This window comes from Lactuca saligna, chromosome 4 (genome assembly GCF_052625555.1).
Source record: "Lactuca saligna cultivar CGN05327 chromosome 4, ASM5262555v1, whole genome shotgun sequence".
Taxonomy (NCBI): Eukaryota; Viridiplantae; Streptophyta; class Magnoliopsida; order Asterales; family Asteraceae; genus Lactuca; species Lactuca saligna.
The window spans coordinates 85,615,439-85,687,527 of record NC_136420.1 but is presented as its reverse complement, the minus strand read 5'-3'; the positions used below and the strand labels follow the sequence as shown (position 1 = coordinate 85,687,527).

General features: G+C 35.9%; 2 protein-coding genes and 1 pseudogene across 3 annotated transcripts; 2 read left to right on the top strand and 1 right to left on the bottom strand.

Annotated features, from left to right (window-relative positions):
* The first annotated feature begins 14,561 nt into the window (after positions 1–14,561).
* LOC145044758 (5S ribosomal RNA) lies at positions 14,562–14,680 on the top strand (annotated as a pseudogene).
* Positions 14,681–33,002: 18,322 nt separating this feature from the next.
* LOC145042288 (RNA helicase, ATP-dependent, SK12/DOB1 protein) lies at positions 33,003–43,443 on the top strand. Its single transcript, XM_078990692.1, has 23 exons — positions 33,003–33,396; positions 33,903–34,154; positions 34,370–34,627; positions 35,028–35,087; positions 35,608–35,683; positions 35,899–36,098; positions 36,181–36,288; positions 36,729–36,830; positions 37,096–37,296; positions 37,622–37,732; positions 38,119–38,186; positions 38,882–39,275; positions 39,566–39,721; positions 40,131–40,241; positions 40,556–40,609; positions 40,758–41,015; positions 41,087–41,196; positions 41,358–41,511; positions 41,600–42,074; positions 42,226–42,440; positions 42,528–42,766; positions 42,874–43,000; positions 43,083–43,443. Exons 1-23 carry the CDS (start codon positions 33,262–33,264, stop codon positions 43,293–43,295), a joined length of 4,077 nt encoding a protein of 1,358 aa, XP_078846818.1. The 5' UTR covers positions 33,003–33,261; the 3' UTR covers positions 43,296–43,443.
* Positions 43,444–43,512: 69 nt separating this feature from the next.
* LOC145042289 (cytosolic enolase 3-like) lies at positions 43,513–47,504 on the bottom strand. 2 transcript variants are annotated; one of them, XM_078990693.1, is made up of 13 exons: positions 47,171–47,494; positions 46,846–47,000; positions 46,268–46,442; positions 45,789–45,860; positions 45,590–45,706; positions 45,359–45,439; positions 45,132–45,208; positions 44,945–45,048; positions 44,676–44,774; positions 44,495–44,580; positions 44,324–44,410; positions 43,955–44,152; positions 43,513–43,738 (listed from the first exon to the last, which is right to left on the bottom strand). In XM_078990693.1, the coding sequence occupies exons 1-13, from the start codon at positions 47,273–47,275 to the stop codon at positions 43,670–43,672; spliced, it is 1,425 nt and encodes a 474-aa protein (XP_078846819.1). In that variant the 5' UTR covers positions 47,276–47,494; the 3' UTR covers positions 43,513–43,669. The 2 variants fall into 2 exon arrangements, with proteins under 2 accessions (XP_078846819.1, XP_078846820.1); XM_078990694.1 differs by lacking the exon at positions 43,513–43,738 and having other exon boundaries at positions 44,026–44,157; positions 47,171–47,504.
* Between the last annotated feature and the right edge of the window lie 24,585 nt (positions 47,505–72,089).

Here is a 72,089-nt window from a genome sequence, read left to right as displayed (position 1 = left end):
CCCACGACAACCCGTACCTTCCAAATGAAGGCAATGTTGAATGGTTTGGAGAAGAACCCGAGAATGATCATCCAATCCCTTTGAATGATCACCATGTTGAAGACATTTCGGATGATGATAACTCTGAACCTGAGGTGGAGAACCTACCCCAGGCAGCTCCCTTTGCAAATCCTAACCCTTTTCCGACTTTTCATGGCCTGACGCCTCCTTGGGTAGAATGCTTGGAAACATGGAGCCAAGGACAGGATCAGCCCATGCCATTTAATAGAGACCGAAGCTTTTATGACCTGAGCAATGGGGGCTCAGCAGACAAAATCTTTCCAATCCTGGTCCGCAGAGTGGCCCGAAATGAGATTCAAGGCAGGACAGCCCTACATCAGATCACAGAAGTTGTCACCAATGCGAGAATGCATACCCTTCGCACCATTCGTCTGGAAGATGCTCGTGATAGATCTGAGAGAGACCATGAAACCCTGCTTCAAGCACTGGCTGAATCACGAGCCGAAGTCATAGAACTTCGAGTACGCCAGAGGGTGTACAGAAGACACCTGCTTGATGTCGAACGTCAACTAGCTGAACTAAGGGTTCACCAGAGGGATGACCGTCAACAGTAGCAGATGCCTTACTTTCTTTCCCTGTTTAAAGGAATCGTTTTTCCTATCTATGTCCTATGTGGCATTTTTCTATGAAACTGCCTTGTACTGTATGTACTTTTAGTTAGGCCTTTATGCTGCCAAAACCTCTCGGGATTTGAGGATATGCTATCATTGTCATCAGGTTGGACATTTGAAGGTCAACTGTCCACGGCTAGCTGCAGGACCGGTGCAGGCTCCAGCACTGGCTACGTTGAGGATCACAGGTGGAGGTCAGGGTGGAGCGGAGCCCCCAAGGGCTTAAGGTCGTGTTTTTCAGCTTGCTGCTGCGGGTATGTTTCTTTCTGTTGTTTTGATTATTTGTGATTATTGTGGAGTATTGTTATCTGCTAGTTTCTTTGTTTGGTTATGGAATTGCATTTCAGGTTTTCGTGTGGTATCCGTTGTTCCCTGAGGGTTTGGCGAGTTGTGTTCGAGACTTCGTTTTGGTATCCTTTGTTCCCTGAAGGATCGATATGGTTATGGATTAGTACTTCGAGCTATCGTTGATTATCTTTGTGAGGATTGGTGGTGGATGCGGCGTTGGTTTGAAGGCCGGGTAGATTCTGCAGTCTGAGGAATGGATATTTGAAGATTGGGTTCCTTTCGAGCGGGTTGTTCAGTGTGGAAACAGGAATTTTATGGAAGTTGTTAGCGCCGGGGAGAAACATATTGCGTGTAAGTGTGTTTTTCTCTGCAATGTTGCTTTGAGAGATCGGTGATGGCGACCGGTGAATAGCTGTCAGTGTCTTAAGTGGGGGAGAATTGGAAATTCTCCGGATGGTCGTTAGGCTTGGGAGGTTGCTTCACTGCTTGGGGAATTCAGCGGTATTTCTATCAGCCGAGAGCAGGCTCATATGGGTGAGTAACATGCATGCGGGGCGGAATACAGACCTAGGGCATTTGATTGTGGAAGGCCTGGGAGCAGGCCGGGATTGAGCATGTAGGATGGAGATAGAGTTCGGAACCCCTAGAGGGCTAGAACGTCATGCATGGGAAGATTTCCCGAAGAGATAGCTCGGGATGATGAATGCTTGTTGAGCGGTCCGGACAGACTGAAGGCCAGTAAGCGTACCAGTCAGGCCGAAGGCTCGGAGGACGGTCCAGTCAGATTGGCTGAAGGTTCTGAGAGTGGTCTAGATTGGCTGAAGGCCTAGGGAGGCGGTCCAGTCATGCTGAAGACTCTGCGAGTACTGTTGGATCGGTTCGAGGTTATGGGTTGTGTATGTTGCAGTGTGATTACATTGGGAGGTCTGGCCCCGGGTAGCGATCTTGAGAAGTGAAGGTAGTGCATGGGCTTGAGAGTCCCTGCGATGAGAGTCAGAGTAATGGTGATGCATGGATGTCGGGTACGCTTTAAAGAGGTAATGTAGCGTGGGGTGAGCACCATAGTGCCTGTCATGGTGACAGGGCGAACGAGTGGTTTCCTTGGTAAGGAAAGAGGGAGGAATGAAATTCTGAAAGGGAGTGCGAATTCACGGAAGTGAAGGCGCCAGTGTAGAGTTATGATTGGAGTGGTCCGTCGATGGTTTTTGAGTAGCGTGTTGCGGCGGTAGAATAAAAGCTCATTCGACTTGATATGTTTGCTCAGGGCACGGAGGGAATACCGTAGGCGTAGAGCCAGGGAGAGGGGTTCGGAAGGGATGCAGAGAGAGAGTCTTGTACTCTCAGTGAGATTCTGATCAGGGTTTTGGGTATATATTAGCGGTTCATCCTGGAAGGATGTTCGAGGATATCATCAGTGTATCGGGTTTTCCAAACCTGAGGGTGCTAGAGCTAGATCAAAATGTGTGTGTTTTTGCGAGAGGAGAACTCGGGGGAGTTGCTCCGAAATGGAAGAATGGGTCTTTCTGTCATCATGGAGTGGATAGAGTGGGATTCGGATCGGGGATTCGATGGTTCATGGTTTTCTAGCCATATGAGTCAAGTGAAAGATGAGAATTGGAGCAGTAAGGCATCATGGGTAATCCTCGGTTGTTGAGTGCGGCTATCGGAGAGTACAGCTGGTGCCCGGTTTGAGTAGGTGGTTGGGACACCGTATAGAAGGAGAAAGTGAGCTTCTGGTTTCTATGGTTGTGCTTTGAGGGACTTGGTTCGGTCAAGGTCAGGTGGCGCGTCGTGGGAAGTAATTTGAAGATGAGATGTCGTAGGCTTCGAGGATGAAGCCTAATTTAAGTGGGGGAGAATTGTAACATCCCGGAATCGCAAGAGTAGAGTTGAAGGGCTAAAAGTGTAAGTTTCGGAGGGCGACTCGGTGAGTCCATGGATAGACTCGGCGAGTCAGGTCGCGACCTTGGTCGCGTATCAAGTGGCCTACTCGGTGAGTCCAAAGATGGACTCGGCGAGTAGGTGCTGTGTGGAGAAAACCCTAATTCTCGGGGTTGAGCCCTATATAAAGATCATTATGTTCCTCTACAGCCTCATTTATCCCCCCCTTGAGTCCTAGAAACCCTAATTTCGTGGAGAGTCCCATTGTTGAGCAAATTAGAGCTTGGAGAGGTGCTGGTTGAAGAAATCTTGAAGGAGAAGTGGCTTGGATCAAAGGGCTTTGCTTGGATTCGAGTTTCATTGTTGTTGAGACATCCTTTGGAGGTAATACTTTCGTTCTTGGGCTGTGTTTTCCTAGATTCTCATTTTGGGGTTGTGTGGGGAGCCTAGTTGTGTGGCATCTTGATGTTTGAAGGATGGATCTGAGGTTGCTACCTCAGATCTGGAGTGGAGAAGATCTTAAGAGCATTAAAGCCCCTGTTCTTGTGTTGTTAATGGAGCTATTATGTCCCAAACCTTAGTTCTAATGTGTATTATGCTTAGATCTTCATGGATTCACGTAAAGTTTGCCACTTTACGTGATGGATGGGTTGTAGGAGGCTAGATCTATGTTTTGGATCAATTGCATGGCCTGAGGTGCTTCTGTATGGATTCAGACCGGTGGTACTCGACGAGTCACAAGGGTGGACTCGACGAGTTGCTTGAAGATGGCCTGGAACTCAACGAGTTGGAAGAACAACTTGGCGAGTAGGTTGAAGATAGCCTTAGACTCGGCGAGTCTGTTCTTGGACTCGGCGAGTCTTGTCGAAGAGTCCCAATATTTCTAATTGAGTTGATGAATCGGTGAGTCAAGGGATGACTCGGTGAGTTGGGTGCGAGTGGACTCAGAGTGGTTGGACTCGGCGAGTCTCGGGGTGACTCAGCGAGTCAGGTCGCGGATTGAGGGAAGTTCTGAGCTTGGGGACTCGGCGAGTCATCGGGATGACTCGGCGAGTAGAGTCAGTCAGGGGTTGACCAGTTGTCTTCCAGGGGTATTTTGGTAAATAAGGGTATATATATTGAGTTGAATGTTTTGATGATCAGTGAAGGAGTTCGTGTCAGAGTTCGGAGCATCGGGATCTTATCCTTTCAGCCGGCAGTTTCGAGGTGAGTTATCCTCACTATATCAACAGGGTCTAAGGCACCAAGGCCGGCCCTTTATTGGATTGAGATTCGGGTATGGTTATTATGTTATTGTTCGATATGTTTGCATCCTGGTAGCTAGGATGGTACATGCTAGGAGACCTTGTTAAGGTCAGTTTCCCGATATATATAGAGTGATGCTATACTAGTGACCGGTTAGGTCGGTAACCTGGTTAGGGTACTGATATGCTATGTGATCTGCTTGCTCGGTTTGTTGACTATGACTGTTATATGATGGTATGTTATGTGCACATGGTTGTTTGGACTGGATATGGGTTGAGGCGGGTCCTTCTTTGTGCTGTAGGCCAAGATACCCAGGGCGGACCGGTTATTCTGAAGGCCCAGCGAGCGGTCCGGATAGGCTGTAGGCCCCACGAGGGCGGACCAGACGTGCTGAGGCTCGGAGAGTGGACCAGGCCGACTGAAGGCCCGATGCGGGCGGACCAGTCACACTGTAGACTCAGAGAGTGGACCAGGTGGGTTGAAGGCCCGATACGGGCGGACCAACCCCACTGTAGACTCGAAGGACATGACTAGACCTGGAGGATGGATCCGGTAGACTGAAGGCCCGATACGGCGGACCAGTCACACAGTAGACCCGATATGTATGGTTGTTTTATGTTCTGTTGTGTTATGCATGTTTTATATGTTACGGGCCAGAAGGCAGTATGTTTTGGACCGGAAGGTCGTAGCCTGGAAGGGCGTATACGTGGTTGGTATTTTGGGGGTATCTCACTAAGCTTTCGGGCTTACAGTTGTGGTTTAATGTTTTTCAGGTTTTTCAGGAGACTGTGGCAAGGCGAAGGCGCGATCGTACCGCTCCTCATGATTTTGTAGCAATGTGATTCTGGGAATACTCTAAATGATTTGTATTGAAAACCTTTTTGTAAACAATTTAATGAAAATCGGGTTGTTTTGAAAATTTTAAATTGGTTGTATTTTTCGGATGTTACAATACTTCCACTCTTTACTGGGACTGCATCATAGGGATGTAGGTCAAACCTGTTGAGTTATGAGCATTCTAACACTCCTAAGTGTACATGCAACCCTAAATACCTTGGATCTTTGTTTTCTCTATTATACATGCAAATATGAACATCCAAGGTATTATCCTAATCTAGCATACAAAACAATGGATATAACAAGATAGAATACATACCTTTTTCATGTAGAAAGTCTTCATGAAGCTTGAGTGCCTAGTGCCCATAGTGTGACACCTCAAATGGTTCACACAACACCAAATACACTTGGAATAACTTGAGAGAATTCTACACTTCATGAAAATCGGCTAGCCCTCTCTAGAATAATATTAGTGCCGATTTTGTCAAGAATAATATCTTTATATAGTGTTACAATTAGGGCAAACCCTAATTGTCATGACTTTCCATTTCCTTGGATCCATGGGTTCAAATACACCATGGAGCATCCATGGAGCATCATATGGGTTTTGGCCCAACTAGATAATCCATGGAGCATTAGCCCACTATACAAGTATGGATGATTTACACAATCAACCCACATATTTAATTAGTCTTCTTTTGATCACTTAATTAAACCTATATTAATTCTTGATCAATACTAATTAAATAATCTTATTATTCTTATTATTAATATACTAGAACTTATAATATATTAATAACCATAAGTGTCTTATTTCTCTCATTATAGTCTATCCAAGTGCATGATGCCATGCAACCCAAATGGACCATGCCGGGTCGGGTCAAGTCTTACCAATTATAGTTATGGACTTAGACATTAATCCAACAGTCTCCCACTTGGATAAGTCTAAAACTATTATTGCGTATGACTTCAGGAACCAACTGGCAATCGTAGCTCTCAAAAGCTTCTGTCGAACTTTGACCTTGTTGATAAACTCTGACTTTTGTCAATGACTTGTTCATTAGATAAGGGATCATATATTCCTCCATTCTAGATATCATATGAACTGAGACATGGATTATAATCATTCTCTCTGTCCATTTGTTGTTTCCTGATTTCCGATTTATGACGACTAACTAATTGAACAAATCAAATCAGTCCTGGCCCGGCCGAGCACTTCCATTTGTCATCATCAAATCATCGAGGGGCCCACAGATATCGCTTTTATCCCGAAGGTAAAAGGAATGGATAAACTTCGACTCATATGGCTTGTTCTACTACTTGTTGAATCATACACAAAGGCACGTTTTATAGCATCGAGTTACCAAATGCGGTTTCGTGCAATTAATGTACAACCAACTCATAGTAACAACTCATATCTCTAGGTTTGAAGAATTTAAGATATTATCGTCTCATGATCATTCGTGATAAAATCCATGAAGTGATTCCAATGAGCGCGGGTTGAATCCAATACTCAGAACTTATGAGCACTCATGAGTGTTGTAGCCATTTGTCCAATACCTTAGACCTCTACAAGCCAACCCATGACAGTCTTAATTCATATCTACTTCCAACATATGACCGACTGTGGATGGTTTGAATAACTTAGTCATTCCGGAAGAATAACCTAGTTTATTCGGGAAGTCAAAACATGCAAAGTGAAACACAATAATAATTGAATCAAATATGGTATCAAAACTTATGAACATAAATAAAACACCTTTTATTTATCACCATATGATTACACATTATTCATTGTATACTGTTTCAGCTATCAACTTTATTCTTGAATTTAAAACAATAGTTGTCCCATGCTCCAAGCATGTACACTATGTTTTTTTAAACACTAGTCATGCCACACACCAAGTATGCATACTATGTTTGTCTATGATCTTTACTTTGTGAACTAGATCAATTGAACATAACTTCAATGATTCTCTTTTCACACTCCCAAATCCTTACTGCAAATGCAAGAATTCCAAATTCATGCCATTTACTGAAATCTGTTAGATTCTAAACTTATATGCATTGATCCTCTTGTAATGATTATGCACAAAGTCAGAAAGACTTGGCAACAATCATTACAGAGTATTCCAAAGGAGATCAATTCCTTGGAAACATCCTTCTTGCATTAAGTTTCCTTAATCTTACATAGATTGAAAATTCTAACTTTGAAACCTTTCCATATTCCATTTTGACTTATCACTTCTGAACAAGAGTTGCCACCTTACAGATTATGTCAATATGGTCCTTCCAGAATTATCACTATACTTCCAACTGTCCTTGAGCAACCAATCTTTGGTAAACCTTAGATTGTCCTCGACAATTGTTTAATCCTTTTAGTCATATCGAGTTCTAAACCTTTTCCTTTCTTAACGCCCCAGGCATTTGGAAAATTTTAGAAAGGATGAATATAGCACATGTAATCGATCCTATATCTGAAGCATATAGGACACGATTCATGATGTCTCACATAAAGACTAAACCAGTCTTTTGCTATAACATTTCCATTTATATTTGCCAAGTTCTCATAATTCAGATTATGAAAAGGGATGCCGTAATCATAATCGAATTTTAGAACGCAAATAATGGACCCATATACAGAATTTCCTTATGTTGAGCCATTCCAACATGAAATTCATATATATCCTTGACTAAATGATTAAAACCTCACGATCTAAGCTTATAGATTTGAGATGAAGTATAATTTCCTCTCCCTTAATTATAGCAAAACAACTCTTTCCCAGTTGAAACTTTTGTTTTCTATAATTAACATTGCTAACTTGCAATACTTATCATAATTATCATGCTCCCACTAACATGATGATTATTAGCATAACACTTATGCTCCCACTAGCTTTGACATGTACTCAGAAAGCTCGACTTCTAGAAATCAATACTTTATTGACTTTCTTACCAAAGTTCAGATTTCTGATACTAGATTGTTTTGATAAGACTTTATCAAAAACATACACCTTCCCTTAGATAGCACACTTGTGTGTCTAAACAATTATGAAGAGGGATGCCGTAATCATAATGCTTAGACCTTTTTGCCACTTCTCACAAGTCCAGGTTAGTGTGCCGGTAAACCACACACGCTCCACTAACGACTTTGAGAATGCAAACATCACAATTGTTATCTAGCTAAAATCTACTTAGTGAAAGTGTTTCCTCACCATCATTTTCATGAATCGGAGAGAAACCTTATGATACTTAGATTTAATGGTGTATGTGTTCTTATCCATGTGAATGGTCAAAACCATAGTCACAAGACAAGGATAATGACAAATCCAAACTCATATGGATTGAACTCAATCTTAACTTCTTGCCACCTGGCAGCTCAAGGGCCTACCATTGCTTCCAAGTTGTTGTGCAACCAATTGAGAACTCTAAGAACTTAACTTTAACTGGAATGGGCACATACTATGTCAACACGATAGGTTATAAACCTCAAGTCGTGTGCTAGTGAAGAACTTTAGGTTCTATTCTTGATTAGTTCTTGAGACTTTCAAGACCTTTAAGACTCCCACTGTCCTCTTGACCTATAAGACTCCTTTGTCAAACATCCAAGAGATAGTGTGGATTCTAATCAAGATAAACACTTCACACAATTGGCCTTAGTTGGTCTTTGTTTTATCCAAAACATCACAACTTACCAATTTCAAATGTACAAGAGTAGAAAACTTTTACTCTTACATTTGACACGTGTTTTAAACCTTCTTAAAGACATGTCACTCAAATTACAATCTTGGAGTATGACTCTAAGACTTGTATTGGAACGAAGTATGACTCATCTTCTTGATTTAACCATTTCAACAATTCAAGATCCCTTCTTCTTAGTCATAAGAATGCACTAAGACTTCCTTAGAGAACTAATTTTGATATGGTTTCTTAATCATTAAGATGATCACAAAACTGATACTAAAGTACTCTTCCATCTTTTCAAATTTGAGAAACTTTTATCCTTCTGCCTAATTTGATTCTTCTTATTCGCTCTGCCATGCATTGGGACCTTTTCCAATGTCTTAGAGTTACACTTAAGCTTGTAAGTGTAATCATATATACTGAGCTTTAGTAAACTATGACAAATAGCCTTATATCTTTTGTGGTGGACTTAATCAGTGCACATGACTATGTACTCGATCCCTTAGTCCATTACTTGACTCACATATCCATGTGAATAAGTAATTAGTCTTAATTTTCCAATACTTGGAAGTTCTCATTCATCATGCTATACAACTTGCATGATTCCAAGTTCCGGTCCAATTGAGACTTGGGTGATGAGAATCTTTCCTTATTTGGTAAATTTAGACATTACCACAAATGAAAGAATCAATTTCATATTTCCACTCTTGCTATTAATGGAATCATATAAGCAACAATTTTTCCTCAAATGCCATTGTAAGGATATTTTAAAATAACTAAAATCAAAAAATTTCTTTTATTTTAAAACTATGCGGAAAAACTTATCCTTACAATCCATATGAAAACTTGTTGTTATCTATTCCTAAGCAATATCTTATAACTCCTAAGAAGTAGCTAAAGAATCCGATTTTCAAACTACGCGTTAGAAATCCATCTATGCGATCAGATTCAACATATTCTTTCTTTAAGTTTCTTCACTTTTCTTTGATTCTTAAAACATCACCATGTGACCCAGTCACATCATGTATCAGGAATCTCAGAATAGAAACTTAGCAGAGTTAGATAGTGGACTTTACCTGAAGTAGAGTCAAACTTATTGACTTTAACATCCTTAGGTAAATTTGGCAGCTTCACAACTAATGACCCTTCCTTTGGCAATATAAACATATGGACCCTTTGATAATGGTACACGGGACTATTACAGACTTAGCCTTTTCTCTTTACCATTTGGTCAACCTAGTTGACTATGGTCAATCCCTTTCCTTGGGAAGAGAATGCTTTTTCTGTATTTACTGTGTCACTATTGTTAATGTCCATCAAGTTTTGAGGAAGTTGATCTTAACAAATAGATAAGATCATTAAGGGTCTTGTCATAGTCTGTTTCATAGGTGTTCCAAAAGAACTCACTATGTGACTTAGAAAGCGATTGAACCACCAACTTTCTCAAGACTTTGACACCCAACTTTCCCGGCTTGTCAATATGTGACTACATCTCCAAGATGTGATCACACCTAGACCTTGCCTTGCCAATAGGGTTTGAGTGACTTTGAACTTGTGGGTTGGGAGAATAATTTGAGGAGGTGAAAGAAGTATGATTTCCATGGGACATCATCTTCATTTAGGAAAGCTTGTTTCAAGAGATTTGGGAAGATCATAAATGTCTAAACCAGACATGTTTTGGGAGATATTCAAGATAGTTGATTTAAAGTCCTTAATATGACACCCAATATGGAATATTAAGGCTAGGACCCAACAAACTATTTTATAACTTAGAAGAGGGATGCCGTAATCCAAGCTATAAAATATTTGAAGGTAGGTGAATGACGATTCACCAATTTCCACCAAGATAAACGAAATGTATTATTAGGTTTTAATTGGTTTTGAAACTCCTAGATCTTTTGAGATTCATTGAACTGTTCAATGACATGTTTCAATCTCGAGTGTGCCCTTCAGGTTTTGTGACTGGGATGCCGAGGATCACAAAACAAGGTGTGAAGTAACCATGCAAATTACTTGGTACCCTTAAGCGTTTACCCCTCAATTGATGTGCCGGTTAACCACACACGCTCCATCGATACTATGATAAACATTAAGTTACCCTTTGCCTACCTTGTTAAATATGAGTTAGTGTGCCGGTTAACCACACACGCTCCACTAACCGACTTAAACAAAGTGCAAAGTGTAATTTCATGGATTAGCACCTTATTCACATTTTCCTAAGTAACTAAGATTGGGAATTATTAAGAGTTTAGTTACTTAGTATTTATCATTAATACTTTTAATGAAGGGAGAATTATAGTCCTGTCAAACCCGTTCGGCTAACGACCCTCCACCAGTCAAGCAAGCGGTGAGTGAGAGTAGACACCCATTAAGTTGCCATTTTATAGGCAACAACCTTATACCCACCTTATAGATCGGCTTCGTAAATGAGGCGTACTAGCGGTAAGACTAACTTTACTCTTATACATACATATATATATATATATATATATATATATATATATATTATTAACTTATAATATTATAAAGTATAAGGGTTGAATTTTAACTTTTAAAATTCTAAGGGCTAACTTGGAATTAAAGTATTCATAAGAGAAAACTTTACAAATTCCAAAACTTGAAGGCAAGTTTTGAAACTATTCAAAACTAATTAATTCCATAACTTATGTGTTTAAAGTAGTTTTAATCCAAAAACTCTTCAAGTTCCATAACTTGAGGACAAGTTATGGAAGACTTTAAACTAATAAAAGAATTAACTTTTCTTTATTTTATAACTTATGGAATTAATTAAGGTTACACTTTTTTTTATTTTTTTTTTATTTAATGAAGAGACTCTTGGTCCTCCATAACTTGAGGACAAATTATGGAGTCATAACTCCAATTAATTAGAACTAGACTCTTCATTTTTGTAACCTTTGCCAATTTTATGAGTTTTATGAGTCTTTAATGTGACTCTTCATGTAACTTGAGGACAAGTTACACAAACACATTTTATACTCAACTCTTAGATTAAAATGGATTGAAAACAACTATTTCAATTAACTTTTCTATTAATCTAAGCAACTCATAAGAACAAGATAATTCAAATCAAACTTTTTCATGTAATTAGTCTAAACCTTTAAACCAATACAAAACATGAATCTATTGACAATTATCTTTGAAAATGGATTAAGATGAACATTACCACATCAAAAAACAAGTTTATAAGTTCAAAAATAATTAGGGTAATGTTCCTAGTCCATTTCTAGCCAAAAAAAACTCTAAAATATGTTGTCTGGGGTCCAACTCGTCGAGTGCATGAACCAACTCGGCGAGTTGGATCGATTTGATCACTTTTTGGGCATGGACTCACCGAGTCCCTTTATGGACTCGCCGAGTCTGATGATTAGACAGCAACAAATTTGTTTTTTCAGCTTCTATTGCAGGTATAACAAGAAAACAAGCCTAGGCTCTGATACCACTGTTGGGTTATGAGCATTCTAACACTCCTAAGTGTACATGCAACCCTAAATACCTTGGATCTATGTTTTCTCTATTATACATGCAAATATGAACATCCAAGGTATTATCCTAATCTAGCATACAAAACAATGGATATAACAAGATAGAATACATACCTTTTTCATGTAGAAAGTCTTCATGAAGCTTGAGTGCCTAGTGCCCCAAGTGTGACACCTCAAATGGGTCACACAACACCAAATACACTTGGAATAACTTGAGAGAATTCTACACTTCATGAAAATAGGCTAGCCCTCTCTAGAATAATATTAGTGCCGATGTTGTCAAGAATAATATCTTTATATCGTGTTACAATTAGGGCAAACCCTAATTGTCATGACTTTCCATTTCCTTGGATCCATGGGTTCAAATACACCATGGAGCATCCATGGAGCATCATATGGGTTTTGGCCCAACTAGATAATCCATGGAGCATTAGCCCACTATACAAGTATGGATGATTTACACAATCAACCCACATATTTAATTAGTCTTCTTTTGATCACTTAATTAATCCTAGATTAATTCTTGATAAATACTAATTAAATAATCTTATTATTCTTATTATTAATATACTAGAACTTATAATATATTAATAACCATAAGTGTCTTATTTCTCTCATTATAGTCTATCCAAGTGCATGATGCCATGCAACCCAAATGGACCATGTCGGGTCGGGTCAAGTCTTACCAATTATAGTTATGGACTTAGACATTAATCCAACAAAACCTTCATGAACATACTTCCAATCCGTACTGGGACTGCATCATAGGGATGTAGGTCAAACTTTTGAGAACATACTCTTACTCTTTACTTGAGCGATCGAAGTACATCTTGGGTCAACCCAAAATCGCTCACAAAATCCTTGTCTTTTGTGTTACAAAATCATGTCGTCATCCATAAACAATCAGCCAAACAACGAAACCCCTGCCTTTCCTATGGACACGGCTACTTTCCAAGCCGCAGTTATAGCTGACGTGATAGCTGTCCTTGCAAACTGTAACGCTATCAACGCAAGCAATGATGATGAAGGGGTTGAAAATCCCGATCGTAGTATCAATCCAGGAAGCCAACAAACGATAACAGTCGCAGGCTCGCGAAGCCACAACTCAAAGTTCAAGAAACGGAAGCGTCAAGCCCAAAAGGGACGCAAGCAATATAAGGGAACACTCCCGAAGTGTAGCAAGTGTAGCTATCATCATAATGGAGCCTGCCGGGTATTGCAATGTATGAATTGCAACAGACTGGGACACATTGCCCATTTCTGTGGAACCACCACCACTAGAGCCAGCTAGGGTTGCTATTATTGTGGTGAGACTCGACACTATAAAAGAAATTGCCCGAAAAGGGAGAACAACGAAAACACCCACATCCACATAACTCGGACTCGACACCTCGTTTCCACCACCGATGCTAGTACCAGCCCGATATGTCACCAATGCGGTGAGATAGGGCACTTCAAGAAGGATTGTCCAATAACAAAGAACTCCAACGCAGATGGGGAAATACTAAGGATCACTTCCGTAGGAGAGTCTACCCCGGACCCTCGTTAAATTATCTAAGGCGTTCGTTGTAACAGACTCATAAAACATGTTTAAAACTAGTGCAGCTTGAGTCTCATCTTTTGCAAGACCCCGTCAGTAAAGGGACCCTCTTGTTGTGTATACTTGCCTTTTTTAATATACCTTGTTCGCAGCAACATTCCTGTAGTTACTCTAAAGTGCTATAATTCTGTTAAAAATTGCACTGTTATGTTTTGTTTGTAACGCCTTATGTTCAAATCTCGTGTCTTTACTTTCAAGTATGTATGATATTATTATACCACTAGAGTCAATTCGATTCGCACAATACCAGTTTTATGCACACATCTCTTTCTTCGAAATCGTCTTTCTAGCGAATCCGTCATTACAGAACATCGAAGTGCTCATTCATAGAGTACCTCATGTTTCTTATCCTTTCCGAAGAAACCTCAGCAAACCTCCTTGAAGTACCACTCATACAGTACGTCAAGTTCAATCCAAAGACCCATACGGTGGATCTATCGCTGAAGAATGTATACACAGGGGTGGTATATAATCAAGGTTCTACAGGTTTAGAATTGATGATTCCAATTTAACTTCTTTTCCTCGTTGGGATGTGAGGTTAAAGACGAATCATTTATTCGACTACCTTTTCAATCTTAATTATATACGACTCGTATACATGAGACTGCAATTGATGAACAATGTATGAACTTCAGGACGGAGACTGCCCAAGATGACGAGTGCTTGTATCGGCATGCGAACGAACTTAGAATCCAATACGACTCTTGTAACCCGACCGCCCTACAGTCACACACCAACGGAGACACGAGAACCGTCCAGACAGCTTAATGATTACTCAGAAAAAGAATGAGAAGACCAAGCTCCTCAACTTTGAGAACTCGAGTCTTATTCTTCAAGAAGACAGACTTCAGCGGATGCGATCATACCAATGCGAATGCACCGGATCCCATCAGAACTCTGCAGTTAAACGTGCTTAGGCGAGAGGAGTACTAGTATGGGTAACACCTTGGGAAGTCCTCGTAGTGCAGACCTCGATAGGATTTCCATTATAAATCATTACCTTCTGCCTCGCATAGATGAATTGGTTGATCAACCACAAGGAACGAGGTGCATTTCAGAAATCGACCCAAGATCCGAGTATCACCAGTTACGAGTGTTAGTGAAGGATATCCCAAGGACAATCTTCCAAACTCGATGCGGACGCTACGAGTCCGTAGTGATATCCTTTGGATAGGACCAATACGCCCTTAGTATTCATGAACTTAATGAATAGGGTACGCCATTCTTACTTGGATCAGTTCCTCATTGTCCTTGTAAATGACTTACTTATCTACTCTTATAGTAAGAAGGAAATCATAAAGAGTATCTACAACAAACCATGGAAACATTACGATCAGAGAAACTCTTCGTGAAATTCTCTAAATACGAGTTTTGGAAATTGAAGAGTCGAATTCCTGAAACACAGTATTAGTGATGTGGGAATTCTTGAGGACCCTTCCAATAATCAAAATCGTTGAGAATTTTTCAACACCGAAGACACCGACAAGAATTCGCCAAATTCTAGGTCTCGCTGACCTACTGTCGAGAGTTCATCCATAACTCATCGCGGATTACGGAACCTCTTACGACTTTGACTCAGAAGGGAGTGACCCTTGATTGGGAGGAGAAGCAAGAGGAAGAAACCTTTAGGAATCCAAGTGATATACCAAATCGTTTTGGATGCATCACACTGGAAAAGATTGATACGCTTCGGAAAGCGTAGTAAGCTAAATCCAAGATAGTTAGGACCTCCGGGATTCTTGACGAATCGGCCCTGTAACTCACAAACCCAACCTACACCGTGAACTCAGTAATGTACATTTTACCCTTCACGTCTCAAGCTTGAAAATGTACCTTTCCATCAGGAATCTCGTAATCCCACTCGACGAGATCGAGATCAACGAGATCCTCGCCTTCATGGAAGAACCTGTAGAGATCATGGACCGTGAGGTCAAGCAGACAAAGCAAAGCCGCATCCCAATTGTGAAGATTCGCTGGAACGCCAAGCGAGGACCGGAATTCACATATGAGCGCGAGGATCAAATGAAATTGAAATATCCTCATCTATTCGCTTAGTTATCTGTAACTACTTTATTTGCTTAGACTTTAATTTCGGGACGAAATTCCCTTTAACGGGGGGATGATGTGACAACCTGGAATTTTCATTTGTTCAAACTTTAAATTCAAGCACTTAAATTAAAAGTCAATTAGGAATCACACAAGAGTCAGCTCATTCATGAGTCTATGCTAGTACATTATTTGTTACATGAATACGTTTACATAGTTAAGCTTACATGAATGTGTTTACATAGATACACTTACATAAATACGCTTACAATACACGATAACAGAACAGACATAACAAGGTGCTATAGCATTGACCAATTTCAGGATCTAACTATACCAATGAATCACAATACATTGTGATAGTTATATTGGGTATACGTGATCATAGTAATGTGGATGTTCGCGGCTTGCAAACATTGCAGGGGTCGCGTTTGGTTCCCATAATCTCTTGACAGGGAGCATTTAGCATGGCATCTAGCCATCACATTATGCCTCAACCGTAAATTAAGGCAAAATAGTACAAAAGTAGTCACTTATTACAAATACTACAGTACTTACAACAATTACAAAAGGATATAAAACACCAGTTAATATATTATTAATACCTTTACTATGTGGCATATTCACATGATTGATGAGGTAGATTAGAATAATAATAATAGTCGACAAGTCGGGTCTTGTGTCACACCCCCGAACCAGACGGCGGAAACGTCTGAGGCTGTTGTGACTTAATTGAATACCATTACATTGAATATACATGAAACATAACATCATTCATCACCGTGCATTGAGATAGTACAACTGGTAGAGTTTACACTTAGTACATTGTTTTAAACATTGCATCCCCAAAAGTAATTTGTTCGATAATAGTTAAACAAACAACATGACGTCACTGAATACATTTTTCCCTTCGATTTACCTGTTACCTGAGAATACAAGCATTTTGAAAAACGTCAACATATGAAATGTTGGTGAGTTCATAAGTAATGTTTGAAATAAAACGTTTTGTATTGTTTTAAAAACCACCAGAAAATCCGATATTTTCTGAAAAGAGTATCGTATAAAAAGTGTGAAGATCCGTAAGTATGCTTGTTTGTTTCTATAAATGTAAAAAAAAAAAAAAGAATTTGTTGTACTTGTTATGCATCTCGTAGTTGTATGTATTGAAAAACCCTAGGAAAACCCGATGTTTTCCTAATACTTTGAATTACGCCTTTTGTGTGGTGTTGTATCGTTGTGACATGTGAAGTCAATGATTCCAGGTGACATTGAATTTAAATGTGAATTGTGAATTGTTATAAACACGCGTTAATAGAAACGACTAATTTACAACCATACTAACGATCCCTTACGCATCGTCCGTATTATTCACTTAATCCAACCACTCTGACTTCTCGTGGCCCCACAACCGAGGAGAAAAGAGGGCACGAAGACCTCAATAATTCCATAAGTCGTTCAAGGCTATAGTGAATGCGAAGGGCCCTTGGCCCGACCCGCATTTTTGTGAATTCTCGACTTTACTAGCCATACCAAAGGACCCTTGGGGCCCAATAGCCTAAAAGCCATTGAAAGTCCTTTTACACGGAGTTAGGTCATGTAAGACCCAACAACCATGTAAGTAAGTTGTCTTCGGGCCTAAAGATCAGGTCATTTGGCTAGCTAGGCCCAACAAGCAAGATTTGACACTTTTGGGCCCAAAGATGGTGTATCGACATCTGTGTATTCCCACGTATGTATTGAACTCCTGAAATGTCCGCGTGTGTATTGAGTATCGCCGTGTTAGTAGTTTCAGATTCGATATTGATTCGAGACCGAATCAATTTATTTAGTAACGATTTTTGGTGTTGATGGTGTATTAGGTTTTGTCGGTAGTCGCGGTACCACGCATTTTATCTCAACGGATTTAATGTTTAAACTTTGGAGTTTTTCTGTTTGCAGCCCCTTTCTTTTATGAGTTTACACTTTTAACCCTTTGAATAAAAGAATTTCCATTAGACCATTTTTCTTGACATTTTAATATCAAAACTTGTTGAAAATGGTATTTTTCAGTTCATATTTATTTGAAAACAGTTTTAGTCCCTCAAAATGAAGTTTTCTCGGTTGAATCCTCATTTTTCGCAACTTTTACACTTTTGGCCCAAAATAGAAAATTTTTGCATCTTTGGTCCTTTTTAAATATGAAAAGTGTTTTTAACCCTTGAAATGGACTTGGAGCACTAGTAGTCCCCTATTTTACAGAAAAATACGGTTTCAGCCCTTCAAATTTGAAAATCTCGCATATTGGGCTTTATTGGGCCGAAAATTCCATTTTTGGCCCATTATGCTTAATATTTTAAATTTTAATCCCTCAAAAGAATATATTTCCAGAAAATACCTTATTGAAACTGTTTTGACATATTTCAAACATCAGAATTTGAATCTTGTCATTTTGGGCCCTTTAACTTTATATTTTTAATATTTTAAGCCCAAAAATGAGTTTTTAGCCCAAAGAAGTTAATATCAAACCACTTGGTTATTTTTCTAAAAATGATATGTATGTAGTAATATAATTTATGCTAGTATCATATAACTTTATGCAAATCTCAGTTTTAAGGACTTTTGACTAGATCCAACATCACAATCACATAAAAACACAAATATAAACATAGAAATCACACAAAGCATACATGTACACATAGATCTACACCTTTGCTTGTATTCCCCCCCCCCCCATAAAACTTGTAAAACCGAAAAATAGGGAGTATGAAGCTCACCTTTGGTTGTGGTTTCGGTTTTGGAGAAGAGATGGAAGAAAATGAGATGATTTTCGGTCCTAGCAACACTTTGATGAAGATCTCAAATTTGAGGTGATTCTAGGATGCAAGACCATGATTTCTTATGAGTTAAGAAGAGATGTTTGATAATTCAAGGAACCTAGATCATAGATTTAAGTATAAACTTACCTTAGATGGTGATTCTTGTGAAAAATCTCCTTGAAATGCCCTTAAGTCTCGAAAATTTGATAAAGGTGAGGATGTTCTTTGAGAGAGTTGGTTTAAGAAAATTGGATGAAGTGTGTATGTTTGGGAGGCTCTCGGCCGAATGAAAAGAGAGAGGGGGAAGAGATGAGCTTGCCTTGATATATGAAAGTATGCATGGATACATGGGAGTTAATTCTTTGAGATATGTTGGATATTCATGAGGTGTCAACTTAAAAGTCAACTCCTTTAATTTCATTCTCTTTTTTTTTATCCCACTTGGGCCGAGAATTTGAGAAAAAGAAGTGAGTTTTGGGCCTTAAAGGCTTAAGCCCAATCTCTTGATTATGTTGAGTGATTTTTGGTCCAAATAACCATAAATATGATCCTTATGACCTATTAGGGCTACATTAGGTTAAATATGGCCCAAAAATGATTCATATAATTGATTTATTTCATTCTAGACCCAATATGGCCCAAAACATTGAAATAATTGGAAGTAGGTTCAATTAGAGCCCATTTAAGAGTTCTAAGCCCAAGATGGTCAAATTGGAAGCTTACTGGTCCATTGGGCCCAATAAGGAAGTCCTAGACCAAAATGGACCTAAATAAGAACTTCTAGGGTTTCCAATTGCTTGTTGACTATTTGTAATGCTTGTATGGTGTATTTTATTGCAATTTTGTTGTTATAGAGTAAGTATCAAGCATGATTTCATGTCTTGGATTCATAATTCTCACTTGAGTGTTGTGATTACAAGGCACAAAATTTCTAGTTGTGACATCATCCCCCCGTTAGAGGGAATTTCGTTCCGAAATTTTGTTTGAAAGTTGGATTTGAGAATGCTAGAATAGGTGAGGGTACTTTTGCATCATTTGGTCTTCGCGTTCCCACGTGAATTCTGGCCCACACTTTGCATTCCACCGTACTTTCACGATCGGGATGCGACTTTGCTTATTATGCTTCACCTCCCTGTCTATGATTTCAACCGGTTCTTCAACGAACGGGAGATTCTCGTTGATTTCAATTTCGTCAAAGGGAATGACGAGTGTTTCATCCGATAGGCACTTCTTTAGATTAGAAACATGGAACAGGGGTTGTACACTGTTTAGCTCTGCGGGTAGTTGCAGTTTGTATGCCACTGGACCTATTCGGGCGACGACTTCGAAAGGTCCAATGTACCGTGGGTTCAGTTTTCCCCGCTTCCCAAAATGAATAACTCCTTTCCAGGGTGAGACTTTTAACAATACTCGATCCCCGACCTGGAATTCTAAGGGCTTTCACCGTTTATCGGCGTAGCTCTTTTGTTGGTCGCGCGATGCTTGTAATCGAGCTCTGATTTGAATGATCTTTTCCGTGGTTTCACGAATGATCTCTGGTCCCATTAGAGCCTTGTCCGATGCGAGGGTTTTGCTAGTTGGGTATCGCCCACCTCAGCCCAACATAACGGTGATCTACACTTACGCCCGTATAGTGCTCCGAAAGGAGCGACCTTGATGCTCGAATGGTAACTGTTGTTATACGAGAATTCGACCAAAGGTAAATGGGTATCCCAAGACTTCCCAAAGTCTATCACACATGTGCGAAGCATGTCTTCGAGCGTTTGAATGGTTCGTTCACTTTGACCATCCGTTTGTGGATGATAAGCGGTGCTCATGTCGAGGTCAGTTCCGAGTGATTTCTGGAGTGATTGCCAAAAACTTGAAGTGAACCTACTGTCTCTATCCGAGATAATAGACAATGGTACTCCGTGGAGTCTCACGATTTCTCGAATGTATAAGCGTGTCAATCTCTCCATCTTGTAGGATTCTTTTATTGGCAGGAAATGGGCAGATTTCGTCAGTCGGTCGACTATTACCCATATGGTGTCTAGTCCATCCAACGTCTTGGGTAGCTTGGTCACGAAATCCATAGAAATCCCTTCCCATTTCCACTCAGGGATTACCGGTTGCTGCAATAACCCTGAGGGCTTCTAGTACTCCACCTTTACCTTGGCACAAGTAAGGCACTTACTAACATAGGTGGTGATTTCCGCCTTCATGTTAGGCCACCAATAGTGTTGTTTAATATCCAATTACATCTTGTCTGATCCGGGATGGATGGAGTATCACGTATTGTGAGCTTCCTTCATGACTATATCCCTAAATCCTCCGAGTTTAGGGACCTAAATACGGTTCATGAAGTAGTATACTCCGTCTTCTTTTACCTCTAGATTCTTCTCCATTCCGCGTAGTGCTTCGCTTGCTCTGTTTTCTGTCTTCATGGCCTCCGAATGGGCTACCCCAATCTGAGTGGTTAAGTGGGATTGGATGGTTATTGAGAGAGTTTTCGCACGACGATTAGAGTACTCCTTCCGGCTCAATGCATCAGCTACCACGTTGGCTTTGCCTGGGTGATACTTGATTTCACACTCATAATCGTTTAATAATTCAACCCATCTTCGTTACCTCATGTTCAACTCTTTCTAGTTCAAGATGTGCTGAAGACTTTTGTGGTCCGTGAAGATGGTGCACTTTGTACCATAAAGGTAATGCCTCCAAATCTTCAGAGCAAAGACCACTGCTCCTAATTCCAGATCATGGGTTGTATAATTCGCTTCGTGCGTCTTTATTTTGCAGGATGCGTAAGCTATCACCCTTCCATGCTGCATGAGAACGCAACCTAAACCCTGATTTGACGCGTCACAGTAGACTACGAAGTCTTCCGTTCCCTCCGGTAGAGATAGTAACGGGGCACTACAGAGGGATTGCTTTAGGGTTCGAAACGTAATCTCTTGTTTGTCTGTCCATTTGAATGGTACACCTTTTTGTGTAAGTGAGGTAAGTGGCTTGGCGATCTTAGAGAAGTTTTGAATGAACCTCCGGTAGTAGCCTGCTAAGCCTAAGAATTGACGAATTTCTGTGGGCGTTGTCGGGACGACCCATCCTTCGACGACTTTGACCTTGGAAGGATCCACATGAATTCCTTCTTGACTAACAACATGCCCTAGGAAGTTCACACTACGGAGCCAAAACTCACACTTGGAGAGTTTTGCGTACAACTTTTCCGATCGCAGAGTTTCTAGAATTTTTCGGAGATGTTGACCATGCTCTTCCTCACTTCGGGAATAGACGAGAATATTATCAATGAAGACAATGACAAAGTTGTCGAGGAATGGTCGACAGATTCGGTTCATCAGATCCATACATACGGCAGGGGAATTAGTTAGACCAAAGGGCATTACGACAAATTCATTATGTCTGTAACGAGTTCGGAAAGCGGTTTTTGGAATATCCTCTTCCCGGACTTTGAGTTGATGGTATCCGGACCGTAGATCTATCTTAGAAAAATAACTAGCTCCTTGGAGCTGGTCAAATAGATCGTCGATTCGTGGGAGTGGATAGCGATTTTTGACAGTGAGTTTATTTAACTTTCTGTAATCGATGCACATTCTAAAAGATCTGTCCTTCTTTTTGACAAAGAGGACTGGAGCTCCCCATGGTGAGTAACTAGGTCGGATGAATCCCTTGTCCAAGAGTTCACTGAGTTGGCTGGACAATTCCTGCATTTCAGCAGGAGCTAGCCGGTAAGGTGATTTAGCGAGAGGAATTGCTCCTGGAACGAGGTCAATTCGGAACTCCACTTGTCACTCTGGGGGTACTCCAGGAAGATCTTCAGGAAACACGTCTGGGAAATCACGTGCTACAGGAATGTCTTGAATGTTAACCTCTTCCTTGGTTTTATCCACTATGTGAGCCAGGAACACCAAATTGTTCTTTCGTAGATGTTTCTGTGCCTGGATGCATGAGATGATGCGGAGGTTCGTGCTAGGTTTATCTCCGTAAATTACTAGGGTTTCGTGATTGGGAAGGTCAAGGCGAACGACCTTTTTGTGACACATAACTTCAGCATGGTGGGGGCTTAACCAGTCCATGCTGATAATCACATCGAAACTCTTAATGGAAACCGGCATTAAGTCTATTCGAAAGACGTGTTGATTTAAGGGTAGGGTACATCCGGTGTAGATTTCCCCAGTGGATTCGGTTTTCCCATTGGCCATTTCCACTGTAAAGGTTTCATTGAGCTTCTGGGGTTGTTGTTTTAATAAATGCTTAAATTTATTGCTCATGAAACTTCGCTCCGCTCCGGTGTCAAATAGGATGCATGCATAAGTGTGGTTTAGGAGAAACGTACCGGTAACATCAGCGGGATCCTAAATTGCTTCTACCTAACCCATGGTCAGCATCCTTCCTGTTCCTCCATTTTCGGGATTGTTGTTGTTAGGGCAATCTCAGCGGAAATGCCCAGTCCTCCCACACCCATAGCAGGTGTGGCTAGGCCCTGCATTGTTGCCTCCAGTGTTGATGTTGTTGTTGTTGCGGGTGTTGTTGTTGTTGTTGCTGTTTCCCTGTTGTTGGTTCTGGGGAGGGTAAGTCCTACAGTACCTCACCGTGTATCCCCTTCGATTGCAACTGGTGCACTGAAACTCCTTGCATTCTCCATTGTGATGGAAACCGCACTTGTTGCACTTGGGAAGATTATCGGAGTAAGGTCTGGGAGCATTTGAAGCAGCTAAGGCTGGAGCATGTGGTGTGGCTGGAACTAGTGCGGTGGCAGCATTAACTGCCACTGTCTGCTGCTTCTTGGAATTCTCGGAGCCTTGGCGCCCCTTCCTCTTGTTGTTCTTCCCTTTCTTGCCATCACTTTCCTTCTTGGCCTCAGTCTCCGTTGGTTTCTCACCCTTCTTGTTGTTGTGGTCATACAGCTTCTTCGCCAATCTTTTAGCACTGTCGAAGGTTTCGGGGTTTGCAGCTATCACATTTCCCTGGATCGGTGAGGTTAGTCCCCAGATGAATCGCTCAATCTTCTTTCCTTCCGAGGTGATCATACCCGACCATAACAGAGATAGTTCACTAAATCTCGATACATAGGCATCGATATTCGCATTCTGCACGGTGAGGTTCCACAACTCTTGCTCCATTTTCTGAATTTCACCTCGTGGGCAGTATTCGGCCATCAGCATTTCTTTCATTTCAGCCCACGGCATGGAGTTGGCTACCGGGAGTGTCATGGCTTCCACGTGTCCGTTCCACCAAGTGAGCGCTTGATCAACAAAAGTGCAGGCTGCGAACTTCACCTTCATTCCCTCGGGATAATCGCATATCTCGAATACCGATTCCACCTTCTCGATCCATCGCTTCAAAGCGATCACTCCTCCAGTGCCATTAAAAGTTCGTGGTTTGGCGTTTGTGAAGTCCTTGTAGGTACATGTTTTGGTGGGTCCCTGATTCATTCCATTGTTCAAACTTCCGGCCCCTTGCCGCAATTACTCCTCCATTGTTCCCTTGATGAATTTGCGCCATTGCTGCAGTGACCGCAGCAGATACAGCTGCCTGGAACGCGGCTGAGTCAACTTCGGGTGGGGTTGGTCCTGGGTTTCCGCGAGTCGGTCGGAGAGGCATCTTTCTGTCATGAAACGGAAAGATGTTGAGCGTACGTGGTTTCCGTGAGGTTGTGATCCTACTGACTAAGTGCGTGGTACGAACTTAAACACTTCTACCATTTAGCATACAATCATAGATTCTCAACACATAGCAATTTGTATTGTCATAATAAACACGCAAAAGTTCATTAATATTATCCGCATTTGATACATGAAAATTTTTCTCGTAAGAGCATACATGAGTGACACTAGTTTGACAGCATAACGACTCTATGAGTAGTGTAGTCACTTAAACATAGAGTCGAAGTACATAGCATAGTTCCTAATGACCTAGTAAGATAAGCATATCCCTAACACTCTGTAGTGCGTCCTATATAAGGTCGGGGTCATATGCCAAAGTGTTGGGCCAGCAACTGAGCCATCTCAGTCATGTCTCTAATAACCTCATCCCTCTCGTGCTCAGCTTGCACTGCACGTGCTTCCATGGCGTACAACTGTTGCCGCAGAGCGGCGATCTCAGCTTCGGGGGAGCGATTTTCCCTTGGGGGGTTCACTGGTGGGGCGGGGTGGTCCTGTTGCACTTCGCTAACAGGGGATGCGGAGTGATCTTTGCCCAGGTCTTGTTCTTCCTCCATGTCATCATCGGTCTCCTCGAACTCATAGTCGGTGTCCATGTACTCGTCAGGTCCGACGGCGTAGGATCCCTCTTGATTCCCTTCTGGTTCATCTTCGAGCATCCCGTGTGCTACTAGGACTTGATGAAATTGAATGCCCTGCTGCTCTCCTTCCATGTAGACTGGGAGAAGGTATACGAATAAACTATCATTATCCTATGACCCTACCACTATTGCATAGACTAAACAAACGTTTTCTTTTTGGTGCTAAAGGGGTGTAGTTTTAGATTCCCTAGCTATCGCGATCTCATCGGAACATGTGTTAATTATACCTTGGAGGGAATATAGTTGATCAGGCTACATTCACTTCTTGATATTGCTAAAATAGTTCTGAATTAACCGGGATACTAGCATTATCTTGTTTGGTTCGGCGTTATGTTCTTATTCCTAATGCAAGCAAGGGTGTTTTACTTGTTTTGTTCAGAGTTGTGTTAGTCCCTCTTTTGGTTTATAGTTGCATATCAATGTGTGGTTAGATATGTTAGTTCACTATAAACAAAGCTCTGATACCAACCTGTCACACCCCCGAACCAGACGGCGGAAACGTCCGAGGGCTGTTGTGACTTAATTGAATACCATTACATTGAATATACATGAAACATAACATCATTCATCACCATGCATTGAGATAGTACAACTCGTAGAGTTTACACTTAGTACATTGTTTTAAACATTACATCCCCAAAAGTAATTTGTTCGATAATAGTTAAACAAACAACATGACGTCGCTGAATACATTTTTCCCTTCGATTTACCTGTTACCTGAGAATACAAGCATTTTGAAAAACGTCAACATATGAAATGTTGGTGAGTTCATAAGTAATGTTTGAAATAAAACGTTTTGTATTGTTTTAAAAACCACCAGAAAATCCGATATTTTCTGAAAAGAGTATCGTATAAAAAGTGTGAAGATCCGTAAGTATGCTTGTTTGTTTCTATAAATGTAAAAAAAAAAAAAAAAGAATTTGTTGTACTTGTTATGCATCTCGTAGTTGTATGTATTGAAAAACCCTAGGAAAACCCGATGTTTTCCTAATACTTTGAATTACGCTTTTTGTGTGGTGTTGTATCGTTGCGACATGTGAAGTCAATGATTCCAGGTGACATTGAATTTAAATGTGAATTGTGAATTGTTATAAACACGCGTTAATAGAAATGACTAATTTACAACCATACTAACGATCCCTTAGGCGTCGTCCGTACGATTCACTTAATCCAACCACTCTGACTTCTCGTAGCCCCACAACCGAGGAGAAAAGAGGGCACGAAGACCTCAATAATTCCATAAGTCGTTCAAGGCTATAGTGAATGCGAAGGGCCCTTGGCCCGACCCGCATTTTTGTGAATTCTCGACTTTACTAGCCATACCAAAGGACCCTTGGGGCCCAATAGCCTAAAAGCCATTGAAAGTCCTTTTACACGGAGTTAGGTCATGTAAGACCCAACAACCATGTAAGTAAGTTGTCTTCGGGCCTAAAGATCAGGTCATTGGGCTAGCTAGGCCCAACAAGCAAGATTTGACACTTTTGGGCCCAAAGATGGTGTATCGACGTCTGTGTATTCCCACGTATGTATTGAACTCCTGAAATGTCCGCGTGTGTATTGAATATCATCGTGTTAGTAGTTTCAGATTCGTTATTGATTCGAGACCGAATCAATTTATTTAGTAACGATTTTTTGGTGTTGATGGTGTATTAGGTTTTGTTGGTAGTCGCGGTACCAGTATTTTATCTCAACGGATTTATTGTTTAAACTTTGGAGTTTTTCTGTTTGCAGCCCCTTTCTTTTATGAGTTTACACTTTTAACCCTTTGAATAAAAGAATTTCCACTAGACCATTTTTCTTGACATTTTAATATCAAAACTTGTTGAAAATGGTATTTTTCAGTTCATATTTATTTGAAAACAGTTTTAGTCCCTCAAAATGAATTTTTCTCGGTTGAATCCTCATTTTTCGCAACTTTTACACTTTTGGCCCAAAATAGAAATTTTTTGCATCTTTGGTCCTTTTTAAATATGAAAAGTGTTTTTAACCCTTGAAATGGACTTGGAGCACTAGTACTCCCCTGTTTTACAGAAAAATATGGTTTCAGCCCTTCAAATTTGAAAATCTCGCATATTGGGCTTTATTGGGCCGAAAATTCCATTTTTGGCCCATTATGCTTAATATTTTTCATTTTAATCCCTCAAAAGAATATATTTCCAGAAAATACCTTATTGAAACTGTTTTGACATATTTCAAACATCAGAATTTGAATCTTGTCATTTTGGGCCCTTTAACTTTATATTTTTAATATTTTAAGCCCAAAAATGAGTTTTTAGCCCAAAGAAGTTAATATCAAACCACTTGGTTATTTTTCTAAAAATGATATGTATGTAGTAATATAATTTATGCTAGTATCATATAACTTGATGCAAATCTCGGTTTTAAGGACTTTTAACTAGATCCAACATCACAATCACATAAAAACACAAATATAAACATAGAAATCACACAAAGCATACATGTACACATAGATCTACACCTTTGCTTGTATTCCCCCCCCCCCCCCCCCATAAAACTTGTAAAACCGAAAAATAGGGAGTATGAAGCTCACCTTTGGTTGTGGTTCGGTTTTGGAGAAGAGATGGAAGAAAATGAGATGATTTTCGGTCCTAGCAACACTTTGATGAAGATCTCAAATTTGAGGTGATTCTAGGATGCAAGACCATGATTTCTTATGAGTTAAGAAGAGATGTTTGATAATTCAAGGAACCTAGATCATAGATTTAAGTATAAACTTACCTTAGATGGTGATTCTTGTGAAAATCTCCTTGAAATCCCCTTAAGTCTCGAAAATTTGATAAAGGAAGGCGAGGGTGTTCTTTGAGAGAGTTGGTTGAAGAAAATTGGATGAAGTGTGTATGTTTGGGAGTCTCTCGGCCGAATGAAAAGAGAGAGGGGGAAGAGATGAGCTTGCCTTGATATATGAAACTATGCATGGATACATGGGAGTTAATTCTTGGAGATATGTTGGATATTCATGAGGTGTTAACTTAAAAGTCAACTCCTTTAATTTCATTCTCTTTTTTTTTATCCCACTTGGGCCGAGAATTTGAGAAAAAGAAGTGAGTTTTGGGCCTTAAAGGCTTAAGCCCAATCTCTTGATTCTGTTGAGTGATTTTTGGTCCAAATAACCATAAATATGATCCTTATGACCTATTGGGGCTACATTAGGTTAAATATGGCCCAAAAATGGTTCATATAATTGATTTATTTCATTCTAGACCCAATATGGCCCAAAACATTGAAATAATTGGAAGTGGGTTCAATTAGAGCCCATTTAAGAGTTCTAAGCCCAAGATGGTCAAATTGGAAGCTTACTAGTCCATTGGGCCCAATAAGGAAGTCCTAGACCAAAATGGACCTAAACAAGAACTTCTAGGGTTTCCAATTGCTTGTTGACTATTTGTAATGCTTGTATGGTGTATTTTATTGCAATTTTGTTGTTATAGAGTAAGTATCATGCATGCTTTCATGTCTTGGATTCATAATTCTCACTTGAGTGTTGTGATTACAAGGCACAAAATTTCTAGTTGTGACATCTTGGTAGAAGGCTACTTTCAAAATAGTCGGGTCTTGGTAGAAGGCTACTTTCAAAACAGTCGGGTCTTGGTAGAAGGCTACTTTCAAAACAGTTAAGTCTTGGTAGAAGACTACTTTTTTATACTAGTAGAAATCATAGGGATTTTCTAGGGTTTTCAAACGTTATTCGACTACTTACAAACATTTTCATACTTATACAAACCTTTATCTAAATGTTTACAAGTCTTTACTTCACAGTTTTAAAAATCAAAGACATATTAATACTTATGAATTCACCAGCTTTTTGGCTGATACTCGCTTTCAAAATAATGTGTATTCTCAGGTCACAAATAGACAGGTACGACGACCAAGTTTTGTGAAGAAGGAGTAGTCAAGACTCTTCTTTTATTTTGATTATTCATTTTGTTGTCTTATACTATGAAAGAACATACTTGTAATTAAAATTATACTATTAATGCAATGGATGATGTTGTTGCTTGTTTACTACTTTACATTGTTGTGATACATTACATGACGTCCTCCGCCCCAAAACGTTTCTGTCGTTCTTGGTTTTGGGGTGTGACATATAATGATACATATATGTATAAAATTAGTATTTAAACAACTAATTATGCTAGGAAAGACACCCTAGGTCATAGAAAACACTTATATTCAAGTGCCAGAAGTACTAAAGGTTGCATATAATGGGTGTATGGCCACACATTAGTGTTTACAACCAAGAGGTTGTGTTTCATGTGTGTGTACGGCATGAGTGTACAACCCAAGTGAGTGTAAGGTCGTACAATCATGGTGAACATGCCATTTAGTAATTTAAAGTCTTCTTAAGCACCAGGTAGTGTGTCTTGACCAATACTTAACCTCATTGAAAGTTAAATGCCATTTTGGACCCTAAAAAGGGTGTGTACGGCCATACAAGGAGTGTACGGCCGTACACCCTTGATAATCATGTAAATATGGCCAAAAGTGTATTCTAAGGTTCTATCTTTCATTCTTTAAGTGTTCCTGATCAAGTGCTAGCCTGGAACATGAGTTTAAGGCCATTAAGCACCAAATAAAGGGGTGTACGGCCACATGGGGTGTGTACGGCCATACACTCCTTATTGATCATATTTTGGACGTTTTCTTAGGAGTAAATTCAGTAAGTAACAAGCATTAGGAGTGGTACTTACAATAGAGAAGCCTTTAAGGGTGTTTGAGGTCCAAAAACTTAGTAGATGTGCTTGGTGTTCTTGGTGAACACCTGAAGATCTAAACAAAATGAGTAATTTCATGGATGAAATGGTATATCCTTAATAGATAGTTTAATGAATCATCAAATTGAAGGAAGAAACATTTACAACTTGAAGATCTGGAAGCAAAAACGGATGATACTTGAGAGATAAGTTGGTTTTTCGGCTTTAAGCGTGTGAAAAGAGGTGAAAGGAGGCTAACATTCTCATTTATACATGAGAGTGAATGGCCAAAAGGGGGTGTACGGCCGTACACTCCATGTGTACGGTCGTACACTCCTTAAGTTGGAGTGTTTGGCCAATTTTTGAAGTGTTGAACTTGTAGAACTCCTTTTTAAACCCTAACTTTGAAGATACAAGGCTTAGAACACTCTAATTGACTCTAAACAATGCGAGAAGATAGCAAAAACGAGTCTGAACTTGATTGATTTGGATGGTTTGTACAAGAAAGAAATTTTGAGTTGTCACACATGTAGTTCCTTCAAACTTTCATTTCTCGCCAACTTCAACCTTGCTGGTGACCCTTCCCTTAATCATATCTTCAACAGACTTCGCAACCCAGATAGCTACCTCCAAAGTAAGTGGCTGACGCACTGGCACCGCATACTCCCATGGAAGTCCCTTTGCGTACCTGTCGATTTTTGTCAGCTCGTCTGAGACTATACGCAAAGCAAACTCCATTTTGTCTGTGAAGTTGTTGGTGTATTCATCGATGGACACACTTCCCTTTTTCAATGTCAGAAATTGGTTCTCTAGCTCAAGCAAAATTTGGGCCAAGCAGTACTTGCACTTGGAATGCAACAAGAACTCTACTCAAGTCAGTTGTAGTGACTCATTAGGGCTTAGGGTCTTCCCCAGAGTGTTCCACCAGCGAACAACGCCACCTCTGAACTGACGTACTTCAAATGTGGTTTATAGCTTGTCCTTGCAACCACATATCAGGAAGGTTAATTCTATTTCTGAGATCCAATCCATTACTCCGACAGGATCTTCCTTTCTAGTGAAAGTCGACCGCTTGTAAGTCATAAAGTCTTTGTACTTGTATCTATTTCTCTCAACTCCATTCTCTTGGTTATTCCTCTTAACCACAGGTGGTTCAGCTTGACCAACAAAACATAAAAAAGATATATGACTTCCTTTTCAACAATTTGATATTTTTTTTACCTTTTGTTTTCTATTTTCTTATAATCTTACTTATTTATAGCTTTTCTAATGTTTATTTATTTATTTAGATCAAGTAAATAAACTTAAATTCGATAAACCGTGTCGGAACCATTTTTTATTTAATTTTCCTTATTTATGAATTGAATTGATAATGATTTGTTCATTTTATTTATTTTATGTCGTTGCAGTTAATATTTTTTTTACTTAGATGCTCCACCAAATAATCAAAGTTGTTTTTTTATTTATTTAAAACAATAATTAGGTTAAAGTTTATATTGAATAATGTGTTTTAAATTTCTTTCATAGTCTTTATAGTTCGTAATTTTAAGTTTGCAGTTATCATTATCATTATTCGACCTTTTTTTTTATTTCGTACTAAATTCATTCCCGTTTTTTTGGTTATCGCTCCAAATTGGTCTGAATCTGAATTTGACCTATTGAAAAATATAATTAAAGTGATCATAAAGTCTAATTCTTATTATATGTTTATTCTAATCATCTGATTCTTATTATATCTTTATTCTTTATTTTAGTTTATTATTAAATTGAAAAATATTATCTGAAATTTTGAACTACTAATATTACATATAGAAATAGGATTTAATTTACAAATTACATTTTAAACTTTTTAGCTCATGTTCCTATTTTAATAATTATAACTCGCAAATATCACAAATTGAAACATTAATTCTCAATAAACAAAGTGTTTGATATTTTAATTTTAATTGATTGTAACATAAATATAATAGCCACTAAATAGCAAAAAAATATAAAGAAAAAAAGTTGGACGGTAATTACAAATATAAATACAACATATTTATTTACTTGAATAAAAAAATAGAAAAAACATAAACTACCAAAATTATAAAAAATATACAAAACCAAAAAAAATAAAAAAATAAAAAAACTTAAACACCAAAATTATAATATACTCTAATATATTCCTACATTTTGTTATTTTTGAAAAAGATGAAAACCGAGGCCTAGGGCTTTGTACCAACAACAAGGACGTGTTGCACCGTTACTTGGTCGCATGGTGCCCCCCGTGGCAAGCCCACATCATGCCTCATCCAAAAATTCCAAACCGACAATCCGAAAATCGTTGTTACAAACTGGTGATTAAAACAATGGATATAATGTGCAAATTCTACTTCTTTTACAAGTAAGGTCTTAAACCAATTAAATGTACATAATGTTACTAATTATATCATAACATTGTCCCCATATCCTATGTGGACTCAATCCACATTGACAAAAATGAATAAATAATCTTTAAGTGACAAATCATTTGGGTTTTTATTTATTTTCATATTTTTCTTATTTTACATGTTATAATTTGTTACAGTGTAGAAATTAAACTTGTATATGGTAATTAAATTTTTATTCATAAATCTAAGGGTGTCCATCCTTGAAATTTAAAATGTGTGTTAGTTTTTTTTACATATTCTTCAAAAAAGGGGTGTCCATGACACCCTTTCCATAATTCAACATGTGTTTTCATGTTTAATTCATTTCAACATCTACTTTCAGGTATATGTTCGAATGTTTAATTCATTTCAACATCTGCTTTCAGGTATATGTTCGAATGATAAGGAAAAAAAAGCATAGGATAATACCATGTCATTATGGAAGCCTATAAAGATTGCTTAATTACTAAGTAATTCTCTTAAGGATACTCAACTTAGTCCATATTTAATGTTTTCTTTATATGTATGTTGTACTTTATGAGGTTCCTTTATGTATAAGAAATTAAATAGTCTCCTACTTTTTGTTCTTACTATCCTCCTATCTATTTTAGATGGTGACAAGTTTAAATTTAATTTAAATTTGATTGAGATTTTAAATTTGTACATTTATCATCATTTTAAATAGATAGGAAGAAAAGTAGAAATAAAAGGTAGGAGGATATTTAATTTCTCTTTATGTATATTCCCTAAACATTATGAAAAGTACACTGCATGAACCTAGATGAAAACAACTAACACATAAGCTTAAATGAAAACACTAGAATGTTACATTACCTCTCATTTCACGTCTATTTGGTGTTTTGTTCCAAGTTAATGTAAAGCTAAATGAAACTACTTGTGAGATAGTGATTGGTTTGATATGGGAATGCTAATAAGATAAATATAGGGTGATGACCTATTCTTGGTATTTGGCTCCATAAAAGTAGAAGGGTTTTAGTAGCATTACAACTAAATCGTAAGTAGGTCACTTGTAATATGAAATTTCTGATTTGTCCACTTCATGCCTTCAACGTGTTAACTTGCTTCTTTTAGCCCCCTTCATCCTTATATGCCCTCTTAAACAAACTTTTACTCAAATCGACTAAACAAGAAGCAAACTAGGAAAACGCTTTTACCATTCGAGGGGTTTTAACAATGGTTTAAGCAAACCCGCTTAAATTTGAACATTCGAATTGAAAATCCAGTTAATTTCACAGAAAGATTGAGAATTCTAAACGACATAGAAGCAGAATGGATCGGATCGAGACAGTGAAAGAGTTGCCTTTCCGGGTTGGATTCACGGGTCACAGCGGCCATATTCGAATCGAGCCGCTACCTCCTGTTAAAAAATCCAGCTCCATTGACTCGCTACCGGAGTTTATAATCGTTAGTTTTTTATCTCACTTATCCTATGTTACTTTTAATTTAGTTTTGTTTGTGGCTTTATTGATTTTCATGAATGAGACTGAACTGTCCTTTGTAGAATCTCGTATTGTTTCATTGTATGTTATACAAAAACTCTTGGTTGGTTATTGAACAAACAAATTTACACAAAATTGGATCATAATTGTGGAAAAAGAGAGAAGCAATTCACCAAAAAAAAAGATCTTTCATGGAATGGAGTTAATCAGTATCGGTTCTGATTTCAAGTCTCTAATCTGGTTCGAGAAAAACCTAATGGTTTTTAATTAGGGATGTGGTTAACTAGCACCAGTGGAGGCAAAAAATCTATGGACAGGGTTTGAAACTCTTTAGTTTATGATATTGAACATACATGAGTAAAACAAATCCAACAAATTGCGACTCATAGAGAGTGCTACCTATTTTGAATTTAACCTAAGATTCATTTATGATAAAGTATTCCTGTATAACACCTATGTGTATATTTCCAGCCTCCTGCATTTGCTAGGGAAACACCAGAATCGATCAAAAAGTTTGTTGAGGATAAATATCTTCTGCCAAGATTGGATCCTGATGAATTTTCTGCAGAAAAAGCTGGAAGGCAGTGGGAGTTTGACTGGTTTGACCAAGCAAAAATTCACTTAGAGCCAACAATGCCTCGTTCTGTTGTAGTACCTGCATGGGAATTGCCATTCAGACGCCCCAAGCCTGCATCAGAGAAATGGGAACCTGCATCCGTGCAGGTAATTTATGCTCATGTCTATGAGGGCAAATTTGTAAAAAGTTAGGATTTTATGTGGAAAGCATCTTTTGCTTCCATGCCTTTTTCTATTAAGTTGTTCTTTGTGCATTAAGTAAAAAGCAATCACCAGGTCTTATTCGTATTAAGTCCATTAACTCAAAGACTTGGTGATTGCTTTTTAATGAGTTGAGTTGACTGATTTATGTTGAGTTTTAGGTTGATGTGTCTGAACTGATGGTGGAAGCAGAGAGTTCTATTGGAGTGCGTATTAGTGGACCTCCAAAGGATTTTGTGAAGGGAAGCATTAACAACCGTCCTTTTCGTCCAGGTGGATTGGATGATTCCCAATCATTGGGAAGGAACTTTCCGGAAGGTTCTTGTAATGGTGAATGGGTAAGGGAAGTCTTGGATGGTGCTCCTGCACAACTCATTCCTCCTAGTTGTAAAGAAGGAATGGATCTTGGACACCTCAAGGTTTGTTGCCTAAGATACCATATGCTTTGTTTCATATAAATTCTCTTTGGACTATCAATGGGACAAAAGACTCACTCTTTTTTTATCTCTCGTTCTCTCCTATCATATGTGCAAAAGACGAAAATGCCCTTCTCATCAAGTTTTAGTGCGTTTGTCATGCATTGGATTGGGATTGGGATGGGTGTCGGTTGGACAAAAGATTGCAATTTTTTGTGTCACCCAATAAGGTTGGACAAGAACTTGCTCTTGATCTTTCAACTGTTGAAAAGACGTAAATGCCCTTCTGATCCCCATTATCGAAAACATTGTCTAGTCCCATCCCGTTCGGCTCTTCTATCCGGTATAACAAATGTAACACTTTTAAATTTTTTTTGTTTTTTTTGCTGGTTAACTTTTGAAGGGACATCCATGTTCTTGGATTATTCATGAAGATAAGAGTGTGCCCAAGACAACATCTGAGGTAAAGGCCCCACAATTAAATATCAAGTGTAATGATTTACCTTTTTAATTAAACATGCTTTTTTGTAGATTAAAAACAACAAAGTACTGCAATGACATCATATTTGTAAACTTGAAACAAATAACGTCTTTTACAATTCTATAAAGGGTTAAATGCAAGAAATAGCAACGTGCTTTCATATATTTGTTTGTTGTAGCATCTTACTTTCATTCTAACCTATGATAATACACTGTGCTTTGAAAAATCTTCCCAATTATAACAATGTCATTTGAATGCAAAGCAGTTTTCAATGCTATAATTGGATATATTTTCAAAGTACAATGTCTTGATAAGAAAAAGAATTGGAAATACAATGCTGTAATTGAAAAACATGAAAGTAGTATGCTATAATAAACAAATAAATGAAAGTGCTTTGCTTTTTCTTGCATTTTATGTGAGAAATACAAGGTTCAATTCTCAAAATCAAAATCAGACCCCATCTTTTTCATTCTTTCTAGTTAATATGTTGCTGTCTCTGCAGAGTACTTTATCTGTTCAGTTTGATGACTTATTTAAAAGAGCTTGGGAAGAGGATGTTATGGAAGTTCCCATTGATGGTATGTGTGATTCCACTCCTTTCTTCCAATTATTCTTCCCTTCTTTTCGGGATTCAGACCACTATTAAACTGAATGGAATCCAATTCCAGTGGTTTGAGTTTGACAATGGGAATGAGGGAATGATTGTTGGATTAATCCAGTATCTTTTTATTTCTTTGTATTATGACTATGAGTATCTTTTTGTGGGAGGTTGATAACATATCTCATCATGTAGGGGATACACCTGAATCGGAAATCAATGTGATTGAAACGGGGTCTCCAAAATCTATTCCATTAGAAGCTGAAAATAAACTGGATTCACTTGACACTGAATCATCTGTTATCGATCAAATTTTGTCAACGGGATCCGAAGGCTTGACCAAAGGATTTGATGATTCCGATTCCGGAGATGGTGGTCGACAGAAGGAGCCAAAAGTATCTTTTGATTAGGATTGAAATGCTTCAAACTTTTTTTCATGATTTTCTCTTTTGCTTAGTGGGTGTGTTTGTTTTGCAGGTTTGGGCAGTTACAGGGGGTAGTGATGGGATTGCGGATAATTTTAATGAACTTGTTCCTGATATGGCATTGGATTTCCCTTTTGAACTGGATGCATTCCAAAAGGAGGTAATATTATTTTGATATAAAACTATATAGGGTTAAATGCAAGAAATAGCGACATACTTTCATCAGTATTATAGCATTCTACTTCTGTTTTTCTTATTAGGACATTGTATTTTGAAGAAGCTACTACCCAATTTAAGTCGTTTTATTAAAAAAAATTAATTATTACAGTTGATTATACAGTTTTTAAAATCATATATAACACATTAATTATTTACAGAATTCGAAAAGAAAATGGACAATTTGTGTCAACATGACCCAATCCGCTTTGTCACAAACTCAAAAGCAACCATTTTTCTTGTTACACAACCCACCCATTTTGCATTCTCTAATTAGATGCATAGAAAGAGCATCTCAAGATGATAGAAATTCCTAAAATTGCATATTATATGTATGTTTTTTGGCATTTTAAACTCATAAATCTTTTTGCTTTATGATTGCAGGCTATATATTATCTTGAGAAGGGGGAATCAGTTTTTGTAGCAGCTCATACTTCGGCTGGAAAGACTGTTGTTGCAGAGTACGCCTTTGCACTCGCATCAAAAGTATGTTGTCTCACTCTTGATCTCTTGTCTATTCAAAAGACTTAAATGCCCTCCTCATCATAAATATCCCTAGAAAGCTTGTATAGTCCCGTGTGGACGCCACATCATCATGGTAACCTGTCAAAATTGGATCATTGACCTGATTGTAACAACATTAAAATTTTTAGTGATCTAGGATGTAGAATTAGAAGCTGAATGCAAAATTGGAATAGTTGGTTTCCATTTATGACATTAACCCTTTTTTTATTTCCAAAATTTTATGCAGCATTGTACAAGAGCAGTATATACTGCTCCCATTAAAACAATCAGCAACCAAAAGTACAGGGACTTTTCTGGAAAGTTTGATGTGGGTCTTCTCACAGGGGATGTTAGCTTGAGGCCTGAGGCCTCTTGCCTCATCATGACAACTGAGATTTTAAGGTCAATGCTTTATAGGGGTGCTGATATTATACGCGACATTGAATGGGTAAACCTGCTCATATTTTGTTTCTTTTTTACCTTTTGGGTTAAAATGTTAAAAAACAGCATCACATTTTTGTTATTTTGGTTACATTTCTTCTTATTGCAGTATTGTATTTGTACTTTGAAAAATCTATCAGGTTATAGCAATGTCATCCAATCCAAATACAAAGCAATTTTCACTGCTATAGTTGGGTAGATACTTATATTCAAAGTACAATGTCCTAACAAGAAAAGAATTGAAGAATACTACAATTTAGCCCTTTCACTTTTGAATAATGGATCTGGGAATTAATTTTTTTATTGGTTGGACTTGTATTCCTAATGAGTAGGTTATATTTGATGAAGTGCATTATGTAAATGATGTTGAAAGAGGAGTTGTGTGGGAAGAGGTTATCATCATGCTTCCAAGGCATATCAATTTTGTTCTTCTTTCTGCCACGGTAATTATACTTGCAGCATATATTGTAAGATTTTCAACACAAAACATTGAGTATTTGATATGTCATTTTTTTTTTATCGATTTTATTTTAACAAGAAAAATAGAACTAGAAAAGTGTTGAACATTTTGAGCTAGGACCATAGTATGGGTTAAATACATATTCATGCAAGAATGTTTCACCTTTTCCTAATTTATGCAACAAATCGGTTTTCTATATGACACATATGACGTTTCACTCTAGGAGTAAAGTACCCAGTTTTTTTACTATTTCTTGTTTAACCCGTTGAAACATGGTTGCATAGTTCATGTCAGTTGCATAAATTGATTAAAAAAAAAGGTGAAACACTGTTGCATATTTACACATTTAACCTTATAGTGTATTTGCAGGTACCTAATACAATAGAGTTTGCTGATTGGATTGGCAGAACAAAACAAAAACAAATCCGTGTAACAGGGTAAGTTTTCCTCCAATTGCATCATATATTGCACAGTTGTTATGAAGCTTTATGCCCTTCTTCCTATTTTCACCCTTACTGCTTTTATTTATTGGAATATAGTGAGAAATAGCAACATACTTTTATTTACTTCTTCAAGTTTGACCCATTATATCAAAGCACTTATAACATTTTTAGTGATAATAGCAATGTACCTAGTCTTTTTTTTTTTTTTTAACCAATAACAGCAACATATTTATATATTACTATTAATGGTAAATAATGTAACTATGTTGCTATCATTTGTAATGAAAATTGCATTGCTATATTGGTGAAAAGAGTAAAATACATTGCTATTTGCTCTGCAGTTTTCCTTTTATTTATCTTTTCTCTTATAAGTTGATAGGAAGTATACTTGTCAAAATTATTTTTGGGATCATTACTCCAACTATCATCAGTGGTAGATATGGAAAGATAGGAGAAGCTTATCTCTTTGAATATTGTAACATTAGTAAGGTTTTTCAGTCTGTATACAAACAGGTTTGTTTGGTTTATTTAACATTTTTACAGCCTCTTAAAACCACTTAATTCAGAAAGTCAGATCATTATTTTAGTTGTATATCTATCTTATCTTATCTTAGCAAATTAATATATAAATGAGGGAGAATCTATAAACAACAATTAATTGTAGACTGTAATGTAATATTTTGTTACAGGACTACAAAGAGGCCAGTCCCACTAGAGCACTGTCTATTTTATTCGGGAGAACTTTACAAAATCTGTGAACATGAGGAGTTTATACCACAGGGACTAAAATCCGCAAAAGATGCCCATAGGAGAAAAACCATGGCGACAGCTGGCAGTGGTTCAGGGGCATATCCGTCACTTCCCACCACTCATGAAAATTCCCGCTCTCAAAAACCAAACAGTTTTGCAAGGGGCAAACCGATTAAACAAACCGGGCCCCAGAATTTGGGAAACTTTGGTGGTGGTGGTGGGCGGGGCAACCAAGGATATGGTGGTGGCAATAACAATTGGGGGAATAGAGTATCAGAAAAATCTTTGTGGTTATCGCTTATTAACAAGCTAGGAAAAACCTCCCTTTTACCAGTAAGTAAAACCTGTTCACATTTATATTGTGAACTACTATAACAACTTACTTTACTACTTTACTAACTTTTACCCATAATAGCAACGTATTTAGCATTTACATTTTGCTACCAATAAGGGCAATGTAATTTATATGCTATTATTGGTAAAATATGTGGCTATTATGGGTAAAGAAATGTAAGTTGATTGCTATAATGGGTAAAAGATAAAGCGTGTTGTCTTATGGAAATCTATGTTTCAGTTTTTTATTTTACAAGATGTTGATGTGTTATGAGTTATGATAATTGTAGGTGGTGATATTTTGTTTCTCAAAGAATCGGTGTGACAAATCAGCTGATAATCTGCGTGAAACAGACCTCACAAGTCGTTCTGAGAAAAGTGAAATCCGTGTTTTTTGTGATAAAGCATTTTCTCGATTAAAGGGATCTGATAGGAACCTACCACAGGTATATATATATATATATATATATATATATATATATATATATATATGTATCTATTATTTGAATCAATTTGACACCAAGAATATAGAAAAAAAACACATTTTTTTTTATTAAACCATTATACTTTTTTGACTGTTTATAAACCAAAAAAGGTTAAAAAGAACAGAAAACCACAACCTACTTTCACCATTTTATCAATTTGGCTGAAAGTATTTTTGTATTTTGCCTTGATACCAGAACCATGTGAATGCGAAAAATGGTTTTTTTGACTGTAAAAAAAAAGTACAGTAAACAGTAAAGTGGCTAAATGGATAAACATGTTGAAAATACAAGTTTGTTTGTTTTGTATTTTGCTCTTATATTTATGTTAAATTGCTAAAATTAAATCCTGTGACTTGTTTTTGCACAATAGATTGTGAGACTCCAAGGGCTTCTTCACAGGGGGATTGGTGTACATCATGCTGGTCTGCTCCCGATAGTCAAGGAAGTAGTTGAAATGCTTTTCTGCCGTGGTGTAATTAAGGCAAGTTATGCATACCGGAATCGGAATTCCATTCCAATCCCGGGTTTGGTTGCAAAGGAGTACACGGAATTGAATTCAGTTGGAACTAAAAAAAATCTTTTCAACATACAAACTCCAATCATCCCCTTAGATTCCACTTCCTTCGACACATTCCAGTTCCTTCAAAAAAGTTCTACAAACCAAATGCCCTTCACATTTACTTCTCTCTTTCTCAAAAAAAAAAAAAGTTTATTTCTCTGACCCCCCTTATGTACATTTAAAGTTCCTTTACTTATTGTCTATTCTATTGATAATATTTTATTTCCGTTATGTAGGTTTTGTTTTCAACGGAAACATTCGCAATGGGGGTTAATGCCCCTGCTAGAACAGTGAGTCATCATAATAATTATTTTAACATTCTAGTTTGAAAATTGTGCTCAATTATAGCAATGTGATTGAAATAGAAAGTAGAAAGTTGTAATAGGAAGGAATGAATGGAAGTACATCTATTTTAATTAAAACTAGTGGTTGTGGCAGGTTGTTTTTGACACAGTAAGGAAGTTTGATGGGAAGGAGTTTAGACAGTTACTGCCGGGAGAATACACGCAAATGGCGGGGCGGGCGGGCAGGCGAGGACTGGATAGTATCGGGACGGTTCTGGTGATGTGTCGTGATGAAGTCCCGGACGAGAGTGATTTAAAGCGTGTAATTACGGGCAGTGCAACCAGGCTGGAATCCCAATTCCGCTTGACATATATCATGATAATGCATCTCCTCCGTGTTGAAGAATTGAAGGTATTACTATTTATTCATATCATTGTTATTTGTGTTTGCCATTCATCTGATACTGCTGACTAATTCTAAAGGTGGAGGACATGCTGAAAAGAAGTTTTGCAGAATTTCATGCTCAGAAAAAACTGCCCGAGCAACAGCAACTGCTCATGCGAAAGCTTGCTCAGCCTACAAAATCTATCGAGTAAACAAACCTTCTAAATTCTTCTTTATTTTCATCATCGTGACAATCAATATATTTTATCTGATGGAATGGAATTGGACCATTCTTTTATATTCCTTACTTTAGAAAAAAAAGGTTAGACTGTTGTTTTGATGATAGTGATGAATTATTTGTTATAAAAGGTGCATAAAGGGTGAGCCAGCGATTGAGGAATACTATAAGTGGTACTTTGAGGCTGAGATGTATAGCACTCACATAAACGAAAAAGTGTTGCAATCTCCCGTTTCTCTGTCTTTTCTTCAACCTGGAAGACTCGTGGTTGTCAAATCACAATCCGTGAGTTTATTCCCATAAATAATATTTTATTTTAATCAAAATAATAACAAGAAACCAAAGTACATTGCCATTTAATTTAATCCAACAGGTTGAGGACCACTTACTTGGAGTTATCTTAAAGGCACCTTCCTCCACCAACAAACAATACATTGTTCTGGTTCTCACACCCTCTTTACCAACAACATTACAAACCTCCACATCCATGGATGGCCCACAAAACAAGTCAGCTTCCACTGCTGCTGCTGGTGGTGGTCTTCAGATGCTAATGCCAAAATCCAAACGTGGGATGGTTGATGATTATTACACTTCTGCCACTGCCCGAAAAGGTTCGGGCATTGTCAAAATCAAACTGCCCCACCGTGGTAATGCTGCTGGGGCAGCTTATGAGGTGCGGGAAGTTGATACCAAAGAGTTTTTGTCGATTTGTAATGTGAAGATAAAGATCGATCAAGTTGGGCTTTTGGAAGATGATAGTAGTGCAGCTTATTCGAAAACTGTACAGAGTCTTTTACAACAAAAGTCTCAAGAAAATAAGTATCCTCCAGCTCTTGATCCCATTAAAGGTATTATCTTCTTCTTGTTTTAGGGCTAAATGCAAGAAATAGCAACCTACTTTTTTGGTATTTTGCCTAATAAAAAGATGTTAATCATAGACTCAAAACCGATTACTCCAAACATTCCCTTAACGTGTTTATTTGTTTTTATTTGTGTCAGATTTGAAGCTGAAAGAGGTGGAACTAGTGGAAGCTTACTACAAGTGGAATAACTTATTGCAAAAAATGTCACAAAACAAGTGCCACAATTGTGTTAAATTAGGGGAGCACATCAAAGCAGCTCAAGAGTTAAAGAAGTACAAAGAGGAAGTCGATGCATTAAAATTTCAAATGTCAGATGAAGCACTTAAACAAATGCCCCATTTTCAGGGTCGCGTACGTACAAATATTAAATATATATTTTTTCTACAATGAACAAATAAATGAAAGTAGGTGGTTATTTGTTGCAATTGTTTTTTGCAGATTGATGTGTTGAAGGAGATTGGGTGTATAGATGCAGACTTAGTGGTTCAAATAAAAGGGCGAGTGGCTTGTGAGATGAATTCAGGAGAGGAGTTGATATGCACCGAATGCTTATTTGATAATCAGTTAGATAGTCTGGAACCAGAAGAAGCAGTTGCATTAATGTCAGCTTTTGTCTTTCAACAGAGAAAAGCTTCAGAACCTTCTCTTACCCCTAGACTTTTGCAAGCAAAAGAAAGGTCTCTCTCTCTCTCTCTCTCTAACATAGCAATGTAGTTACTGTTGAAAGTTGGTATTTGCTGCATTTAGTTGAGATGTCTTTTATTGTTATCTTATCTTCTGTAAGGTTGTACGATACGGCTATCAAACTCGGGGAGCTTCAATCTCGTTTCAAGATACAAATCGACCCTCAAGAATATGCTCAAGAGAATCTCAAGTTTGGACTTGTTGAGGTTGTTTATGAATGGGCAAAGGTTCTCTCTCTCTCTCTCTCTCTCTCTCTCTCTCTCTCTTACAGAGGTGCTGACCTGTACTACATTATCATCTGGTATGTAGGGGACTCCGTTTGCAGATATATGTGAACTGACGGATGTTCCGGAAGGTCTTATAGTGCGGACAATTGTACGGTTGGATGAAACGTGCCGGGAGTTCAGAAACGCTGCAGCAATCATGGGTAACTCCGCTTTATACAAGAAAATGGAAGCTGCATCGAATGCAATCAAACGGGATATTGTTTTTGCTGCTAGTTTGTACATTACTGGTTTGTAGTAGACTTACATGCTTGGTCAACTTACTAATTCTTTTCTTTTTTTCACTTGATGGAATTAAAGAGAACGCAGTTTTACCTAGCAAGTTATATGTACACAAAGAGTTTATTTTCCCACTTAATGCAAAAAGAACAACTTGATAGACAAAATCAAGGAAACAAGATATTCCACATTTTGATCACATATCTTAATAAAAAATTGAATACAACAAACGACCATATACGAAATGCCAAAAATTTATATCATGTGACCACAAATCTCGTAAAGGTTATCTATATAGAATGGAAAATGGTACTGCCTTCTGTGACGCAAAATATAATAAAAAAGTTGGTATTTCTTTATCTTTAAGAAAAAAAAAAAAAAAAAAAAAAAAAATCATGACTGCTTCCAGTCATCACCAACATAACTCGATTGATCGCCAAGCTCTTCTTCGATTCTGATCAGCTGCATAAAAACATTGGTTCAATAATCAATACAAGTTTTCTTGTTCCTTTGAATCTATATAAATTACATATAAACAGACTTCCTGTTTGTTCATAACATATTATAAAGAGATAACTAGTGAAAATTCTTCTACATAACATGTATATATATATATGCTATAAATGGTATATAGATTTCAAACTTGAAAGAATTGTTGCATTGATTAGTTTTTTTTACCTGATTGTACTTGGCTAAGCGCTCTCCACGAGAAGGAGCACCTGCTTTGATTTGACCAGTGGCAAGACCAACCGCCAGGTCAGCAATGAAAGAATCGTCTGTTTCCCCACTTCTCTGTGATATCACCACCCCCCATTCAGCATCCTTTGCCATCTTCACCACTTCAATCGCTTCTGTCACTGTCCCTATCTGGTTCACCTGCCCTTCCAAACACCCCCCTCATCATCAAAATCCAAAATATATATATATATATATATATATATATATATATATATATATATATATATATATATATATATATATATATATATATATATATATTTTTTAATATACATATATATTTAGTTGTTTTCTGTTTATCATTTATACCTTGAGAAGAAGGGCATTGCAAGCACGTTCATGAATGGCTCTCTCGATACGTTTTGAGTTTGACATCAACAACCCATCTCCCACAACCTTCACACATCAAAATCAAATGCATTTTAAACAATATTAATATTAGAAATATCTGACTTCAAAACCATTGGTCAACAAGCCTACCTGGCAAATTCCAAGCCCAGTGAAATACTTGGCTTGTTCCCAGTCCTCCATGTCAAACGGATCTTCAATGGAGACAATAGGATACTCTAATAATGCCCAACAGAATTTATTAAAAATAATAATTTAGACATATGTACTTGCATTAAGCAATTAAGTCAAAAACTATCTTGAAAACATATACCTTTACATAGTTCTTTGTACATCTCAACCATATCTTCTCCTGACTTGAAGTTTTGTCCTGATCTGTTAGGAGATTTATAATCCAAATCGTACTTTGTACCTATATATATAAATGTCAACTGATCAATGACATGAATATCTACTCAGTTATCATAGGAAATAACTAGGTAGATTTTTCAAAGTTGGAATAGGAAGAAAACAAAAGTACAATGAGTAGGTTGTTATTTGTTGCATGAAGCCCATGTTGAGAGGAATGATGAGCATTATTACCTATGCAGAAATCTGTAGCAGCAACATCAATTGCAATCTTGATTTTACCATTATACCCTGTTCTGTTAATCGCCTCCTTTACAAGATCTAATCCTTCTCTAAAGCTGCAAAAATCAATCAAATCAAAGCCTTTTAAAAAGATCACATCATAATTCATAATCATGGTGTATTGATAAAAAAGACATGCCTGGAGACATTAGGAGAAAAACCACCATCTTCACCAACATTACATCCCTGTGCACCATATTTCTCTGTAATAACAGCCTGCATATGAAAAAAAAAAAAAAAAAAAAAAACACAGATAAATCAAGAAATGCTACACTTGGACTAACATAGTGATGGCTACACGTATGTGAATGATAATGTATCCAATTAATAAATCACATGGATGAAGTTGATTGGATTAGGTTATACCTTTAAGTGATGATATGTCTCGGAACCCATTTGCATTGCCTCTTCGAATCTTTTTGCTCCAATTGGAAGTATCATTATGTCCTGATTTTTGTTTTTTTAAACAAATCAGCACAAAAAGGTAATAACTTTGCCAACTTACTAGAAATGTTTACAAGAAATGATGAATATATGTCCAAAGAAACAAAATTATACCAATTAAATAGATAAATATGTAACTGAAAACCAGCTTACTCTTATAGCCAAATTGTTCCCAGCATGTTTTCCACCATTTATTAGAGTGAAGGTAGGAACAGGAAGGACATGGTTTCCTCTGCCAGAAAGATCAGCAATATGTTTGTAAAGTGGAACCTGAAAATAACATTTTGTACTTTTTATATATGAGTGATATTATTTTGGATGAAGATCAAATAAATTATTAGATTGTGCATGCCTCCTTCTCAGCAGCTCCAGCTTTGCAAGCAGCCATTGACACAGCTAATATTGCATTTCCTCCAAGTTCACCCTGGATAAATTATAAGATATGAAAACAATGCTACAAAAGATGTTACAATTTCAAAAAACAGGAACATCCAAATCCAATACAACATATGTCATAAGTGAACACCATCATTCCACAAAAGATTCATTTACCATTCTACCAAGAGACATGCCAGTGACTGCACAGGTAAGAGATTAGATGGGATGGAAATGGATTTAGGGTTATTTTTAAAGATGAGGATGAGAAGGGTATACGCGTCTTTTTCACAGACGAGAGGTTGAGAGCCCTGTCACACCTTTTTTGGTGAGAAGAAAAAAAGTAATTTTTGTTCCAATGACATCCCTTTAATGCCACATTAATCAGTAGGCACTATTATATATTCAACTAATGACTCTGCAGGCATAACTAAATCAAGAGGAAGAGAAAGCTACCTTCTTCTCAGTCTTGTCCAAGTCTATCATTGCCTGATCAATTTGGTTCTGAAGGGTTGGATCCATGCCAACTATAGCCTCAGATATCTTCTCATTTACATTTCTAACAGCTCTGGTGACACCATTTCCAAGATATGTGCCCTTGTCTCCATCACGTAACTCAATAGCCTCATATCTATGATATGCAAGAAATTACAGAAAGTCTGGTTCTTATATCACCAGTGGAACATATAAACCAGAAGAAGAAGAGAAGGAAAATAGTTTGTAACTATTCCTATTGAAAATGGACACATAACAACAAGAAAATAAGACATGCATCATTATCCTACAATGTAGGTTGGGAACTAAATGTAATAACAATACTTAGTCCATGAACAATAATGAACTCTTACAATTCAGGGTCTCGTTACGTTGATCATTTTATAAGACACAACACAAAGTCAAAGAAATCACTTGGAACTAAACATAAGTTAACGATTTCATCAAACAGAATGAACCAGGTTGTATGCCTTCATCTGCTTTTCCACCGATAGGAACTTAGAAAATATGATTTTTTTATTTTTTGTATAGAAACTTACAGTCCAGAGGGAGCACCGCTTGGAGCAGAAGCTCGAAACATTCCTTTATTGGTGTACAAGTCAACTTCAACAGTAGGAATTCCTCTGCAATCAAGAATTTGCCTCGCTTTAACCTTTGTTATAACCGACGGAACAGCCTTTCGCATATGATTAGACTGCACAAACAAGCAAATACAAATTAATTACCCAGACTTGCCTCGTTCTCATAATCTCCTCGTCAGAAATCGTTAGCTAGCGTGTGATTTTAAGGTAGGAAAACACTTATTATGATCACAATTTCGTATGCTAAGAACAAAAAACATAGAAAGAGAAAAGAAGAACTCACGATGAAGAGAACGGGATCGGGAGTTTTGGCCCTAACAGCGGCATTGACAGCGTCTTCAATTTTCCGCGAGAGCATGTGTTTGTCTAGATACTCTTGCACCGACATTTTCACTGAGCTGCTGCACCTCCGCCTCGATTTTATGTCCCTCACAGTTCAATTACACTTAGATTGATCGATCGGATATGGCGAAATAGGCAGAGATCGGAATGAATTCGGCGGTGAAGAAATTTTCCGACACGTTGAAACCTAAAACCGTTGCTAAGATTTCGAATCGTTCACAGGCAGTTGCTCGAGTTTTGTGTTGTATTATTTACCATATGGTAATGGCTGTAAAAAAAAGTTTTGATAAAAAGTAAAAATACAGTGGATGTATCTTTTTTATTATTAAAAACAAGATCGATCGTATATAAGACGTAAGTATAATCGTATCAGATTGACAATAAATTGAAATAATTGGAAGTTTAAAGCCGAAAATTCGTCTCAATCTACCAATTCAGAAGTTATATAAACTATAAAGCCTGGAACATATTCATAAGATTAAAATTAAGAAGACTTTAGAATCTAACCATCATATATAATATAACATGACAAATGATTCTTCTATAGGCCCAAGTAATAGGCCCTTTATTCTATATGTGTTTATTCGGTTTAGCGTTAAGATAACAGTTACGAAATATACATTGTCCAAAAACACAATCGACCTAATCTCATTCATACACATGTATGTCTATTACTCACACACGTTTTTTAAAAATTCAGCTAGGATTTTTCATGACTTAGGAGGTTAATCAATTGTTGAGTCATATTAGGTGGTATCTGGTTAAAAATATTATGGTGAACACAAACAACAAGTTCGATGATATATTTGATACAAAAAAAAAAAAAAAAATGAAAGGGAACAAATGTGAATAAACTCAACAGTTAGTTACCCTCCTGAATTATTTTTCCATAAAATTTAAATGAAATTAAAGCTACAAAAATATCAAAGACTGCAACTTTCTTAGGCCATAAAGTATATGAAGAGTTTTTAGAAGGGGTATCTTGGTCAAAACATGGTATATACTACGGCTACTATGGTTAGCTGTCAACAACTCTCTGCAAAAGGATATTACTGTGTATGAAAGATATCTTTATTAGCATAAACGTTTAGCTCATGGTATATTACGATGTTATGTCTACAAAAGTTGCATGATCCTGTATATATTGATGTTGTATTTTATCCGATGAACTTAATCTTAAATCCAAGTAAAATAAAAAATCACAACATTTGTGATTTACTTGTTTGTAGACCTATCCAGAATCCATTATACGGTAAATCATTTTATTAGAAATGTAAATATAGTCATGGAATGCACCTGCTCAATCAAGATTCCTCTAATAATTATGCAAGTGCATTACAAAGTTGTACATATATGAATAATGTTCGTTGTGGGTTATGTTTTAAAGAGAAGCAAGAATGAACCTCATAAAGTTATTAATATAAGCAGGAGATGGCGTGGGATTTTTTTGTAAATATGTAAACGGAAAATGACTTAGGAGGGTAACAAATTGTTGAGTTTGTTCACATTTGGTCACTTTCCTTTTTTTTTGGTACCCAATATACCATCAAACTTGTTGTTTGTGTTCGCCATGTAACACTCATAAAAATTTAAACTTTTTCAACCAACCAAAAACCATCATTGTTTACATATTATTTTCAAAATAATTTAACCATCAGAGTTTCCCTACAATCATAAAACACAGTATTAGGAGGTGCACAATCACGTCTTCGCTTTCTCGCGATCCTCTGAGGTACCTGAAACATAATCCAAAACTGTAAGCCCAGAGCTTAGTGAGTTTCCCCAAAAGTACCACCATAATACATAGTATATAATCATAGATATCACAACAACAACATGCATATTGAATCTTCAACATGATTGGACCGCCTTGCAGGACTTCAACCTATCTAGACCACTCACAGAACCTTTAACATGTCTGGACCGCTGTACCGGGCCTTCAGCCTGTCTGGACCGTTCTCTAGGCCTTCAACCTGACTGATCCGCCTCACATGCCTTCAATCTATCTGGGCCGCCCTGGGTCTGTTGTCCTTTAACACAAAGCATGACCGCCTCAACCCAACCACACACAAACCGTGTCGACACATGTATAACAAACAAGAATATAACCAACCAATAAACAACAGACAAATCTTACACATCACTTAGCATCATCCTATCTATCAAGATACCAATCTAACAGCACACTAGCACACATAATAGGATAGCAATCCACAGGGGCCGACCTTGGTGCCTTCGACCAGTAAGTACAGTGAGGAAAACTTAACTCGAAAAGCTGAACAGAACTAAACAAGTCCCACACTGAAATCTCATTTCTCTACATGCTACTTACATCCAACAAGATCAGTTCCATAAAAAACCCAAAATACCCAAAATTCCCTCAAATTCAAGCTTGGTCAAAGTCAAAGTAAACTGGTCAAGGTCAAAAATCCTTGTTCATCCAACACGTCGTGTGTACTAGAAAACACACAGTGTTTCGCTAGAGATTAGATAGATGGGAAAACCCCGACCAACACACCGTGTTGGCTTGCAAACATGTTGTGTTTGCTTGAGCTTAATACAGTCAGTTGTTCCTTTGATTACAGGGACTCCATGGCTCAGATCTAGGCTCAAATGCTATCAAAAAGGATAAAGTTTCCAACTTTATCCATTGGGACCACTCCAAGGGTTCAAAAACTCATCCACAAGACTTGAAGATCCAAGAGCACCTTTTGTCTTGTTTGGACCGTTATGACGTGGAGGTGTCATATTAGTGGGTCGTGCTCCACTAATGGTTATCTGCTATTGGTGCAGATTTATTGGGAAGTAGCATTCTGAGCGCTATATTTGTCATTATGGAGAGTAGTTGGTACTATTTTGGCCTATTATGTGCCTTGGCGTTAGAACACCGAGACCTAAGTACGATGTTGCAAGGGAGAGGGCCTGGGCCTAACACTTACGTCGGGTAACGACTGTTAGCTAGGCCATCCTTTAGATAATATGGAGTCATTGGAGCTTCTTTCTTATTCCTATATGGTGACCGATCTCCATTATGTTGCGGCCTAGATTGCTCGGTATTTGGTGGCAATAGTTGATCGTCTTTGTTATTTGGGTACCGACTTAGCAGAGTTGGCCGCCGTCAAGACAGAGCATGATGAGCTTAAGGAGAAGGTGTGGCTCCTTGAAAATGAAAGACGCAAATTCGAGGAGCATTATGTTGTTTTAGCTGGAGAGAAGCCTGTTGCTGAAGACCAAGTAACTATCTTGGATGGGGAGGTGGAGCATTTATCGCAGTAAGTGCGAGATCTAATGGTGGAGAAGGAAGCGCTGGAAGCGTATATGAGACAACAAAGCAAGTAGCTGGCGATCAAAGTTTCGAAGGGGCGAGCCGTGGAGGAGGATTTGTTCTGGATCCTTAAAGAGGGTGTGCTCAGGATAGTTGACCGACTCATTGAGAGTGAAGAAATTTCACTTGGGGTCCGATGCCTGAAGGCAACATATGTGACTACCGGTATTGAGAATGGTAAGCAAGCAGTGCGGGAGCAGTTCCCTATCGAAAATTTTAATTCAGAGGAGTCGAGTGTTGCGTTGAAATTGGCGCAGGCGATGCAAACTGCCATAAAGGCATTCTTAAAGACATATTTTGCCTTGCACCTCCACCTTGGTGGGTTAGACATGGAGGGGATCCATCAACTCTGTTTGGATCCTTCAGTGGAGGAACGTCCTCCGATGAGCTAATCGGGGAATGTCGGTCCTTATTTTGCTTCTCCTAGCAATTGACTCTTCTTTTTTCTCGTACCACATCTTCCTTTGTTATTAGCTTGTATGCGATCTTCATGTAAGTCCAAGGAATACCTGGTGGACAATACATATTTATATTTTATTTTTATGACATTGTGCTTTTGTTTACAAGGTTGGTTTGCCTCTATTTCCGGTGGTTTGTGTTGCCCACCTGTATGTGCGTTCACTTCTTTTCTTAATTAAGCAATCATCTCCCAAGGTTTATGCTAGCCCTGGGCTTGATTAGGTCAATAATTGAGCTGTCTACTCAATCTACGACTCCAGAGTCCTTACTTGTTTAAGTCCCCTTGAGTCTATTTTTGGGACTCGCTCTGGGAACTTGAGAAATGCCCCCTTTTCGATTTGTGGGGTCGTGTTTTTAGGCCAAAACATTTTAGTTAGCTTTTGGTTTTGAACTTTGGCTAACTCATTATGTTGGGGTGTCATTTTTAGCTAGAGCTTATTGATTGCGCCATTGGGACTTTGCTTAACTCCTGAACCTTAAGGAGTTGCACTTCGGTCTTAATCATCTAATTCAAGTCGATATCTTCACCTCGAGGATTTTAGGACTTAGGTATTTTTTTGTTTTAAATGAAAGGTTATGAGCCTTTTTGAAGCCTTTATTCATGTCATGGTCAAGGCTTGTGGCCTTTTGGACCAAATTGACATGTTTAGGGAAAAGTTATGAACCTTTAACGCCTATGGTTACATTCTCACAATGGTTTCGCTCAAATGATGTGGATGATCAATCCTTATTACCATTTGGTAAACGTACACAACCTCTTATGATATCAAGCTTGAATTATGAAAAAAACATTCTAATAGTTTTTTTTCTAATAGTGGTCAATTCACATCACTTTATTGATAACATGTGTAGAATATCTGTAACACCTGGAGACCGGAAGGCTAAATGAGGAAAGAAAATCTCCAAACAAGAAGTCAACTCGTCGAGTTCAAGGGTGAGAACTCGACAAGTAGGAACGATGGTCACGTGTGTTTGTGCAATTTTCTTCCCAAAAACTTCTTATTTGAGGTTTTAACTGATAAAATAGATGTATGGAACAATAAAACAAACCTTTTAGTATTCTCTATATGTACATATGAAGGTGCACCTTTGTGATTTTCACCCTTTTGTCCATCACATTTCCTAGTTCTATCTCTGTAGTCTGTTTCTTTACGTCTATGATGTTTGTAATCATTGGTCCTATCATTGTAATCATAGTTTCTTCTACTTTTACTATATCTCTCAAAATCCCGCCTTTCCCTCTATCTCATGCCTCTATTATCCCTATCTCTTTCTCTGTTTCTATATCGTTCTGCATCCTTGTTACTTTTGTTAAGCCTTTCCACTTCAACTTCCTTCTTTTTCATTCTATCTCTCTCAATCTCTTTTAAATCTCTCCCACTATCTCTATTTCTCTCCCTATCTCTGCTCCCCTCTCTAATTCTCTCTCCAGGATCCCCCGATATATGGACTAATAGTAGTAGCCATAGAAATTTGCAGAAACATCAAATAATTAAACTCTGGAAAACATGTAGGCATTTCTTCTAGACGTAGGCATCCAACTTTGTATCTGTTAATTGCTATGTATTCCTAGCTAATAAAGTAGACAGCCCCCAGTATACTTAGACCTAATTCTCACACCAATATTTACCTAGAAAAAAAGTACACATCTTAATAATTCAGATTTTAATAAGATATTATTGTATTAGTATGAAGAAGAAAAAGATGAAGAAGCAATATCAATATGAGTAAATCCTTGGAGTATTGATGTCAAGATTTTGAAATTTATTCATCATTTTGGATTTTATTTTGTTTATCCTTTGTTTATTAACATCTATTTTCCCAAAATTTGGGAGGGAAATATTAGAAGTATAAAGAGGGTTAATGTTTTATTAGGTTTTGTTTGATTGGCTGGATTCAATAGAATAAAATTAGTTTTTTTTTCAATAAATTATATGCTTTTCACTCTTTTATGTATCATTTAATCTAATCAATGAATCTTCTATATAAAAAGATAAAAATAAGTTTACAATAAAAATATATGTTCTAGTTATTTGCATGGAACGACCACTTCATAACTTTTACTTCGTTTACATTTAGGGTGTTTTACCACTTGTACACTTTTCTTTAAGAAATGAATGCTTCTTGATACCCTTTTGGCCTTTTGTCTCCAAAGTCTTTCATTTTCATGATTTTATTTCCTTCTTTTTCACAATATTATAATGTCCTGGTCTTGAATCTTGATGGGTAAAGTCATTAACGAGCAAAATGGTCATTTATCATATTCAAAAAGTCTTTATGTATACAACAATATTACTTGATCGATGGAATGTCTTAATGGGTTAAGCGAGTAAAGTACCCTATATACTATCTAGACACCCCCTTTTCCCTTCCTGCCATTCATTTGAACTATGTTATAATGTGCTAAGTTGGTGAAGGGTAAAACGGTCATTTATCATACTAAAATAGTCTTTATGTATGAATTTTTTTTTTGAAAGAGACTATGTATGCAATATTAATTAATTACATGAATTGTTTCAAATCTTTCTTTGTTCCAGGTTCCAATCCACTCCACTCCACTGCAGTCCAATCCAATCCAATCTAATCTAATCCAGGTGATAACAAAACCATCATGTTTAAGCTTTGTGCTTTATCTTTTATACTTACTATAACATTGTAAGTTGTTATTTTTTTCATTTTTAAATGCAAAAAATAACAATCTACTTTCATTAAAGTATTTTCATTACACTTTTAGTTTTTGTATTTTTTAAAAGTAAAAAGTAGGATGCTAAAATAAATAAGCAAACAAAAGTACATTAATATTTTAAAGTAAAAAGTAGTATTCTTAAATTTCTAGTAATATATTTCTATAATATTTATGAACTAAAAAATGGAAAAAGTTGACTCTAAAAAAAAACCTGTTAATATAATATCAGAAGTGTGGATATCCTGGACTGCAAGATGGAATACCGAAGAGTTCAAGAAGAAATCAGAACAAAAAAAAAAAGCGTAGAGGTGTAGCAGATGGACAAGCCCTTTCTAAGCATATCGGTGGTTCAGCTTCTCATTCCAAGATTGCTTCTGATTTAGTAAATATTCATTTAATTTTATATTAGAGCAATCTACTTTCATTTAGAAATATCTAGTTCTATTTTGATTTTTATAAGGACTAAGCCTAAATGCATCAAATAGCAATCTAGTTTCCTTTAGCTTTATATTATAACATTCTAGTTCCATTTTGATTTTTAAAAGGACTAAGCCTAACTACATAAAATAGCATTGTACTTTCATTTAGTTGTATTTTATAGTTTTTCTAGTTCCATTTTGATTTTTAGGAGAACTAAGCCTAAAAAGTATGTTATTTTATTTTTCATTTTAAAAAAGTGGAGCCTAAATGCAAAAAATAGCAATCTACTTTCATTTACTTTTGTATCATAACAATTTAGTTCCATTTTGATTTTTAAATGGGTTTAGCCTAAAATTAAATTGCTATTTTTTCATTTTTAAATATCTTAGGCTAAATGTAAAATAGGAATCTACTTTAATATTGATTTTTTTAAATATATGTAGAAGAAGCTTTAGGGACATGATCCGGCACACCATGAACTATTTTTGTACACACACTAAGAATTACAATGGAGCGCCTTTTTTAGTTGACAAAGCTAAAAATATTCATGTAAGTTATATTTTGAATAATTTCTTGTAATTTTTATTTTGATTTTTTTTGTATAATTTTATCTCAACAAAATTATAAAATTGTAGGATGATTTTATGGAACGATGTGATTAATTGGAAGCGATAGAAGAGAGGAAATTGATGAGAACAAACTATTTTATGATGTTGCTGGGGACATAGTCGAAAAAAAAAGATTATATGGATTTGGCTCATATGGCAAGCATATTCGTTTTAGTAAAGGATCTTCTGAAACGCATCACAAACAATATAACGATAATAATGGTGAGACAAAAGTCGAGATTGAGAATTTGAAGAAGTTAATTGAGATGCAACGCGAACAATATGAGAGTATTCAACAAAAATATGAGGATGCTCAAAGTTTGAACAACTTGCACAAGCAATGAATGTAATTAACACATTGAGTGAACATGTCAAAACTTTTATTAATCAATGATAGAATATTATGTATCAAATAATGTTTTACGTTTAATTTGTAGCGACTTTTGATTTTGAAATATGTATCTTTTGATGTATTAGATATTTCATTTAGTTTCTATAGAAATACTTTGGTAATTTCGGTTTTATGTTAATTGTATTTTTGTAAATTGATATAATAAGTCAAATTAATAACCGAATTATATAGAAAAATGGTATGGAACGATTGTTATGGAATTGACTACAAAAAAGTTGTTACGAATTTTGCTATGGAAAAATTACTACTGAAAAATTACTATGGAATTTGCAATGAAAAAGTTGCTACAGAATTTCTTATGAAAAAAATACTATGAAAGTTGTTACAAAAAATTTACTATGGAATCTGCTACGGAAAAATTACTATGGAATATGCTATAGAAAAATTACTACATAATTTGCTACGAAATTGGTTTTGGAAAGTTTATGGAATTTGCTACCAAATTGGTTACGGAAAGATTGCTATGGACTTTGCTACGGAAACATTGCTATGGAATTGATTACGGAAAGATTGCTATGAAATTTGCTACGGAAACATTGCTACGGAATTGGTTACGGAATAATTGCTATGAAATTTGCTATGGAAACACTGCTACGGAATTGATTACAGAAAATTTGCTATGGAATTTGCTACGGAAACATTGTTACAGAATTTGCTACGAAAATGCTACGAAACTCAATTTGCAACAAAATAGATACCGTAGAAATTGTCATAGCAAAACCGCTACGCAATTATAATTTTGTAGCTAAACATTTTGCTACAAGGAAAAAAGCAACGGAGACTAAGTGAAAATTTTCGTAGCAAATTCCGTAGTTATTCAGCTTTAGCTACAGAATTTCAGCTTTTTGCTATGGAATTTTTCCGTAGTTAAATTGAAATTTTCTTATAGTGAATGATGATTATAAGACCATCAATAATACTCTGCATGACAACCGCCGTGGAGAGATTCCAGATCAGCCACCAAAACCCACGAACCCACTTCGGAATGCATACAACGACTAGAAGAGAAGAACAAAGAGAGAGAAGACAATCGCTTGAGAGTGAAGAAGAAACAGATTAGTTGTCCGCCTCCGTGCTCGCCACCACAAATCACCAGGACCACGAGCCACCACGAATCGTCGTGATAGTGTGCACGGTTGTGGTCCGTGGCCACATCAACAACGAGCATGTTCGTTGTAGGTAGACGTGACGGCCTAATGGGAAAAGGTCAAAGGGAATTTGAAATGGCTGAATATATTCATTGGTTAAAAGCCATTAATTAATACTAATATCACGACTTTGCAAAATGAGAGAAAACAATCGTCATTTGAAATCATTAATATTCATCGATTAATGATTAAAATGTTGGTTATTTACAAGTGGTTCCTTTTTCTATATTTTATGCATATTACCATAGGGATGTCAACGGGGGCAAACGGGGCGGGGAGTGCATCTCCCGCTCCCGCTCCCGAAATTTCCCCGCCTTCCCGCCCCCACCTCCGTCCCCGGAATGTTCAATGTTCCTACCCCTGCCCCCGCCCCTGAATCTCCTTTATTACCCCCGCCGCCGCCCCCATTCCCCCGCCCCCGATTGATTCTAGGCTATTTTTTTTTTGGCTAAAAGAAGTTGTTATTTAGACTAAAATAAGCTATTTTTTAGGTAACAAATAATTATTTATAGAAAAATTTTATATGTTAATAAAAAAGTTATGGCATTTTAAAAAATTATACTAACAGCTTAAAAACATGTTTTTTGATGAATTTTGGAAGCTCAAAATCATTTTATAGTTTATTATATTTATATAATTAATATATGTAAATATATGTGTAATTTATTAACGGGGTCCCCATGGGGATTTCGGGACGGGATTGCCTACCCCCGCCCCCGCCCCCGAAATTAAAACGAGGGTTAACCTTGCCTCCACCCCCATCCCGCCCCCGATTTTTTTAAAAAAAATCCCTAAACGGGATGAGGCCCCCTACGGGAACAGGATCCCACGAGACTTTTTGACATCCTAGATTACCAACATAATTAAATATTGTTTATAAATTTGAAAATGTGGTGCAAGAGGTGTCTCAATTATGTTCAAGCTCAAAGATACAAGGCGGTTAACCGATTAGATGTAGAAACGCATTTTAATTTTTTCATTATAGCAACCGGATTTTGGGCGATAGATTTGGAACCAAAAATCCGCTTCCTTAGAGAATAGTCAATAAAACGGGTGATTAATTTCAAGAGCTAAAAGGAGTGGAGAATAACGGAGTGTGCATAAGAGCTTCAATTAGTTAATACACATCAAAAACATATAATTGATCGTCACCAACAACCCTCTGGGTTGACTCTCCAACGAAACCCATCAAATAAAAACTAAATCTCAATAAAAGATTATACCTTGAGAACTAATTTGAACAAAAACCCATAACGTGAGCTGCAATCAACAAAGTATAAAGAAATCAAAAAAGAAGGTTAGAAGTTTGGAAACTTCAAACTTGATACCTAATGCACATGCTCTTTACTTTGTAGCATTGTCATAAACCAAAAGTAATTAGTGATGAAAGAAAAAAAAGTTAACGAGGTGTTGTTTCTCTTTCGGAAGTGCAAAACAACGTATTTTGGCACTTTAAGTAGTGGAATATATATTGCTTGAGAAGTTCATCAACAAGAATATATGTTTTGAACAGATAATGAACCGGACATTTGTGGGTTTATATATGGTCAAAAAGTTATCCTAAAAGGAAGGTTTGAGGCCATATTTGAGGCGAAACAATCATTCCATTAGAAAAATAATGAACAATCAAAGAAGAAAACGTAAGGTCCCATTAAAAATCAAGCTTTTAGTTGGTTGAAGTATTTAAAATGCATCAAAATCCAATTTTCGTTGTAATATTTGTCTTAATAATCTCATTGTACAATTGGCAAGCCCTCATTATCAAAAAAAAAAAAGAGAGATGAAATGGATGAAGAAACGACCTGTTCAGCAAAAATGGGAATGCAAATAAGCTCTTCTTCTGCGATACACATGGAGCTTCTAGGGGACTTTCCAACTTGTGAGAAACCAAAAAGAAACATCACAATGTTAAAAATAAAAGTAGAAATTGAATGTAGAAGACAAATGAAATACAGTGTTGATCAAACTGTACTTGGTATCATATTTTCTTGTATCACCTCTAGACTAACCCATTTCATTGTTTGAAATCTAAATAACAAAACCTAAAACGCCATCAAAAGAAATCACAAAATTACTTTACCTCTACGATTAAAATTACAATTATTTTTAAAATTTAATAATAACATTTTTTTTAAAGAAAATGATAGAAATCGTTGTTAAAGTTTTTTTTTTTTGTCGGTTTTTGTCGTAAAAAATTTCACATGAGATTATTTTTTTCAAATGTTTTTAAATAATTAGATCATTAATTGATGATCATCAACAAACTTACTAATCAAACAAATCACTTCTAATACTTATGAGTTTGTTTTTGTTTACCACATTCGCCTTTAGGTATAGTTGTCATATTACGTATTTCAACTTTTAAATTTACTTGTTTATTTAAGGTTGAAAAACATGTGATATTTGAAATTCGTTTGTTAACGGTCCTGTGAACTTAGGAAAGTTTCATAATGTAAGTGATATTTAATGCTGATAAAAAAAGAGTTTATATTTGTTTTAACGTGGTTGGTGATACTAAAAATAAAAATATATATAAATATCAAATCATCTAAAAATAACAAAATGTATTAAATTTTAGAAAAAATATTACATAAGCAAAAAAAACCCTCTAAACATGGTGTGTATATATATATATATATATATATATATATATATATATATATATATATATATATATATATATATATATATATATATATATATCAAAGTTTTCAAATTACAAAAAAACTATTATTGTGAGATCTAATGAACAATTTCTAACCAAAAATACAAAAAACAGAAAGGGAAACAAAAAAAAACCTTGCCTTTTAAAAAATTTATAGCATAAAAAATAATGCACATTAACAAAAACAATGAAAAATGCAAAAAAAAAATTGTTATTACGGTTAAATCAGGAAAAAAAGTATTGATTTGGATGGGTTTAATGAATTTTTTTTGTCTAATCATGATGTCATGCTAAACCAGTTATATGGATCACAATAAATGTAGTGAAATTTGATTTAAGTATAGTTGTCATACTAGGTGTGAGATTCGTATATTACACGGGTTGATTTAAAAAAAAATTAAACTGTAAAATGTAAACAAAAATTATTTTTTAATGTATAACTTTAAAATAAAAACGAAAAAACGTATTTATTGCAATTTAATATCATATATATATATATATATATATATATATATATATATATATATATATATATATATATATATATATATATATATTTAATAGTTTACATATATAAATATATGATTTTAATTTTAAAAATTAAAACAAATCAAAAATTCACAAGTGGATAATATTTATTTCAAAAATATCACAAAATAACAAGTGTCAAAACTCATGAAAAATTGATACGTGACAAAAAAAACTTTCATTTATTAAGGATGATTAAGTATTTTAACTTTTAAATTTACTTGTTTATTTATGGTCGAAAAACATACTATATTTGCAATTCGTTTGTTTACGGTCCTGTGAACTTAGGAAAGTTTCACAATGTAAGTCATATTCAATACTGATAAAAAAGAGTTTATATTTGTTTTGACGTAGTTGGTGACACTAAAAATAAAAATATATATCAATATTAAATCATCTAAAAATAACAAAATATATTTAATTTTTAGAAAAAATATTACATAAGCAAAAAAATAAAAATTAAAAAATAAAAAACCTCTAAACATGGTCTCTCTCTCTCTCTCTCTATATATATATATATATATATATATATATATATATATATATATATATATATATATATATATATATATATATATATATATAAAAGGAAGGGGTATATGGAAAAATAATAACCCTAAAAATCATAAAATTACATAAAAAAATACTTAGAGATCACAAAACTTTTTTTTTTGAGTTTATATATGAAAAAATCGCAGCTTTTATAAAAATCGCTGAAAAAAATATAAAAAATCGCTTTTTATTTTTTTATTTTTTTTTCAGTGAATTTGAAGAAAAAATTGGATTTTTTCATTTATAGAGTCAATTTTTTTTTGTGATCTTTAATTATTTTTTTATGCATTTTTATGATTTTTAGGGTTTTTTGTTTTATATAGAACCTATATATATATATATATATATATATATATATATATATATATATATATATATATATATATATATATATATATATATATTACAAAATTTTCAAATTACAAAAAATTTATTATTGTGAGAATTAATGAACAATTTCTAACCAAAAATACAAAAAACAGAATGGAAAAAAAACTTGCCTTTTAAAAAATTTATAGCAAAAAAATAATACATATTAACAAAAAAAATGAAAAATGCAAAAAAAAAATTGTTATTGTTAAATAGGAAAATTGATTTGGGTGGGTTTAATGAAAAAAAAAATTATCTTATCATTTTGTCATGCTAAACCAGCTATATTAGTTATAATAAACGTAGTGAAATTTGTCTTAAAAATTAAAATATAATGTTTAAACCTAAAAAAAATATAATGACTTTTAAATAATTACCAATATGAAAAATTTCATTTTTAAAGGCTAATAATATAAGTATCCATTATTCTTTTCAAATTTCATCTTTGACCTCTTTTTTTTTTTTTTTTTTTTTTTTTTTTTTTTTTTTGTGTTTTCATTCTATTTTTTTTTTGTTTATTATTATTATTATTATTATTATTATTATTATTATTATTATTATTATTATTATTATTATAACTCTATAAAATTCGGAAAACATTTTAAATTCAGATGGAATTTTAAAATTCGGACGACATTATAAATTTAAACGATATAATAAAATCCAAACGACTATGTAAAACGGAACAATAACAAAGTTTGTCTTTAATTATCACAGATATATTAACTAGTTCGGTATTACATTTACGTGGTGCGTTATACGGATTGAAAGCAAACTTTACTTTTGTTCCATTTATATAGTTGTTCGAATTTTATAATGTAGTCCAAATTTATAATGTTGTTCGAATTTTAAAATGTTGTTCAAGTTTTATATGGTTATCGATAATAATAATAATAATAATAATAATAATAATAATAATAATAAAAGATGAAAAAGAAAAAAAAAGAAAAAGAAAAAAATGATGTCAAATCAAAACTAAAAAAGATGATTAGCTTGATTTAGGGGGATAAAATTAGTTAAATGAGTACTTATAACACAACCTTGTGGTGCTAAAAAAACCCCATTACGGGTTTTTATTACCTTGTTTTCCGAACAAGTATAATCAAACAATTTTATAGGTTATATATATATATATATATATATATATATATATATATATATATATATATATATATATATATATATATATATATATATAACATTTTCATAAAAAATATATAATGATGTTTATTATTTTTAATGTACTCTTAGAAAAATATCTATTTACTATTTATTATAACTTTTTATCGAGTCTCACTATTTTGTGTATAACTCAAAACCTTTTTTTGGATTATATATATATATATATATATATATATATATATATATATATATATATATATATATATATATATAAAGCAAACTTTACTTTTGTTCCATTTATATAGTCGTTCGAATTTTATAATGTAGTTCAAATTTATAATATTGTCCGAATTTTAAAATGTTGTCTAAGTTTTATATGGTTATCGAAATTTATAATAATAATAATAATAATAATAATAATAATAAAAGAAAAAATAAAAAGGAAAAATACAAAAAAGAAAAAAATAATATCGAATCAAAAGTAAAAAGGTTGATTAGATAAAATTAGTTAAGGGGATATTTATAGCACAACCTTGTGGTGCTAAAAAAAAACCCTTTGCGGGTTTTTATTACATGGTTTTCTGAACAAGTATAATCAATTAATTTTATAGTTTATATATATATATATATATATATATATATATATATATATATATATATATATATATATATATATATATATATTAATAATACTTGAAAATACATATAAAAATATTAATTATATAGAAAATTTTCACCTTAAGTCACACCTTACAAACGAAGTGATTCGCTAATGGTTGAGATTTGACATTGCCGTCAAATCACGCCTTTCGTTATTTAGAACCTTATATATATATATATATATATATATATATATATATATATATATATATATATATATATATATATATATATATATATATATATATATATATATTAAAAAAATGTATTCGAGCAAAACATCTGGCTTTTAAAATTTTTTTATTAACACTTTTTTATGTTTTTTAAATAATACAAACAAGTGGTCGTTGTTGGATTCATTTTATTAAAATAAAAATGAGAATCTTATATAAAAAGAGTCGGTTAATTTAAGAAAAAAATTGGAGACGAATTTAGCTTTAAATGAAATAGATGATTTAATTTGAACCAGTTTTTACCAGATTTTAGCATAAGATATGAATTTACAGTATAAAAATTTAGAGATTAACCTATAGAAGACGGTGTATAACTGAATAATTTAAATTATATTCAAACAAAAAAACGTCCAAAAATATATTAAATAACAAGAGTAAACATTATAAACTAAAAACGTCTAAAAACAACAATGTATTTGAACCAAACGTAAAAGAAAAAAAAACATTGTATTAAAAAAAAAGGTAAAAATTATTTAAATAAAATGTAACACAAACAATACTATCATGCTAAATAATTTAATTAAAATATAATATATAAATAATATTTTTATTAATTTATTTTAAATAAGAATATATATATATATATATATATATATATATATATATATATATATATATATATATATATATATATATATATATATATATATATATATTAAAATAAGATAAAATTAAAAAACATAGTTATTAAAGATTGAATGTGAAAGATGTAACATGAAGGTTTTTTTTTATTAAGAAAACCCTTTTTAAAATATAGAAACACGTTTACATAGTTAATGACTAAGTCATGAATTTTATAAGTGTATGTTATTCTTATTTTGGTAAGTTTGTCAATGATTTGATGATGATTCCAATGAATAATGATATGTTATATCATCACTCCCATACATGAGAAAGGTGGATGATATTACAATAACCATGACATATCTAAACTAAGTGAAGGAGCAAGGGTTTTTTTTTTTTTTTTTTTTTTTTTTTTTTAATTAATTTATTTAATTATTATTATTTTAATAGAAACCATCTTATTATTTTTAAAGAAACAATCTAATGATTTTTGGAAAAAAAAAATATATCAATGAATCCCATATATTTTATACCTAATAAACATTATGAATAGCTCCATTGTCTCAATATAACCGATTCATCTATAATTTAACAGAAAAACTTTGGAAACGTCATGTAGAGATCTAGCGACTTTTGTTCCTTATGGCTTCAACTATTTCTCCTACCGAATTCCATGCCAGCCGTCGTCCGACCATGCCATCGATCACCGCCCAGTCGCTATCTATTGCCGCTCATCCCCTCCACCGACCACGATCAATCCACATGTTTACAACCTGACCTGCCACCACTAGTATTTTTTACTCTTTCATATTTTTAATTTAATTTACAGTAGGAACCATATGGTTTTTGGTTATAGATTTGCCGCTGATAGTAGCTAACCTAATAGTTCTTAAGAGATGTGTAAATGCATACATTCAAATTGACTCGATGTCTATGAAAAAAGATGGCGTTTGTGATTTTAGTGACATCAGGATATTTTGTGTAATTGAAACTTATATGTGAGCTAAGAGGCTTCGTAATTTGTATTCTAATATATGTTTGGGTATGTAACATTGAAAGACCATCACTTTCATAATACTAAAACAATTGTTACTCCAAAACATGTTACATGCATATTCACAAATAATATTTTACATTGATAATTTATTTACAAACGATTCGATACAAACCGACTAAGTTTAAGTTTATTACAAAACTACCCAGGATATTGTATATTTTATAGATACTAAAACTTAAATACAAAAGCGTATAAAGCTATACTGGATGCTTATTGCCTGCAATATATTAAAACATTGAGAGGGTAAACGGTGACGTTTAATGAGTTCAATAATAGATACAATATAACGTTATGTCATATATATACTTCAATATGACAGAAGCAAAGAGGAATAAGGAACAACAAAGACATATGTAAATCATGTGAAAAACTTTCCATATTACTCAATAACTTGATTCAAAGATATCCCATCAATGAGACATAACAATTTCCAAACTTGATATATATCAATAAAGCTTCGGCCCAAATGGCACAGAAGACATACAATTTTTGATTAACATTTTGGTAGATTTCCAGCTTATAGTCTTGTCTAACCATTTGCCAATACCATAGAATAGAAGTCATTCTCTTACGCAGACATGCTCTACATGGTCAGAGGCTACATATCAGTACCACCGTGAATCTAAATCCTTTCACTGATCACATGGTAAAAAATATAACTTTGCTATCATAAATAGCGGAAATAATAACAACTGAAAAGCACATAGCACATATAGCACATAACATACAATTGTTCATATATATATATATATATATATATATATATATATATATATATATATATATATATATATATATATATATATATATATATATATATATATATATATTGAAACTCATATTGAAATAACCAGGGGTTAACATAGTAATTTGTGTAACACTTCGTTCCTATGAATAGTTTTCTTCTATAAAAACCGGGATCTTTCTTGAAAACCGGACTTTACGAAGGTAGAGCTTCAAACCGAAAAGATAAATTTCTCGGGCTTCTCGGGCACTTATGGGCGTGTTTCGGGTGTTAAAAATAATACCGGGTCTTCGGGGGAAGTGGAAATAGCCAAAATATAGAATAAGGGGTGAAAAAGGGCAAAATCTCCAAAATTACCTGGGAGGTCTCGTTGCCTCTGTATATAGCTGCGAGCCTCAGATCTGAAGCAAGAGGAGATGAGGGCAGGTGGCGCGGAAGAAGGGCAAGGCTTGGAGGCGACACAGGGCGAGGCGCGTCGGACGCCGGTTAGCTGCAACTTCGGTCGAATCCGGAAGCAGAACGCGTCGACTGGTCGAACACGAGGCGGACACGACATCGAACACGCGACATGCATCGGTTGGTCCACAATCCGACACGAGGCACGCACGCGAGAATCTGGTTGACGTGTCCGGGTACTGTTCATGCGATTTTTCCCGATTTTCAAGGATTTCTCGATTTTTGAGCCAAAAACTTCCGAAATTCATAACTTTCGCATACGAGCTCCGTTTTTACGTTCTTTATATGCACGCGTAGGTAAAATTATGCTCTACAACGTTTGTTTAGACTCCGTCAACTAATTTTGAATTTAATTTTAATATTATTATTTTTAACAGACCGGGACAGAAAAATTTGTTAAAAATTCATAACTTTTTCATCCGACGTCCGTTTTTGTCATAGTTTTTACCGTTGTACTACTATTGACGAGACATTCGATTCTCGTTTAGGTTGTGTCGACTAAACATTGCTCGATCTTTATTTTGAGTTTTTTGCTGTCTACTACTATTCCGAAACTTAGAAAATCATAACTTCCTCATACGAAGTTAGATTTAAAAGTTCTTTATATGAAAGTTTATTATTTTAACGAGTTCTACAACTTTCATTGAGATCACTTAGGCTAAAAATTAGTTTATCAGAAACTCACTTTTTATTCGACATAATGTTTGTCGGTTTTATTGCGGGTTTTCGATTGATCATAACTTCGTCGTTATAACTCGGATTTCGATGAGGTTTTCGCCTAAACTTTTCTAACGAGATTCTTTACAACTTTAAATAATAAAATTTTAACTTATTTCAAATTTTATATTTTCCCTAAATTTCACTATTTGACATTTGACTGGAATCTCATAAGACTTCTAATAATTTCTTAAAGATTCTAAGCATAGTTTTACTTCATTTCTAGTAAAAACCATCTGTTAAAACTCAACATTCAAATTCACATAATATTTCGTAATATTATTCATTTTTATAATTTACAATACACGATAGCTGAATGTGTATGTTACAAACATTCTGTTTGAAATTTAATTAAATAAGTAAATTAATAATAAACCCTTAACCCCAAGATGTAATCCATATTATTCTATTGTAAACTTAAATCTTTAATATTTAGCGGGGTGTTGGTTTCGGGGAATTAAATGATATAATTTGGACTTTTGGGGGTTAAAAGTGTAATTCCAGGATTTATTTTGTAAAGAATTCTGAAGGCTGATGATTTTTTGGTAAATTATCGAATCAAGTTGAAAGGATTTGGGAGGAAGGGGCTGAAAGTGTTATTATGGGCAAATATTTCAAATGAACATGTATAAACCATCATCTCGTTTCATTTAAACCTTAAACCAAGTTCAAGTGCAGCTGCCACCCTACTCTTACCTCCAGTCGCCGCCGCTGCAATGTTGAGTCCTTACCATGGCCGTGAGCCACCAAGCGAGCTAAGCCCCGCTGTTGCTGTTTTGCTGCCGACGAAGACGTGATTCAAGGCTGATGCCGGGGCTGCTGTTTCCTTTATCTTCTTCGGTAATGGTGAACCCTTCCCCCTCATTCTTCTATCATTTCCTCATGTATGTCGCCATTGCCGCCCCGACGGTCATCATATGTTGATGATTTCCTCTCCGATCACCGCAAACCACCATAAGAGTGGTAGTGCTATGTGTGTGTGTGTTCGTACATTAGCCTATGTCGTTGTGTGTGTGTGTGTTTCAATCATTATTATGGGTGTGTGGATAAGTTATCGGTTGGAAAACATAAAAAGACCACCATGGTGACTGCCACCCATGTTACTCCTTCTGCTGCCACCAACCACCGTGAGAGGTGGTTGTGTGTGTGTGTGAAATGCTGTTATGTGTGTGTTTATTTCAGTTGAAGGTTTTTTTTGGGTCTTGCTTGACTGGGAATTGAAGAAAAACCACCCCCACCACCGTGAAGTGGTGGCTGCCACCTCATACCACCATTCTTCCGCCATCAACAGCCACCTTAGGTGGTTGTGCACTTGTGTATGTGCTTGGGCTAATGAGTGAGAAGCTTGTGATGTTGTTGGGCATAATACCATAACCACTACCACCATGGGGTGACGGCTTTCGCCACGAACCGCCATTGACCACCACCACCCGAGGTGGTAGTTGGTGGTGCCCGACTTATTATTCTCTAATTAATGTAAAAACTTAACCATTAGACTAATTGGCCTGTGATTGGGTAGGAAACCCTAATTCGGGTTTAGAAAACCGTAATTTTAGAGATGTTAGTTTTGGATTTGTCTGGACTTACATTTTGGACCAATAGATTAAAGCTATGAGTTATACCCGACCATACCATATGATTGAACTAGTAGAATGATGGACTTAATGGATTAATTCCTTAAATGATTAATTCCTTAAGGGGTTAAGTAAGAACACTTAACCCCAATCGTCATTTTATTTTAAAACCCTAATTGTGTTGGGTTTTGAGTTAGGCTTTTCTGTTGGGCTTAGATGTTTGGATTCTTGATTGACCATCCAAGAACAAGTATATGGGCTAGCATATTTAGATTGGCTTTAAGGTAAGGCCCATGTAAGGGGTTTGGGCCCAATTTGGAAAATTGGTCCTAAATTGGGCCTTGGTTGATTATTTGGCTTTTGGGCGTTCAGAGTGTGTGTTTGGGCTTTGGTCTTGAACCAAGCTAGGTTAGGGGTAAAATGGTCCTTTTACCCCAAGTGTATATTTATGGTTATGCATTGGAACCCAATTATTAACTGGGTGTTGTTTTAATATTGACAGTCCGGGATTTTCCAGCTAGCAGCTAGAGTTTTATCCGCGGGACTTCAGCAGTGTGAGGTGAGTCTCCTCACTGTTTGTATGGGTCGAAGGCACCAATGTTGGCCCATTTGGTTTATGTGTAGTAGGAAGACCTTAGGGTTGGCCCTAGTCATTATGTATGAAAGACCAGGAGGCGGCTCCTGGAAAACTGTATGCAAGACCAGAATCTGAACTCTGGCAAGTAATTGGTTAAGTAGTATAGTTTGTATGCTAGTTGTCTTTGAGATGATTGCATGGAAGACCAAAAGGTAGCTTTTGGAATTTGTCTGTAAGACCCAGGGTTATGGCCCCCAGCCTGGCAAGAAAGATCACGAGGTGGCTCGTGGCATAATGGCAAGACTATGTGCAACACATAACACCTTTATTAATTATGATATATGTTTTATATGAATGGCTCACGGTTATGTATGACATGTATGGATCAGTTGATATGTATGGTATGTGGTATCTAGGGAACTCACTAAGCTTCATGCTTACGGTTTTCAGTTTTGGTTTCAGGTACATATAATTTTCAAATGAAAGAGTTCGGGGGGATCACAATATATACACCCATGATTTCCTCAATATGTGATCTTTGGGATAAAACTATGATATTTGTTTTGTTTGAAATGTTTTTCAATGTCTTATACAACTTACAATAGTGTTTTGGTTAAAATAAAAATGAAATTTTTACCCTGGACTTTTGGGATGTTACAAGTTGGTATTAGAGGCTTGGTTTGAGGGATTCAAGCATACTCTCAGGTGTGCCTGAACTCAAACTGAGGGCTTGATGAAATTTTTATAAAATAAACACTTAATTCAAAAGAATTTCTAAGCAAAGAAATTGGTGTGATGCGTGTAATCGACCGAGCTCAAGTAAATGGTTCCCAAAATACCAATACATGCTTGTTATGTGATATGATATGATTATGTGACTCACATGCTAGATTAGAGCTAAGGATCTAGGAGATATGCTGTTGTATGCTTATATGAGCTTGTAGATTTGCATGCTAGAACTGATCAGCCAGAGGTAGGATGGTTTGATTGGAGTATGTTGGTTAGTTTTTCCATTGTCTGAATGCTACTTGCTTTGTGCTTTATGGGAATCTTAGTAATGTGAGTTAGCTACTAAGTGAATATGCTAAATCACATGTGGCACAGGCTGGATAATCTCAGAGTGATGGATTTGACCCAATTGCGTAGCTCTTGCGTGAGTCCAACCGTTCTAGGGTTGAGTCTTTTACTCAAAGGATTATATGATCTTTGTTGCATGTGGCTATATTCATGAGGTAGCTAGTTGACATTAATGGGAATCCTTCGATAGTTGAGGTCTGTGTGGATTCGGGAACCTAGGAAAGCCTAGGATATGCTGTAGTGGGTTAGTAGTACGGTTTAGTGAATTTTAGGAGCATCAGTCTGAGGAAGACTTAGAGGATTTGGGAGGATTTCTGAGTAAAGTATTGATAGGTGTGGAAGGTAGTATTGGGCCCATACTACTGAAAGAACAGGATCCATACTTCAGATCTGTGAGAATCTTGGAGAATCTAAGAAGCTTAGGGGAAGAGAATCCTTGAGTATGTTTTGATCATTGGTTGTGGTTTTTCTGTTTGGAGATGAGCACTCAGGGAGGTGGTTTTGGTTCGGGTTCTGGCTCAGGTGCGGGTACTGAGTCGATTAACGAGTAGTTGTGGGAGTTCATTTCATCAGAGATCTCTCGTTGTGTTTCAGAGATAGTGGATGAGAGCTTGGGATCATTCCGTGAGGAGGTTATGGCTATCATTGGAGCCCACACTATTTCTTTCCGGGAGTTTGGTGCTTGTGGAGCTCATGCGTTCCATGAGGAGAGGTACCCTACTGTCAGTAGGAGGTGGTTAGCGGATGTGGCTAACACGTTTAGGACGAGTTTCTGCACCGAGGAGGCGAATTTCAGATATGCTTCCTACTTGTTGAAGTACCGAGCTCGCGATTGGTGGGAAGAGGTTAGTAGTGAACTGGGTGATGATGTTGCTGATGCCATGTCATGGGATGATTTCTTGACTAGGTTCTGAGCAGAGTTTGCTCCGGCGATTGAGGTGCAGTAGTTGGTGTGAGAGTTTCTGGATCTCCGCCAAGCTACTGTGACTATGGCAATGATCTGTGTAAAATGCACTAGTTTTAGTCCTAGTTTTTAAATATAATTTAGAGACACAAAAGATAGTGTACTTGTCAATTGGTGGTATAGTTAATCAAGCAAGGTATCGGACACAGGGAATGATAATTAAGCTAATTAGTAGAATTATCTAAAACAAGTAATAAAAGGAAATGGTTTTCTCTAGTTTTGCAAGACTCAACTTAAACAATTAAATAAAACTCAAACTAAGCAACTAACAGCTAAAGCAAATAAACAATCAACTAAATTCAATTATAAGATTACTTCTATTTAGGTTCGATTCATTTACTCCTCTGGTTGATTTTAAGGCTAGTGCAATGGATTAATTGTTATTGGCTATCGACTAATACAATTAATCTCACGTTCGCTATTATTAATCCTTAGAAAACAAATCAATTCAAGCAGTGATCAAGTGATTAAACCAATAAATTTCCTAGTTTATTGATTCGGGTTAAGTAAGACTTGTAGTTAGCTAATCAAATTACTAATTTAATTAACCTCTTGTTGATGGTTCATCACACAAGCTCACACATTAACTTACCTATTTTCTAGTTAACCCTAGTTTCACGTTCGCTATTCCTAGGCACATAACAATGTTTTCACATAAATCATATGAGATAAGCAATTAAGAGATGTTCATGCAACATAATATACTTGTTAATTAACAGAAAATAGTTGTTGTTAACACATAAGGTTCTTCAACAAGCTTAACAAAACAAAACTCACCAAATTCAATTAATCCAACCACAAAATCAAACCATAGTCATAAATTCATCTACCCTAAACAGAAGATATGAGTTTTAACTCATGATTACAATAGAAAGTAGCTCAAAAACGAGATCTAATAGTTCACACATAGTTCAAACAAAAGATTAAGTAAAGAGTAAACTTAGATTGCCTTTGATCTTCTCAAAATTGAAATCTAGGGTTGTTCCACGAGTTCCAGAGCTCCATTTGCACCCCAGTCGTAATTTAATCTCCAAGGGTTCCAGAGAAGGGTTTGGTTTCGGGAAATTGACTTCTATTTATAGATTTCTGAAAACAGAGGCTACTCGCCGAGTCCAATAACCGACTAGCCGAATCCCTCATAAAAAATCCGTGTACGGCAAGGACTTCTATTACTTTGCGAATGTTCGTGTGGACTCGTTGGTTAGGTATCCAACTCGCCGAGTTCTTTAGGATTTTGACTCTTTTTCTTCTTTCTTAAATCCCCAAGCTCCTGATTGCATTTCCCGCTTCTTTTTGCTTCCGAGCACATCTTTTAGGTTGAAAATACAATTTAAACATAATAAGTACCTATTGTCCATAAATTGAAATAAATTAGCCAAAAAGTATTAAAATTCTATACGAAATATATAGCTAAATATGAACATATCAAAATACCCCACACTTGACTTTTGCTTGCCCCAAAGAAAAACTGAATTTTAAACATACTAGCATCACATAAAACAATCCCAATCAAACCCAACCATTATGCCAAGACCGCAACGCATGCATTTGTGTCTAAAATTTTCCTAAGGACCCCCTCAATTTGAAATACTAACAATCCTCAAAAACACTCGCCCACTTCTTTTGAACAATGCTCATTTTATGCATCCCCCTGAATCCATCTGCAGAAAAATCTCTTGACCTTAATGTATTTTTGGTCCAGCAACCCAAGCATACATAATATAGAAAATTACAACTTTTTGATACCACTATAGAGCTCTTTGGAATTCTTCACTTCTTTGATAATTGATCTTTACTTCTTTGAATTCACCACCTTTTTGATTTTGGGTATCTTCAACTTTTGAACTTCTTTAGAATTTTGATCTTTTGATCTTCATACTTTGATAGCTCTAAAAATTCTTACAACTTTTCTTGTAATTCTCTCTCTCTCTCTCTCTCTCTC

Coding starts and splice junctions, on each gene's coding strand:
- LOC145042288 (XM_078990692.1), top strand. CDS start 33,262: ATGGATCGGATCGAGACAGTGAAAGAGTTGCCTTTCCGGGTTGGATTC. Junction 34,155..34,369: donor GGGAACCTGCATCCGTGCAG/GTAATTTATGCT, acceptor GTTGAGTTTTAG/GTTGATGTGTCTGAACTGAT. Junction 37,733..38,118: donor TTGTTCTTCTTTCTGCCACG/GTAATTATACTT, acceptor GTGTATTTGCAG/GTACCTAATACAATAGAGTT.
- LOC145042289 (XM_078990693.1), bottom strand. CDS start 47,275: ATGTCGGTGCAAGAGTATCTAGACAAACACATGCTCTCGCGGAAAATT. Junction 45,049..45,131: donor TTTTCTCCTAATGTCTCCAG/GCATGTCTTTTT, acceptor TGATTTTTGCAG/CTTTAGAGAAGGATTAGATC. Junction 44,581..44,675: donor GTACAAAGAACTATGTAAAG/GTATATGTTTTC, acceptor GGGCATTATTAG/AGTATCCTATTGTCTCCATT.